Source organism: Pinus tabuliformis, chromosome 1_1 (genome assembly GCF_031772625.1).
Source record: "Pinus tabuliformis cultivar Carrire ecotype Pingquan chromosome 1_1, CPIR1, whole genome shotgun sequence".
Lineage (NCBI taxonomy): Eukaryota > Viridiplantae > Streptophyta > Pinopsida > Pinales > Pinaceae > Pinus > Pinus tabuliformis.
This window is the reverse complement of record NC_142297.1, coordinates 585,290,946-585,363,034: the sequence shown is the minus strand read 5'-3', so window position 1 is coordinate 585,363,034 and position 72,089 is coordinate 585,290,946. Positions and strand designations below refer to the sequence as shown.

At 38.7% G+C, this 72,089-nt stretch overlaps 1 pseudogene across 1 annotated transcript; it reads left to right on the top strand.

Moving 5' to 3' along the window:
- The first annotated feature begins 30,123 nt into the window (after nt 1-30,123).
- Nucleotides 30,124-34,544, top strand: LOC149214603 (beta-phenylalanine coenzyme A ligase-like; annotated as a pseudogene). The gene is made up of 6 exons (XR_016250403.1): nt 30,124-31,451; nt 32,572-32,761; nt 33,148-33,293; nt 33,415-33,482; nt 34,036-34,129; nt 34,315-34,544. The product of XR_016250403.1 is annotated as a beta-phenylalanine coenzyme A ligase-like (transcript).
- The last annotated feature ends 37,545 nt before the right edge of the window (nt 34,545-72,089 follow it).

Genomic DNA, 72,089 nt, shown 5'->3' with positions numbered 1-72,089 from the left:
GGGTATTTGGTTTTTATCTGAGATTGGGAAATTTAGCTGATACTTATTTGAATGAATCCCCTAAACTTGATGGAGGAAATTATGTGAATTGAAAATTCAAGTTGTTGACAATTGTTGAGGGTTATAATTTGTGGTCAATTGTGAGTGGGGATGAACCCAAACCCACTATTGCGGCTTTTGTTCTAGATTGGAGAAACAAGAGATGAAATCAAAGGTGTTATTGCAAATGTTTGTAAAGGACAACATTATTCCTCACATCAAAGATTGCAAGACATCCAAAGAAACATGGGATATGCTCAAAAATTTTGTATGAAACAACAAATACAAACTAAATCTTATTTTTTAAGACTAAGCTTTTGTCTATAAAATTGGAAGAAATTGAAAATATAAGCAATTTCATGTCATGTATCAAAGATTAAGTGATAAGTTAAGAGATATTGGTAAAAAGGTGTCAAGTACTTACTTGGTTACCATCACATTAAATGGCTTAGTGAAGCATTATCAAACTTGTGTTTCAGCTCTTTTAGCTAGAGAGAAGCCCCCTACATTTGATGAATTGACACAAATTTTTCTACAAGAGGAAGAGAGGATGAATACCTTTAATTTGGGATCTAGTATTTCATATTTGGCATTGGTAGACTAGGGCAAAAAACCATATAATTAAATCCATCGAAAAAGAACAAAGGAGGCAAGTTTCAAGCAAAACATAAAGGTATGGCACAATCTAAATTTCCAACTCATGATAAGAGAAATAATGATTGTTATTATTGTGGTAAAATTGGTCATCATTCTAAAGATTGCTATAAAATAAAATATAATGAGTTTAAACAAAGAAACATAAGGCATAATGGAAATTTTGTGGACAAAGACACCTCAATTAGTGATGGATTTAAAAATCTTAGATTGTTTGTTTCTAATGCAACATTGTCTCCAGAAATTGATGATGTGAAGTTTGGTTCATTGATTCTAATGCATTACCCCATATGGCTTGTAGATTTGTTTGATGAATATTATGAGAACATTGATGTAACATATGTTTATCTAGGAGATAACAAATCACTTAAAGTTCAAGGTTATGGAGTAATAAGTGTGAATTTTCCTAATGGACAAGAGAGACACATCCATAATGTGATGTATGTTCTTGGTATCAAAAAGATTTATTATTATTATTGTTGTTGTTGTTGTTGACCAAGATTTGAAGGTGAAATTTGTTAAATCGCAATGTGTTGTTAAAGACATTCAATATCACTACAATTTTATTGCTACAGGTACCAGACTTGGATGTTTGTATAAGCTAGATGTGACTAGGACAGGTCATCAAGGGTTGGCATCTACAACAATGTCAACAGTAGACTTATGGCATCAAAGGTATGGGCATTTAAATCACAATGATTTAACGTTACTTCAAAAGAAAAGAATGGTTGAAGGTATTCCTATTACGAAGAATGATCATGTTGAATGTGAAGCATGTGCACTTGGAAAGCAACTTAGAGAGGAATTTCATGTACATAAAGCAAAATGATAGAGGAAAAATACTTGAATTAATTCATATTGATGTATGTGGACCTATGCAAACTATATCTCTTGGTGGGGCATGGTATTTTCTTATTTTTGTTGATGATAGATCTAGATATACATGGGTATATTTCATAAGAAATAAGAGTGGTGTTTTTTAGTACTTTAAAGAGTTCAAAAATATGGTGGAAAAACAAACTCACAAGTGCATCAAAAATCTCATATCTAATCAAGGTGGAGAATATAAATCAAGAGAATTTAATCAATGTTGTAAAAACAATGGGATTCTACAATAATTTACAGTGCCACCTACACCTCAGCAAAATGGAGTTGCTAAGAGGAAAAACATAACACTAGTAGAATGTGCACATAGTATGCTTCAAGGTAAAAATGTTTCTAATGGTTTTTGGGCTAAAGCCATTAATACTGCAGTTTATTTGAAAAATCGGAGTCCAACCCTAAATTTTAGGTCTTAAAACACCTTTTGAAGCATTTTATGGGTATAAACCAAAAGTAAGTCATTTAAGAGTTTTTGGATGCAAGGGATTTCCTCATATTCCAAAAGATGAAAGAAGAAAACTTGATGCAAAGTCAATCAAGTGCACATTTATTGGTTATTGTGGTGATAAAAAAACATACAAGTTGTTTGATCCTAGTTCTCATATAGTGCTTGCAAGTAGGGATGTGGTGTTTCATGAGAATGTAGATGAAGGTGAAAAAATGAATGATACTAGTGTATGGCAGGATATTGATTATTATGTCAAAATAGATACAAGTGTTGAAAAAGAAAAAGAAAAAGAACATGAACAGGTACGGGTTCAAGAGCAAGGAGAATCAAGCAGTCATGACACTCCAACAAGAGGAGAGGAGACTCCACAAAGAAGAAAGAAAGATGAAAGCAGTAAAACTCCAAGTAGGTCATCACGTCAAATTCAGACACATATAAGATATGAATATTGTGCATTAATGTCTCTTGTAATGAATGTTGTAGATCCTTCAAGTTATGAAGAATCTAAAGAATATAAAGAATGGAGAGATGTAATCAATGAAGAATATAACTCTAATGAATAATGATACATTGGAATTAACAAAATTGCGTAAAAATAAAGTTCACATTGGACGCACATAGTTGTATAAATCCAACTTTAATATTGATGGAAGTATTGATAAATATAAAGCTAGATTGGTTGCAAAAAGTTATTCACAAATAGAGGGAATTCATTATGAATATACATTTGCACTTGTAGCTAAGTTGAACACAATTAGAATCATGATTGCATTAGCTACAAAACATGATTGGAAAATGCATCAATTAGATGTCAAACCTGTTTTTTTGAATGGTGAGTTAAAAGAAGAAGTTTATTTGGTTTAGCCTAAAGGGTTTGTAAAACAGGGACATGAGCATCTTGTTTGCAGGTTAAAGAAAGATTTATATGGTTTGAAACAAGCACCAAGACATTGGTATCTGAAAATTGATTCTTTCTTCTACGAGAAAGGTTTTATGAAAAGCAAAAATGATCCTAATCTATACATCAAGAAAGATGAACATGGGAATATTGCTTTGATATTTGTATATGTTGACGATCTTATCATTACAAGCAATGCGTCCAAGTTGATTGAAGAAATTAAAAGTTAGTTGTCACAGGTATTTGAGATGAAAGACCTTGGTGAATTGCATTATTGTTTAGGTCTTCAAGTTTAGAGGGAACCTGGTAAGACACTAATCACACAAAGTAAATATATAAGAGAAGCCTGTAAAAGGTTCAATATGATTGAATGCAAGCCAGTATCTACTCCTTTAGAAAAGAATGATGAATTGTATAGTGGAGATGGAACCAAAGAGGTGAATGGAACTTTGTATTGTAAATTGGTGGGAAGTCTGAACTACCTCACCACTCCCAAGCCAGCTATAGCATATTCTATCAACATAGTCAGCGCATGGCTAAGCCTTGTGAAAGCCACTGGAAAGCAACAAAGAAAGTCCAATATGTGAAAGGAGCACTTAATTTTGGTATTTTGTATATTGATGAATTTGATGTTGAGTTGGCAGATTATTCTAATTTTGACTGGACTGGAAATCTAGATGACATGAAATCTATTACTGGATACGTGTTCAATATAGGTTCAAGAGCGATATAATGGAGCAGTAAGACACAACCAATTTTTTTCTTGCCATCCAATGAAGCTGAGTATAAAGCATTAAACAATCGTACCTGTGAAGCAATATGGATTAGAAGGATACTTGAAGATGTTGGAGAAATACAACAAGAACCTACAACAATCAGATGTGACAATCAAAGCACTATCAAATTAGCAAGAAACCGTGTATATCTGCAGTGTCAAAACATATAGAAACACATCATTTTGTATGAGAAAAAGTGGAATCAAAAGAATTTGACTTAACATATTTTAATACAGATGAAAATGTGGCTAACATATTCACCAAGCCTCTTGGAAAGGCTAAATTTTAAATTTGTAGAAGTAACCTTTGTGTGTTGTAGAAAATCCAAATTATGTTGTAAGCGTAGCTAATACTTAGACTAGCAAACGAGTTAACATAGAGGTCGTGATTAAGGGGAGGTGTCAAAATAATCATGGTTGTTCACATGTCGGTGAAGTATAGGCGATTGATCACGATGATTGTTCCCTAGTCGGAAAAATACAAGGGGTAGAAAGTTTGCAATTATTAATTCGCAGGGGTCCTTGATAGCTGATGGATTCATTGTTGAATCTCCAATGGATTTTGTCTATAAATTGTAGTATTTGGAATGCAATCTTCAAGTTATTGTTTTGAGTATTAATCTTTGGTATTTTAAATTTAAATTTAAATGTATAACCTTCTATAATATGCAAAAATATATACTTAATATAATCAAATTGAAATGACATCATATTGAAAATTATAATATCATCAATCCCAAACATCTCAAAGTACATTAAAAAACTAATTATCTAGATAAACATAGACTTGATAACAAAACATTAAATTTTAGTCTCATAAAATCTCTTCAATTTTCTCTCATTAAACATTTATAATTTTCTTCTCTCTTGTAATTCTTGTACTCACCCATTTTTCTTTCCTCACTTACTCTTTCCCATCAATATCAATTTCTTATTTAACTATCTTTCAATTCCATAAATAATACAATATCAATAAAATTTTTGTCTACCATATTCTCTTTCTTTTTTTCTATATTTACACTCTTTATTTTCCTTTCCCACCTACACTCCTTTAACTCCCATCCCTCTCCTTTATATCCAATATCAATTCTTTGTATGACTACCTTTAAATTCCATTATATAGAAGAACTTTCAACAAGACTTTCTAAATAGGTGACTAACCAAATTTCAATCCTCTTTATAACTTATTAAAAAAAAAGGGGCTAAAAACAGTATATCATTAAAAAACTAATATATCATAAAAACATAGAAGCACATATATTATTAAAATCTTATTAAAAAAAAATTGAACCACTATGAAAGGCTTTGAAAAATTTAAATAAATAAATCATTAATAAACATCTATTTAATGTGCAATGCGAGATCTACTCACTCAACTTGTCATAACGATGAACCACACTGGTTGGTTCGAAACGTGTCGACAATAGTATTTCTATGTGATTTTCGCCGAAGAATCTTCTCAAAAATTGATATGGATCACAGAAACCTAAATTCAAACATCTAAAAAAGCTAGGAAGAAGTCAATCCATCATTAGTCCCTAGAAGTCGATATTCACATGCTTAAAGGATGAGCAAATGATTCACTCCCTGAATTCAAGAGGCTTTAAGAAACCTCCTCTTAACGAAATCCTATACAAACGTTCTATGGCTAAGATTGTGAGAGAAGGAAAATTAGAGGAGATTATGAAAGTTGGTTATTTTATAAACATTTTAGGGTAGAAAATGAGACTTTAAAATTTAATTTAGAATGTATTTTTATAGTTATAGTTATGAAATTTGTTTAAAATTAAATTTTTATTTTTATTTGATATGTTTTGGAAAAAAAATAAATTTATATATAATTTTTTTTAAATATTAAAATTCTTCAGTTGGGTTTATGAGACACTCAAAAAAATTCTAGTTTATTTAATTTTAGTTGCAGAATCAGAATGCTTGCTTGGGCCATATTGAGCGATATATCCCATGTCTGTCGCAATCTAAATTGTTAGGATCAAGTGCTAAAGATCCTGCGTTGGTGGAATCATCATATGATTAGTTGGTCGAAGTTATGTCTGTTAATTTTGGTTATATATGTCGGGTAGCATTTATGTTTTCAGTGTTATGCTTACTAGTTGGTTTCCACACCATCAACCTTATAAGGCTTGGTTAAATAGACCCAAACTATTTATGTTTTGGATGACTTATAATGTGATTCAGTGGCCAACAAACCTGCTTTCCCACTAGGTAGGTTAAGACCACCAAACGACTTATATAATTGTAACCTGCTTGTTTATAGATGAATGAATGAAAAGTATTGCTAAGCTTAACCCCCTCCCCAAACACACACACACATATTAATTGGAATTGAAAATTGCATATAAATCTTAGAAAAAAATTATTATTGAGTTTTAAATATTAAGTTTGATAATCAAGAGATGTGATGTAGTGCAATTGAGTATGGAAATGTTAAAGAACAAATATCCTATTCATTATGATTAAAGTTATTTTTGTCTACATTTTGGTGAGGAGATAAGTACCACATCAAAATGGGGAATGCACTATGAGTTGGTGTATAACTATTTTCATCGGTACCAACTAGGGTTTTTAAGATGTTTTGTATAAATATCTTGTCTATTCCATATGTGTTAATGGATGATTTTTAATTTATTCTAACTTTTTGGTAAACAATAAGCACTAATGACAAACCTTAGGCTATAAACAAAAAAGCTATCATTAACTTGCACATATTGCTTGAAAATATGATGATTAAAGGTGAAAACATGGGTGCATGTATCATGCTATTAGTTATTGGGGTGAGGTATTTCCATGCAAAAAAAATCATGTTCAAACATGAATATAGAACCATTATAAGGTGTTTGACCTTCTTTTTATCAATAATGGAGTTTAATACATATTTGATAGACCAAGTTAGTCTAGATACTAATAAGATATTTTAAGAATCATATATTCTTGTAATAATCTTTGTTATGGTTATCAAAATTTAAATCTAATAATACCTCAATAATTTTTAAAAATTTAAATATTTAGAATTAAAAAAAAATTAAACACATTTAAAATTAAATAAAATATTAAAAACAATAATACATAAGCCATTTTTAAAAATTTAAATACATTTAGAATTCAATAAAATATTTAAAAAAATTAAACACATTTAAAATTATATAAAATATTAGAAACAATATTTACTGTACATATGATTTTGACTTATAATGAAATTCTATTTTTATTATATATATATAATTTATTTTAAATAATTTAGCCGTTTTATAATAAATCTAATATTTTTATAATTTTATTTTAATTAATATAACACATTTAATTAATACATTTTTTTTCTTTTCTTTTTTAATAGGAATGGAATGAGTACATTTTATTAAGTAGAATTAGTAATTTTGTATATATCGTTGTCACTATTTCACCAGATAAAACAACTACCACTATTTTAGTATATAGACTTAAATTCCCCATGCAATGAAAGACTCCTTTAACTTTAACTTAAACTTAGATATATATATATATATATATATATATATATATATATAATTTTTATTTTATAAAATTTAATGATTATCAAAGTTTAAGCTAAAAAGCTAGTGATAAATGTTAAACATAAAAACCATATGTAAAAATTATACTTATAATAATATTTCACTATGAATAAATTTAATTTACACCAATTATATATAGATAAATAGTTATGTTGATAGACATGTTTATTTTGGAATAAGACATGTTTGTTTTGGAATTTTAATTTAATTGTTAATTGGTGTAACCATATAAATTAAATGACCACAATAAATCTCACATCAAGTTAAAAAAAATCATAAAATTAACTAAAACTTTATTTTAAATTATTATTATTATTAATTATAAAAAGAATTAATATATGAGTTAAATAATATTCTTAATTATGAAATTCACCCTCATTTTACCATGGAAATTATTAATTTGTGAATAGATTTTATTATAATATCATGGGCCAATATTATGACTTGTCAATGCCATTTACTCAATATGAGAGTTCTTGATACAACATTTTTTAAATTAATTCATTTGAGATAAATTAATTAAAAGAGCATAACTAATTTGGAGATAAATATGAACCTTTGATTTATGAATACTACTATGAAAATTTCAGTATATTTCATAGAGGTCCAATCTCTACCTATTGAGAAGTGCAACAAGAAAGTCTCAATTTGATTTTGCCTTGGTCAAATTGAGAAAATCTAAATTTCCACATTAGCAGACAACTTGGATGTAGTTAACTTGTGTGACATGACTTGTGTCACTTAGTTTACTCAATAAATTTGAGTTAGAGGGCTTGGAATTCAATTAAGCATGTGTGATTTCTAATTTGTAGCAATCAAGGTCAGTTATTTCAAGTTTTGTTCAGTTAAACTAGTTCCAATAGTTGGAGGAACTAGTGGAAGGTCAATTGTGCAGTGGGACAAAATTCTAACTTAGTGATCATCTAGTTAACTAATTATTCGGTGCAAAATAGATAGTGCGTGGAGAGAATTCGAGTTCCCTAGTTGTGGTGGAAATTCCAAGGCAATGTAACATCAATTGTAGACTAGTTCTAAGTGTACAAGTGTTGCATGCAACCAGATGATCAACCTTGGGAATTGCGCAATCAAATTGGAGAATAATTCTTAAAAAATAGGGCCTAATTCTCTAAAAATTGCACAAGGAAATAGGGGCTCAAGTTGAGGTAAAATTTTACAAAATCTCGATCAAAGTTTCTCATTGAGTAGAGAGATAGGTTATTCACTTTTAGGTTGTGCTCAGAGCGAGCAAGCAATTGTAATAAATCTCTATTCATCTGATTAATGCAAGATGGCTAAAGGGTTTTTTAGCAGTTGCTTTCCCTTGGAAAAATAGTGTGCATGTGTGTTATTTCGTATTGCATGTATGATATTATTGTTCTAAATTGTGAATTAAATTCCACAAATCAGTATAGTAGGATTGTGTCTCTTGATTTTAAATAAAAATGATTGAGCAGTTGCAATTATACATCGTATTTCTACATGGTATCAAAGCATGATTCACATTCAAATTGGAATTTCGAAGTTGTTCCTCAGGAGGTTCAAATTTACAGCTTCAGTGTAGCAGTATTTCTTTAATATTGGGAAGATGATATTCAATGGGCTAAGATTATAGTATGCCTTGGAAGGAAACTCGAATTTCATTGCATGGAAGGATCTCATGGAGGTAGTGCTTGATGACATTGGATTGCTAGAATATGTCAAGATAAATATTGCAAAACCACAGGCGTTTGATGCAAAAAACCTATCCCATTGGAAGAGGGATTAGCCAAGTCCAGGAGAACAATCTTGGAGGGATTGTGAGACCACATTGTCCCAAATATTCATGGAAAAGAAACTCCTTTCACATGTGGAAGGAACTGACAAAGTTGTTTGAGAATAATAGTGATCATATAAAACTGGCCCTCAAAGACAAACTTCGAAACATTAAGATGTAGAAGAATGACACTGTTACACTAAAAAATGTCACCATGACTATTTACAGTTAGTATGGCTCTATCAACAGTCATGCTATCCTCTTGGGAAAGTCTTATGCCTCTGCTCTCCATGTCAAACTCCAAAAAGAGAGAAAAGTCTTTATAAATGTATTTATCTCTGGGGACGCATGTTCTCTCAACCTTACCTGCGGGGACGCACCCAATGTTCACAAAAGCTGCGTCTTTGGACGCTCTGTATGTAAAGGGGCAGGTGCATCCCCCTGTAAAGGTTAAAATGCGCAAGTTTCATCTTTAAAAAGTCACTTGTGGTCATTTCTAGAGCATTCTAGAAGGTTGTTCGACGTGTATTGAGCGCCTCCAGATGGTTCATGCACTCCTACCAAAGAGGAACTTATCCCATCAATAAGGGAGCTATCCCATCCAAAGAGGGGATTATCCCATTGATGGTGGACCTGATTAACTTCCTCTTGAGCACTATAAATACAGGCATTGGGCCAGAAGGAGAGAAGGTTGGAAGCTATACATTTCTAAGGGTAAATGTTGCAGGAATTAGGACTCCCATTTAGAAGCTTGTGAGGAGAGATTGCCATCTTTGCTTGTTCTATTTGGAAGTGGGTGAGCTTTGTCAAAGTAAAGGAGAACTCTTGATGGACCCTGGGAGGGACTTGCACAACACCAAGGCTTAGGTTGTATTTGTTCCTTTTGTTACCTATTAATGCAAATGAGTCCATTCTTCTCAATAACTTGTTATTTATGAGTTGTTTCATGTACTCCTCGGTCTATGTGTTAAATATGTTTTATTCTATGAGATTATCAAGTGCTATTTAATCGTTTGATTGTTAGTGTATGCAGGTTTCAAAGTGAAGGAGGAGCTCATCCGGATCAGCAGAGCTGGACTGCTACAACAGCGTTGGATTACAGGTAGGATCTAAACACTTGATTTCCCATATAGTAAATGCATGTTTAAAGAAGGATTGCTCTTGTTTGTCTTATTTGTCACTAGAGAGTCTTAGGCTCCTAGGGAGGTTGGTTGTGTCCGCACAATCGACTCTTTCCGCCTGACAAATTGGCGACTCCACTGGGGACTCCATTGATGTGAAAGTATTTTCCTTTGTATGAACTTTGCTCTGAGAAAATTGGTTTATTTTTCTGGTTTTTGGCTCTGTGACTTTGTCTTTGGGTGGGTTAGCTTAGGGTTAGATTTATTTTGGTTTTTCTTGAATTTTCCAGTAAGACGCACCCTCTGAGCATTGCACAGTGCGTCCCTAAACGCACTGTCGCTGTGTGCACAGAGCGGGCCCGCACCTGTTCTAACGGGTCGCCTGCGTCCCCTGCTAAAATTTGAGAAAATTCCATTTTTTGCATTTTTTCTCTTAGATTTTGCTTTTTCTTAGTTTTTACTGCCCAGATTCATTAGTCCCTTGTCAAAGATCTTCACCTGAACTTGTTTCGATAGCATTGAGTGTTTTAGTGGATTTCATGGAAGTTTAAGCCCTAGGGTTTGATTTTTGAGTAGGTCTTGTAGTGACTTTGGCGGTAGAAGTTGTCAAGCCTTAGATCTCTCTGGTTTTGTCAGCATTCTTAGAAGTCAGACCTGTCATAAAGTCTACTTGTGAGAGCAACTTACCATTGAGTTGTCTCTTTGGGCAAATTTCGAAGTGATTGTTGATTGAGTCTTGAATTTCATTTTACAAAAAGAACAAAAAGATTTGAGTTTTGTTTTGACTAGTCTTTTGATTTTGCATTAGCTGGTCCTTGATTTGATTTTGGTCAAGTAAAACAACCTAGAATCATCTTTGTGAGCTTTTGCCTTGTTAGGTTTGCTTAGAGTAATTTCCCTTTTGATTTGCTTGTGATTCAAGTTTTCATAGATTTTATAGCTTTTGAGATTGATTTTCGTTAAGATAGATTTATATGCTTTATTAAAAAGAGAAAATACAAAAACATCTCCTTTGAAAAGTTTTTTTTCAAGTAGCTTTGAAAAGTTTTGAAAGAAAAAGAGTTTTTCGTGCACGTAAGAAGTGGTCATGTTTGTATGCTTGAAAAGATAAAGAGAATTGTTTCTTTGATTGTCTTTACTAAGAAAGTTGTTTTCTATAAAATTTGCATCTCTCAACTCTCTTAGTTAAGAATTTCATTGAAAAAAGGAAAGTAGCGTAAATCATCTTAGGTGCATCTTTGTAGTGGTTTTAGTCGAGTCTACACACCATTGGTTTCACTTCCGCTACCTTTTGTCTTTAAGAAAAACCATAAAATTAACGCTTAAAGTAAAATCGACGTAGTAACTTTTATTTACTAGGGCTCTGAAACACCAATTTAGATCAGGCTAGTGTCTTGGAGTAGGTGAGTAATTAACTCTCCAAGACAACAAAACCAAACAAGTAGCTTATCTTGTGATAGAATAAATCCAATTGTCTCATTTGTACTCTGGGAAAGCTCCTCTTAAAGGAGAAGCACGAGCTCGTGTCCGAACCAGTGAGGGGATCAATCCTCCCCCATTGGGAACGACGCCAGACATGCACGTATTACAAACGGTAAACCTCGGATTAACCATTGTCGAGGAGCCAGGGGTCACTTGTCGGTAAACCTTGGATTATTGTCAAGGAGCCGGCAAGGGGATTGAGCTTGATACTCTGCCCTTGCGTGCTGTCGGAGTTTAGACTGTTCCCCCAGGTGCATTTGTTGCGGTTGGTAACCTTAGTGACCATTATCTTTAGGATTCTACCGAGGTGACGGTGGAGGGAAGATCCCACTGTACCTGGAGCAGACGTCGGCTAGACTCACTTGGATTTTCTGGGGGGTTCACTTCACTCGAGACGGTTAAAGTGGAGGAACTTGGTCCAGTCTATTCATTAAGCAGGTTGTCGGGGTAACTGTTCCACCCGCCACTTCTGTACTGAATCCGCGATGTTGGGTTTCATCACCAACTAGCGCTTTCGGTCTGGAAGGCTACTGTTTGTGCTTGGTTTGACGCCCTAGATTCTTTAGGCGTGTGATTCAAATTTGTTTGGTTCTTTAGAGACTTTAGGTGGTTTGATTTGAAATTTTACTTTGTTTTCGTGTGTAGTAGTTAAAAGTTTTTAGCTGTGGCGGAATTACCGAGACAGTCCCGTAGACTTCGGGGCAAGTCTCCTGAGATTGTTACCGGAACAGATTTGTTAAGAAAACTCCGTAGATCGCGGGGTGGATCTCCTGAAGACGTTCCGGGTCAGTACGAAGGATTGAAGGTCCTTGTAACTCCTCCTAGTGGCAGTAGAGTAGGTTCACCTGAAGAAGGAGAATCTTCCTTGGTAGTCCATCCAGATTACCAAAGTTTAGAGACAGGTTATAATCCCGAAGCTGTTACAGTTTCTGAGCTTGTTGGTAGTTTTTCGTCTACTAGTGATACAGGCGAAGAACCTGAAATATCTGAACCTGTTACTCCGACTTCTAGTGTTCCAAATTCACCGAGAATAGAAAGAATTATCACCGAAAATCTTCCTACTGGTTTGATTGCTATAGAAGAACTTGCTCCAGAGGAAGAAATAGGCGTCTCTAACCTTGAAGGTCAACTTACTATTGATCTAAGGGAGCGTGAATCTATCTTTTACAGTCCTCCTAGAAGTACTACTTGGTACCTTTCGTTAACCAATTATTTAGACAACTCAGGGGTAGGTTTTTCTACACCTCGTACTCCTTTTCCACCTGGAGGTATTTATACTCCTGTAAATATGTCTGGTCAGTCGTCCGTGTTTACTCAAAGTCCTGAATCTTTCTTACACGGCGGTCCTTCTGTTCCCACCGGGTATCAATCACTTTCTGGTACCTTTGCGGGGGCATCTCCTCAACCCGTTGATCATGGGTTATTAGCTGGAAACAGTGGTAATATACCATTGGGTGTAGGAGACATTTACATGATGTCAGGTTCAGTTCCCGTTTCCCAACCTCAAGGTGGCCAATTACCGCCTGGGGGGCAACCTCAAGGTACACAAATCGTGTCTGGGGGGCAACCTCAAGGTCAGTATGCGCCTATGGTGCAATACATGCCTCAAGGTCAACCCCAGCCTCAATATGTACCCCAGGGTCAACCTCAGTATCAATATCAACCTCAAGGATGGCAACCTCAAGGATGGCAACCCCAAGGGTATCAACCCCAAGGGTATCAACCCCAAGGGTATCAACCTCAAGGGTACCAACCTCAAGGTCAAGGTCAACCCCAGTATCAGTATTTACCTCAAGGTTATCAACCTCAAGGTCAATACTCGAGTCAAGGTTATCAACCGCCTCAAGGTCAGTCATATGTTCCAAGTATGGGAACTGCACCTTACAATTATCAATCCTATCCTCAATCCGGTTATGGATCTCAGTATCCTCAACCTGTTACGGGTCAATACCCTGGAATGTTAGTGTGGGATCCATCACAGGGTCAACAGGTGTTGCAGCCAAGTATACAGTTGGTTCCTCAAGCTGGACAACCCGTAGTTTCTGGTCCACCCCAGCAACCGCAACCTGTCCAGTCAAATGTTCAAACTTCTGTAACTTCGGTAGTTACTCAGCCGCCAATTGCACCTAGTACTCCATCTCAAACGGCTGCTGCAACTACCGCCACATCTACCATACTTACTTCTGGAGTATCGACGGCTCCGGTTTCTACTGTCTCTGTAACCACTCCTCAGACATCTTTACCGTTGTCTGGATCTACGATTCAAACCACGGTCCAGATGCCTGCAGGTCAGCCTGGTATAAGTACGGTTGTCACTACTCAACCTCAATTTGTTCAACCACCGTACCAGGGACAGTACCAACCTGGGCAAGCTGTCCAACAACCGGTTTACCAGTATCAACCGTATCCTGGGTACACTTATCAACAACCTCAACAACCCCAGTACGGTCCGGTTAATCCTGGTTTTCCAGGAGGATATAATATCCCTAATGCGACTCCTGTTCCTAGTTATCCTGGATATCCTCCTCCTGGGACTGGTCTTGTGACCCAGAGTTTTAGAGATCCTAACCGGCAGTTACCGTTTATCGCAACTTTGGATTTACCAGACTTGACGCGCCTAACGAACGATCCAATTCAATATCTTCAGTTCTGGCCGCCAATGCCAAATAAGTTGCCCAGTGATATACCCAAGTTCGAAGGTAAGTCTGGAGAGGATCCGTCCAATCATGTGATGACTTACCACCTCTGGTGTGCTTCAAATTCTATCTCGGATGATTCGATCCGCTTACGTCTTTTCCAGCGTACACTCATTGGTCTCGCGGCCAAGTGGTACATTGAGTTACCACGGGCCTCTTTTTACAATTTTAGCCAGTTAGCTACCTCGTTCTTAACTCACTTTCAGTTGCCGGTCAGATACGATAACGGCACGGAGTTATTAACTTCACTAAAACAATCGACGTCCACGTATATTTCTGATCACATTCATGAGTGGAGACGTCGAAGAAGGCTAGTGAAAGTTTTTATCCCGGACCAAATCTTAGCTGAATGGTTTGTTAAATCATTATTACCGAAGATTACTGAAGATGTAGCTAAGGCCGGAGTAGTTACTGAGGAGCAAGTCATTGCTCAGGCACAATACCTTGACTTAGTTTACACTCAGTCGGGTACGTTACACGAGAAGATTCCGGATCTTCCAAAATCGAATCAAATCGCTGCTGCTCCTTCGGGATCTCATGCCGCTGATGGTATGATTGGTATCGTGAATACAAAGAGCAAGAAGAAGTCTTCCAAGGCTTCAACTACTCCTATAATCACTTTGCCCGATTCCCCGACAGGAGAGTCTTCTCCTGAACTTACCGCCGATATTCACGCTGTAGAGTCATCTACGGCCAAATCAAAAAACGGTGGAAAGAAGAAAGGAAAGAAGAAGGCTAAAGCAGACAAGGCTCCGAAGGAGAAAACGGAAAAGTCGGAAACCAATGACGAAAAGCGCAAACCTCGATATCCTTGTCTTATTTGTGAAGAGGATCATTTTACGAGAGATTGCCCTCATCGGGCCGAGGTTGTGAAAATAGTCAAAGGTTCTCCCACTCCTGCTGTGTTAAAAAATCCATTTCCGGAGCAGGAGAATAAGATGATAGGTTCTTCCTCGAATGCCAGTGAAGAACCCATTTTGATGATGTCTCATGTGAGGATTGCGACTCGATCGCAAGATTATGGTAGTAAGAATCCTGTTGATGGTAAGGAAGCAGAATCTTCTCACTCTAACCCATCAACCTCAGCTCCTGGTTCCGATCCACTACAGATCGAGAAACCTAACCCGGACTTAGTAATCAAACCGCCCGCCAAGGGTGTACTTCGAAGGTCTGCTTTCAATCCACATGCGAGAGCGCCCAGAATTACAACATTGTTGAGGACTTAGCTGTTTCACCCTCAGCAATGTCGGCGTTAGAAGTGCTGCAATCATGCCCAGCACAACGAAAATTACTTTTGTCGGCTATCGGAGCTGTTGATGTTCAGGACCCGAACCTGATAATCTTCGATCTAGAAAATAGTACACCGCGTCTCCCCCATCAAATGGCTTTCCAAATTCCAGTGATAGTAAAAAACAGGCCTATTCATCGGACTGTGATTGATGAGGGAGCTTCTACGTGTATTATGTCGATTCAATGTTGGAGATCGCTTGGTTCTCCTTCGTTGAACCAATCCCCCACCATCCTTAAGGCCTTTGATGGCCGTGGGTTCCGTCCGTTTGGTATTCTACAGGAATTGCCTATAGGGGTAGAAGGTAAAACCGTTAGTCTGGATGTGGAAGTGGTTGATGCCCCTCTAGACTACAACCTTCTTTTGGGTCGAAGTTGGTCATATGCTATGACAGCGGTCGTTTCATCGGTCTTCAGAGTAATTAAGTTTCCATATAACGGTAAGATCGTGACTATTGATCAGCTGACATACTTTTCATCCGACCCAGCCTCTTCAGAGAGTATCCAGCATGTCGGTAAGACGACAATCCCTTATAGGGACGTTGGCGTAGGTTTAGTTAAAGATTCCGGTTTACTGGGAACTTTTCCTCTCCCTCCACTCAACGTAGATCCTTCATTTGCAACAATTCATATGATTACATCAGAAAACATTATTTATGATGATCCTTGGATTGTCCCATCTGAATCTGAGATAGACTCATTCGGTGATGCTATGCCTTTGAGTCCATATGAAATTGCTTATGAAGCTGTCATGTCTTTTACCGACTCGCGTTCAACCGAAATCGACCAAATGAATGTGGTCAGTGAAGAATCACTTTTCACCTCAACCTTAGAACGGATAGCGTTTCCCGAAGTCGTGTCATCTGACGAACAACTTCGCGAAATCCTAAGTGTAGACGATCTACCATGGGAAGATCTCCATCACAGATCTTCGTTTTTACCTAAGGATGATGCTTTTGAAAATGATTTTTCATCTATCTTTACCGCTGAATATGTCAAAGACGCTCAGGATCCAACGAAACATTCTGATTCAGAGTTGAATTTAGGGAATATTTCTCGTACTATTCCCATTGATATTTCAGTGAAGCCCGGAATTGAGGAGAACATTCATATAGGTGCCGCATGTACAGAAGATGAAATCCAAACTTACAAGGCCCTATTCCAAGAATTCCGCGATGTGTTTGCCTGGTCTTACGAGGAAATGCCGGGAATCGATCCTGCCATTGTTGTTCATGAAATAAAGACCTACCCGGATGCTAAACCCGTCCGGCAACGGTTGCGTCAGATTCACCCTCGAAAAGCGGCTGCGATTAAAGCAGAAGTCGAAAAGCTGTTGAAAGCAGGTTTCATTTATCCGATCCCGTTAACGGATTGGGTATCGAATATTGTTCCGGTCAACAAGAAACAAGGAACAATAAGAATCTGTATCGACTATAGGGATATAAATCGAGCTTGTCCAAAAGACAACTATCCTACGCCTTATATCGATCAAATTATTGATGATTGTGCCGGAAGTGAAATGTTTTCCTTCATGGATGGTTTTTCGGGCTATAATCAAATCAATATTCTACCTGCCGACCAACCAAAAACGGCATTCATTTGTCCATGGGGGACATTTGCTTATTGCAAATTACCTTTTGGGCTTAAGAATGCCGGGGCCACTTTTCAACGGGCGATGTCTTACGCATTTCATGACATCAAGCACATTGTGCAACCGTACCTCGATGATTTGCCTGCTCATTCTTTACATCGAGCTGATCACCTTGTCCACCTACGAGCAATCTTTATGAGGTGTAGGCATTATCGAATTCGGTTGAATCCCCACAAGTGTGTTTTCTGTATAGAAACAGGTCGATTGCTGGGATTTGTTGTTTCAAAAGCCGGCATTCGCGTCGATCCCTCGAAGGTCGAAGCTATCATCAAATTGCCTCCTCCTTCGAGTTTGCGCCAACTCCAAAGTTTGCAAGGGAAAGCGAACTTTTTACGCCGATTCATCCCAAACTACGCCGAGGTCACTAAAGGTTTTACACGGTTGTTGAAACAGAACGCTCAATTCTTTTGGGACGAGATTGCCCAACAATCTTTTGATGCACTTAAACACGCGTTGACCCATGCACCGTTGTTGCATCCTCCCAACTACAACCAGGACTACTTCTTATACCTCGCAGCTTCGCATTCCACCATTGGAATGGTGTTAGTTCAAGAAGATGAATTCGGAGCGGAACATGTGATATATTATCTTAGTAGGACCTTAAATCCCACTGAGCTAAAATATTCGCATGTGGAGAAATTGGCCCTGGCAGCCGTTCAAGCTGTCCAGCGTTTTCGTCACTACATTCTTCTCCGTAAAACTACAGTTATTTCGGATTGCAACCCTATGATTTACATTTTGACAAAACAACTGCTAGGGGGCAAGTACTCTAAATGGATCGTTATCCTGCAAGAGTTCGACTTGGAGTTCGAGAAGTCCAAGTCTAAGAAATCCTTAGTTTTTGCGGAATTGATGTGTGATTTCCCGCGTGCTGACACAGAGACTGTGGCAGAGGAGTCCATTGCGGACGAATCTTTGTTTCTTATCAGTACTTTAGATCCGTGGTACGGGGATATAATCATCTATCTCCAAACCCAAACCTTTCGGCCTGAAGCTTCAAAGGCGGAACGTCGAAAAATTCGGTTTCAATCCCAGCAATACAAAATTATTGGAGATACACTTTATCGCCGGGGGGCAGACTTAGTTTTTCGACGTTGTTTAACTCACGAAGAGGCTGAGAGGGTTTTGAATGATTGTCACTCTGGAGCATGTGGCGGTCATATGTCTGGGTATGCCACAGCTCAGAAGGTGTTGCGCGCTGGCTATTTCTGGCCGTCTATGTTTAAAGATTGTATCATTGCAGTCCGAAAGTGCCACAACTGTCAAGTGTTTGATCGCAAGATGCGCGCACCACCTGCTCCTCTCCACCCTATAATTGCCGTTGGTCCATTCGCCAAATGGGGTATCGACTTTATTACTTGTAACCCTCACTCGGCCGGGGGGCATGCGTATATCATCCTCGCGGTTGATTATTTTACTAAATGGGCCGAGGCGATGCCTACATTCGACGCAAGCGGCAAAACAGCTGCAGTTTTCGTATTCAATCATATTATAACTAGGTTTGGTGTCCCACAAGCAATCATTACTGACCATGGGAGCCATTTTCGAAACATCATGATGACTGAGCTTACAAGCCAGCTTGGTTTGCGCCACGATAGCTCTACTCCTTATTATCCGCAAGCCAACGGTTTGGTTGAGTCTATCAACAAAGTTCTGGTTATCATGATCCGACGAACCATTGGTATTCATCGGTCGAATTGGCACAACATGTTATTTTCAGCGCTATGGGCATACCGAACCTCAGTGAAAACTTCAACAGGGTTCACTCCTTTCCAGCTAGTTTATGGCTTGGAAGCTGTGTTACCCATTGAATGCGAAATCCCATCACTTCAAATGGCTGTCGAATTACTTCCAGCTACTTCCGAAGAGGAGAAACGTTTATTGTACTTAGCTAAATTAGATGAGACTCGACGTGACGCTACATTGGCAATCGAGACTCACGCGAAGCGAATGAAAGCTCAGTATGATAGAAATGTGACCCCTCGAAGTTTTTCGAAGGGAGACCTAGTGCTATTATATGATCAAGCTAACGATAAGCTAGGTGCTGGAAAATTCGTTCCTATGTGGCATGGACCCTACATTGTAAAGCGAAAGCTAGCAAAAGGGGCTTATGAGCTGGTAGATTTTGATGGGGACTCTTTGGGTAAACCCAGAAATGGACTTTACCTAAAGAGGTATTATGCTTAAATGGTGGGTATGGAGAATTTTTTAGTTAGGTTAGTTTTTCTTTCTAGCTAGTATGTTTGTTAGTTAGTCAGTGTGCTTAGCTTAGAGATTGTGTTTTTCGTTTCTGGCTTATCTTGGTTTTACTCTTGATATTGCAGATGTCGACGCCTCTCCAAACATACATTGGATTTGCTGATGGTGCTTGTCGTAGTACACGAAATATCTCTTCCGCAGCTTGGGTTATCTATTCACCCTCTGACGAGTTAGTTTCTATGCATGGGGTAAGCCTCGGTCAAACAACGAACAACATTGCAGAATACAGTGCAGTGGTTGAATTATTATCCGAATCTATTTCATTTGGAATTCGACGTTTGATAGTGAGGTTAGATTCTGAACTTGTTGTATTACAGCTTAATAGAGTTTATGCCATTAGAAATCCTGTGTTATTAAGGTTGTTTTTGAGAGTGCGTCTCTTGGAACGTGAATTTGATTACATTGAATATCAGCATATTCCAAGGTCTTTAAATACATTAGCAGATGCAATTGCTTCTCGAGTGTTGGACAGACATTTACGATAATCATGCAAGTAAATTTAAAAACATTTCATCACATATGTTAAACAAGATAAGCCGGTAATAGTGATATATATATAGATAGGAGTGTGTCAAAAAATATACATCGTCTTCGATCATAGGTTGAAAAACACCTTATGATCGGCAAAAATGATAAGTACAAAAAGCCAAAAATGTCATATGTGTCTACAAAAGTGACTAGTCAATCACTGGTGGTGCTCCCTATACGACACCACTGCACGGGCTACCTTACACAAAAATCTCCTAAACGGTCCAGGGACTGCGACTACATAGCGCTGAAGTCTGATAGGAATATCATCTATGGTAGTCTCAGGCATATCCGCCGTCAGACGCTCTAGATCCTGCTCCAACTCAGCTAGTGACTCTGCAGCCGCGTCCTGTGGGGCCGGTACCGGTGCAACTGGATGTCTCCTCTCAAAAGGCCGGAGGTTGGCTGGGCGCTGTGGACCAACATCTGCATTTTGAAAATTTTTACTGTCAGTTTTGAGACGATATATATAAAAAACAAAAAAAATACATAATTTGAAAACTTGTGAAAAATAAAGTACCTCTGTCATCCCATTGTTCTCCCTGTGGAAGAACCATGTCCGGATCACCTCGAAAATCTACTCCGGCATACGGAAAGTCCTGGATCGAAAAAACCTGGTCCTCTAACCAGTGAAAATAACTATCAGAGAATCGAACAATCGCCGCACCCTCGTCAGGATGCCGGGCCATCACCGCAACCCATCGTACCAGCTTTGGCTCCCGAGGACCCAAGATATCAACAGTGAGTTGCTGAGGGATCAGCATCGGAACTCTCTCTAAGGCAAAGCTCACGACTAGAGGCCCATATCCAAAGGTCTTCAGTCGTCCGTTCTTTGCCCTAGTCAGTTGGCTCTTCATGTTAGCCGACACAGCATCACACCAGTTGAAAATGGTGCCTTGGTAACAGTCAATCGCCATTCGCATTTGGGACCCAGAGGCAATATGTAAAGTGGCTGCGCCGCAAATTCTGGTAACCGTGAAAGCTATAACTTTGAGTTCACGAAGAGAGATGTGTTTGATTTCCACGCCTTTCGCATGGTGTGCATTGGGTGTGCACCAATCTGCCCGGAGACTAGCAAGGGATTGGCCACCCGGCCTAGTCCCTGCTAGATTGAGTTGCTCGCCTCTATTTGGCAAGCCAGTGAGAAAGTATATGTCAGAGGGCTCTATCTCGAGCTGGTGCCCTCCGATGTAAAAGCATTGCTCTTGAACGTTCCATCTCTCAACCAGCCATTCCAAGAATCTCACCTGAGCCCTCATGCCAGGTATGGCCCAGTATTTATATAACCCGCATGCTTTTAGGGCATCAATGGAAGGTTGATGTTCAATTGCGGCTAAATCAACGTCCTCGTGCTCTCTTTCTCTCCAATCCAACATGGTGAGTACCCTACACACCAAGAAACAGAGATTAGAATTGATTTGGGAAATTTTTAATGGTTATTTGTGGAGTTTGGGGTTTCAAATTCCGCCTTTCACGGGGGACGCACCCCGCGTTTAGAACACAGGGCGTCGGGACGCAGCTGGCCTGAAGGTGGGCTGCGTTCCCTGACCTTTTTCCTGTACAGGAAAAAGTCGGGGGACGCAGGTCACCCGAAGGGCACCTGCGTCCCCCGCAGAGTGCACTTTGAAACCCAAAACCCCCCCAAAAATCAAAACTAAAACCTAAAACACAATTTTAATTGGATGAAATTGAAGAGTAGGAAGTTGTAAAATACCTGGAAGAGACGGCGTTCGATTCTGACGGTCGGATTTTCCGCAGCGACCACGGGAAGTTTCTTGCCAAAAGCCCTTTTTTCAACCTCAACAGTAAAATGGTAAAAATGACATGGTAAAAAGTCTTTTTATAGGTTTTTTGGATGAATTTATTCATTTTTCACCATGGAAGGATGTTTTTCGATGTATTTTTGCCTATCTTAAACAGGTATGAGTAATGTGTCGTTTTTGTGCAGGACAAAGGGATTTAGAGGGAAAATTGTCATTTTTCACAAACCAAAATATCAGAGTCATCTTTTAAGCCCTTTTCTGACTCCTAAAAAATGAAAAGATTGCCGAGCGTTTCTTTTACACTCGTTAAAACGAAATTAAAAGACGGTCCCCTTATAGCTCTTTTCTGACCGTAAAATCAGGAAAAGATTGTCGGGTTTTTGTCGTTTCAAACTCGATATGGAAATAAAACGACGTGTCCTTGATCGCTTTTTACTTTTCAGGTCAGTGGCACTAATTATGAAAGTACTCCTTGGTCGCAAGATCAAGCGGTTCCCCCAGGTATTATTTTATACTTTTTCGGGCTTGAGGGACACAAATCTACGAAAAAGTTCAACTTGGAGTCTTCTTAAGTTTTTCAGACTCTCTAAAATTGAAAAACGCCGAGTTTCTCCTATACTGGGCTCATTAAACATTTTACAGTAAAGGACCTGTTCAATTACAAACAGGAACGAACCACTCCTTCCTAGGGTTCGAATCAAAACTAGGTTGGACTCATCCGAAGGATGAGCTTATAATCAAGCATATGTTATCCTCCTCAAGCTTGTTAAAAATAAAGAGGTACTTGCCAGAAATGGTGGGGGAAAAGAGAGAAGAATGAGCCTATTTGTTACCTTTTGTCTCAGAAGAAACTTTATTACCACTCTTGAACACGACACTTTTCATTCACCTGGGTTGGGAAATCCTTTACCTCACAGTTGATCAAACCACTTTGAAAGTCTTCAGCCGGGTTCCGGGGATTAACTTTGAGTCGTTTATCACCAAGCCATATGTTGTGTCGTTATGTGTTCAAGAGGTCTGCAAGCAAAACTTTCATCTGCAAAATACTTGTCATCCATTTGACCATCCCTGAGTCAGTCCTTACAACAACATTTCTTCAACTTAAACAATGATTTCGTGTTGCGGGCTTGCTTGCAACGGGTCGCTTTCTATCGACATCAGCACATTATCTAGAGAGATGACTTAGAAATCGTCAGTACCTTGAAGTCTGCATGCATCAATGGCAGGTTTCTCGCCTTTGACGTCAGTTTACATCATTGACTTTCGATCGAAGGATTCCGTGGAATGTTCGACATCAACTCACTTATTCACATCTCATGGATTGTACTGGGTACTTTGAGAACCATTGACATTACTGGTGGACTCTCTCACGCTTGTTAACAGTTTACATCATTGAATGGTAATCAAGTGGTTTCTACCATGTTCGACATCAACTCATTTATTCGCATGGCTAGAATCGTACCGATTCGGGAAGTAGAAATGAAGACCCTGGATCTAGTTTCCACCATCCAGGCTGCGAGGAGTTTTGTATTCATTATCTAAGTAGACTAATCATAAACAGATGGCTGCGCCCATACTGTGTCTACAAAAGTCTATGATTATGATGTACTGCAAGATCATTCATGTATCAGAGTAGTTAGTCTGTTAGTTAAAGTTTTAATCTGAGTATGGGAATGCCTACCTCAGTGATGATATAATCTTATACATGTATTTTGTGTTGAAAATTGCAGGTTCTGACCAGGCTCTCCATGAGATAATCCTTGAAATGATAAAGCGCTTCACCCTTCCTAGATAATACAAAACCCTAATCTATTTTAGGCTTCGCACTTTAGGGGGCAATCTGTTACACTAAAAAATGTCACCATGACTATTTACAGTTAGTATGGCTCTATCAACAGTCATGCTATCCTCTTGGGCAAGTCTTATGCCTCTGCTCTCCATGTCAAACTCTAAAAAGAGAGAAAAGTCTTTATAAATGTATTTATCTCTGGGGACGCAGGTTCTCTCAACCTTACCTGCGAGGACGCACCCAATGTTCACAAAAGCTGCGTCTTTGGACGCTCTGTATGTAAAGGGGCAGGTGCGTCCCCCTGTAAAGGTTAAAATGCACAAGTTTCATCTTTAAAAAGTCACTTGTGGTCATTTCTAGAGCATTCTAGAAGGTTGTTCGACGTGTATTGAGCGCCTCCAGATGGTTCATGCACTCCTACCAAAGAGGAACTTATCCCATCAATAAGGGAGCTATCCCATCCAAAGAGGGGATTATCCCATTGATGGTGGACCTGATTAACTTCCTCTTGAGCACTATAAATACAGGCATTGGGCCAGAAGGAGAGAAGGTTGGAAGCTATACATTTCTAAGGGTAAATGCTGCAGGAATTAGGACTCCCATTTAGAAGCTTGTGAGGAGAGATTGCCATCTTTTCTTGTTCTATTTGGAAGTGGGTGAGCTTTGTCAAAGTAAAGGAGAACTCTTGATGGACCCTGGGAGGGACTTGCACAACACCAAGGCTCAGGTTGTATTTGTTCCTTTTGTTACCTATTAATGCAAATGAGTCCATTCTTCTCAATAACTTGTTATTTATGAGTTGTTTCATGTACTCCTTGGTCTATGTGTTAAATATGTTTTATTTTATGAGATTATCAAGTGCTATTTAATCGTTTGATTGTTAGTGTATGCAGGTTTCAAAGTGAAGGAGGAGCTCATCCGGATCAGCGGAGCTGGACTGCTACAACAGCGTTGGATTACAGGTAGGATCTAAACACTTGATTTCCCATATAGTAAATGCATGTTTAGAGAAGGATTGCTCTTGTTTGTCTTGTTTGTCACTAGAGAGTCTTAGGCTCCTAGGGAGGTTGGTTGTGTCCGCACAATCGACTCTTTCCACCTGACAGACACTATTTTGCAGTATCTCACCAAATTTACACAAGTTCGAGATGAAATTGGAGGGGTTGGTGTGGCTGTTGCAGAAGAGGACTTGGTAAGCCTAACTCTTCTAGGACTTCCAAAATCCGGGCACAACTACCAGAATTCAGTGAATGGAAGGGAAAATTTACCAAAGTGGGAAAGGTAGTAGTTTGACATGGTACAAGAAGAGTTCAAGAGAAATAACTTGGATGGAACTCCATCCAAAGTAGAGGATGAAGAAAATTTTGCATTGGTAGGAAAGGGAAAGAAGGGCAACGGGAAGAAATCTCAAACCAAACCTGAATCTAGCCAAGGGGGAAAGAAAAAAGACTTGTCCAAAATAAATTTCTTCAATTGTCATGAATTTGGGCACCATGTTACGAAGTGTCCACACAAAGTCTAGCAAGAATAACTCAGGAGGAGAAACAGGTGAGGCATCGTCTTCATAGTTTGAGCTAGACTTCACCCTTATCGCATGCATAGCCAACTCTGTGATGGGGAGTGTGTGGTACTTGGATTTCGGTGTCTCATTCCACATGACAGGGTGTAGATATTTTTTCAGTGACCTAGAGGAGAAATATTTCTAGATGCATATTCAGCTGGGGGAGGACAGAAGGTACAATGCTACCAGGATTGGTATAGTCACCTTTCAGAGGGAATCAAGATCCCCTCTTTGCCTCAAAGATGTCATGTTTTCTCCATGCCTAAAGAAGAATCTCATCTTTGTTGCAGTTTTGGAAGATTGTGGTTATGATGTGATCTTCAACTAAGGAAAATAATTCCTGAGACACATAGCCACTAGACAAGTGAAGCAGATCAGGGATCGGGTGAAGAAATTGTACAATTTGGATGTGGAAGATTGTATTGCAATAAGCAGTAAGGCAGAGAAAGTGCAAAGCCGCGAGGTCGGTGAACTTTAGCACAAGATATTGGGCCATTTGCATCATGGAACCTTGAAAATTATGCAGCGAATAACCAATGACCTCTCAAAAGAAGCACTTGAGCAGAAAGATGTATGAAAAGGTTGCACCTTGGGAAAGTATGTGTAATCCACATTCCATGATTGAGACAACAAAGCACATGTAGTTTTGGAAAGACTCCACTTTGATGTTTGTGGACCTTTCTCAACAACCTTCACTCCTAGACATAAGTATTTTGTTATTTTTATTGATGATTTCTCAAGGAAGTGTTGTATCTTCTTCATGTGGAAGAAGGATGAGACATTCTCAAATTTTGTAGAATTCAAGGCACTAGTTGAGAAAGATACTGAAAAGAAGGTGAAGGTTCATAGGAGCGACAATGGAGGTGATTATATTTCTAATGAATTCAAGGATTTATGTGTGAAAGAAGGCATTCGAAGAGAGATGACAACAACCCAAAACTCGCAGCAAAATGGGGGTAGCTAAGAGAAATAACCATAGCGTTGTTGGAGCTACAAGAGCTATGTTACATGACCAAGGCATACCACTGCATTTATGGGCCGGGGCATGTAACGCAACAATCTACTTGCAAAATCGGAGTCCTCGTCGGATTCTTGGTATGATTACACTAGAGGAAGCTTTCTCAGGGAGAAAGTCAGATGTGTCTCACTTCAGAATTTTTGGAGCCTCTGTTTACTACCATGTCTCCAAACATTCGAGGAAGAAGGTTGAGCCAACAATAGAGTTGGGAGTTTTTGTGGGTTACATTGAAACTCCACATAATTACCATGTATACTTACCTCCCCTAGGAATGTTAATTGTGTGAAGAGAGGTAAAGTTTGATGAGGAGAAAGTGATGTGGTGCTCTCTTGAGAGGGAGCTTCATATCCTACTAGAAGAGGATATTTTAGTTCCAAAGAAGGAGCCTTAGGAAGTTGTGGAGCAACCACAAATGGAGGAACAAAGAGGAAGCAGAGTGGAGACATCCACTCAAGTAGAACCATCCAGAGAAGGGAGAAAAAAAGCCAAGGGAGCTGATAGATTGGTGCATGATGCAAGGAAGAATGTAGGAGTTCCTTCAAACTTATGTAGGCAAAGGTGGCCACTTGAGAGGTACATTAGTTACATGGCTCTAATGACTAAGCTTGTAGAACTAAGCCATCCTCTTTTGAGGAAGCAATTGAGAAATCTGTTTGGGTTGATGCAATGGTGGAATAATATGAATCCATCATGAAGAATAGTGTTTTGAAAGTGCTCCCAACATTGGTAGATATTTTAGTTGTGGGTCCGAGATGGATCTTCAAAGTTAAGCATGGAACAAACATAAACATAGAGAAGTATAAGGCCAGATTTGTGGCCAATGGATTCTCTCAAGTTAAGGGAATTGACTATGAGGAAATCTTTTCTCCTGTAGCAAGGTATTCATCCATCAGATCAATTATTGCACTGGAAGCACATATGGGGTGGAAGATCACCATATGGATGTAAAAATAACATTTCTTAATGGTGTTATTGAGGAGGAGGTGTATATCGAGCAATTAGAAGGTTTTGAGACATTTGATCGGGAGACTCATGTGTGCAGACTCAAGCGAGCATTGTACGGTGTCAAACACGCACCCCGTGCTTGGAACACCAAGATTGACCATTATCTCACTGGTTTGGGATTCACCAAAATTGAAGCAAATGCGAACCTTTATCATATTTTGGTAGAAGGTAAATTGCTTATCATTGTTTTATATGTTGATGATTTAATATTGACAGGTGATGAGCAGCTGATTAATGCTTGCAAGGAGGATCTTGCAAGGAAATTTGAAATGAAGGAAATGGGTCTCATGCACTACTTCCTAGGGCCAGAAGTATGACAAGGTGATGGAGAATTGTTTATGTCTCAAGACAAGTATGAAAATGAGATACTGCAGAGATTCCACATGGAGAGTTGTAAGCCCATGGAGACACCTTTAGAGATCAACTAGAGGAAGGACAATGCCACTTTAGGTGAAGAGGTGGATGCTACCATTTACCAATAATTAGTGGGTTCACTAATGTATCTTGTGAACACACGACCAGATATGTGTTATGCAGTGAGCCAACTAAAAAAAGCTATGGTTAAGCCAACCAAATTGTATTGGAAGACAGTGAAACATGTTTTATGGTACCTCAGAGGCACTACCCAATATGGATTATGGTATAGATGGATAGAGGGAGTGAAACTGTGTGGCTTCATAGATGCAGATTAGGTAGGGAGTCCATCTGACTGAAAGAGTAGATTGGTGGAATTTTCAGTATTGGCTCCATAATAGTTTCTTGGTATAGCGGGAAGCAAAGATTTGTGGTGCTCAGCTCTATAGAAACATAATACATGGTTGCAAGTAAAGCAACATGTGAGGGGATCTGGACAAGAAAGACACTTGTGGGACTATTTCGTTAGATGATGGATCCAACAATGATCTATTGTGATAATTATAGTTTCATTAAGCTCTTTGAGAATCTAGTATTTCACGATCAATCCAAGCATATAGATATTTGATATCGTCATTTACGAGATTGCGTGCAGAGGTGGATAATGTTGCTACAATACATTCTAATAGAGGAACAAGACGCTGACATCTTGACAAAGGCATTGTCAAGAGGGAAGTTCGAGTTCCACAGGTGCAGGATAGGGGTGGTTGATAATCCCTTTCTTGCTGAGAGGGAGTGTTGAGAAGTGCAACAAGAAAGTCTCAATTTGATTTTGCCTTGGTGAAATTGAGAAAATTTGAATTTCCACATCATCCGATAAATCGTATGTAGTTAACTTGTGTGACATGCCTTTTGTCACTCAGTTTACTCTGTAAATTCGAGTTAGAGGGCTTGGAGTTCAGTTAAGCATGCGTGCTTGTTAATTTGTAGCAATCAAGGTCAGTTATTTCAAGTTGTATTCATTTAAACTAGTTCTAATAGTTGGAGGAACTAGTGGAAGGCCAGTTGTGTAGTGGAATAGTAATCTAACTTAGTGATCATCTAGTTAATTGGTCAATCAACCCAAAATAACTAGTGCATGTAGAGAATTTGTGTTCTCCAGTTGTGGTGGAGATTCCAAGGAAGTGTAACATCAAATGTAGACTAGTTCAGAGTGTACAAGTGTTGCATGCAACCATATGATCAACCTTGAGAATCACACAATCAATTTGGAGAACAAATCCTAAAAAATAAGGCCTAATTCTCTAGGAATTGTGTAAGGAAATAGGGGCTCAAGCTGAGGCGGAATTTGACTATGATCAGAGCTTCTCATTGAGCACAAATATGTTATTCACTTGCAAGTTGTGCTCAGAGCGAGCAAGCAATTGTGATACATCCCTATTCATCTGATTAATGCAAGTAGACTTAAGGAGTTTTTAGCAGTTGCTTTCCCTTGGAAAAATATTGTGCATGTGTCTTATTTCTTATTGCATATTTGAGATTATTGTTCTAAATTGTAAATTAAATTCCACAAATCAGTAGAGTAGGATTATGTCTCTTGATTTTAGATAAAACTTCAGTTGCAATTCTACATCATATTTCTACAAACCATCCACCTAATAATTATATTAAAAATTTGGAAGGCCTATATTTAAATAGGCATGTCTATCAACATAATAATTATTAGGTGAATTATAGAGATTTAACTTCCATAGAATATTCTAGAATATTTTTAATAATAATCAATGTTAAAATTTATCTCTAAAATAATTATGCCTTTTTCTCCATTTAATATAATTGATTAATTAAAAACATGTTGTATGAAATGAGTTGTAGTCATGGTATTGGCTCATATATTGTAACAAAATCTATTTACAAGAATCTCCATGATAAAATAAGGGTGAATCTCCATGGTTAAGAATCTTATTACTTGTTTTTTTAAATCTATATATGTTTAACTTGTATGTTAATTACTTTTATAATCAATAATAATAATGAAGAAAAAATTATAATATAGACAGTTTTTATTATTTTTTAAATTTCAATTGAATAAAGTAAATATTTTGATGTATATTATAAATTAATGAAGTAAATATTTTAATGTTTATTATAAATTAATATATTATAATATTAAATACAATGATTCCAACTTTCCCGCTAAAAAGATACCTAAAAGTCCCTATTATATATTTATATAATCTGATATTTAATGTAAAGATACTATCTTTAATTATTCTAACTTTTGTGCTAGATAACTAAAATGAGTTGTCTTTAGTGAGATTTTTTAGAAACTTTGTGAGTTTTTTTATTTAATTTCTAATTTAACGATAATTTATCACAAACTTGATAAGTAACCTCTACAATCCAAATGCCCAATATATACAATAAAAAAACTAATTTAAATAACACAAATCTGAATTTCTTTCTAATAACTTAGAAAAAACCTATTTTTTTTTCCAATGAGAAGACAAGATACCTTGTGATAATTGTGGTGCATCCATAACCATTAAAAAAAACCCACATCCATAAAGGTTCCATATTATGTAACTCCGATCATAATAAAATCCCAACAGCCCTCCATAACTATCTCGCGCGCAGTCGCCACCTACCAAATTTTAAAAGTCAAGCACGAAGCTGCACAGGCCCTCGGCCTGTTACCATATATTAACAGAACGAGCATCACAGGCCATCGTCCTTGTACTATATTTTGTCGTATTAACAGAGCCAGCATCTATATATACCATGAAAACCCAGTCCCAATCCTTTCCATTCCGTCCATCTGCTAATTCCCTTCCCTGCACACAAATTTATTTTCTTTTTTCCTCGTGTATTGAATCCAGAATTCCACAGAGCAATGGGTCTCCAGATCGATCCCCGCAGCAGCTCCAACCAGACGCACTACAGCAATCGAAAATCCATACTACAGCAATCGAAAACCAGTGGATTTTCCCCAAGACGAATTCCTGGATCTCCCCACCTACGTCTCCTCGCTTCGCCACAATGACCGCATAGCCTTCATCGACTCTGTCACTGGGAAACCACCACATTTCTTCAACTATGGCAGAGCGTAAAGTCACTTGCCGCTGGTTTAGCCGGCCTTGGCATCAGAAAATCCGATGTTGTACTCATCCTCTCGGCGAATTCAATGTATTTCCCCATAATCTGCATGGCTGTCTTGTCCATTGGAGCCATCGTTACGACCACCAATCCGCTAAATACTGCGGCTGAGATAGCGAAGCAGGCCAGAGACTCGGCAGCCGTGTTGGCCTTCGCCACGCCATCTTTGGCTGTCAAATTGGCAGCCACCAAATTGGCCATTGTGCTCATTTCTTCTTCTTCATCTGAATTAACCTCCCAGAATGACCAAAATTACATCTCTACTCTAGACAAGCTCCTGACTTCGAATCCTGCCCATGCCCCTGTTGTTAAAATCCGGCAAGACGATACTGCCACACTGCTCTATTCCTCCGGGACTACTGGAATGAGCAAAGGGGTCATTTCCACCCACAGAAATCTGATTGCTATGGTTTGCATTGTGCTGAAGCGCTTGGGATTCACTCCTGAGAATAGTACCCGGAATCAGACTGATTCGTTCCTGGGTATGGTGCCCATGTTTCACATATATGGGCTTGCGGCTTTTGCTTGTGCGTTGCTTGGTTCCGGATCCACCATTGTTGTGCTGTCTAAGTTTGATCTCGTGGAGATGCTTCGGTTAATTCAGAAGTACAGAATCACCTATTTGCCTCTTGTGCCTCCCATCCTGTTGGCTATGAACAAAGTCGATATTGCAAAGAAATATGATTTGAGTTCTTTGCACACTGTTATATGTGGTGGAGCTCCCCTGACCAAAGAGTCTACAGAGGAGTTTATTTCTTGGTTCCCTGGAGTCGCAATAAGACAAGTAAAGTTGTTTTCTTCTTTTCTGCCATGCTGGTCTACTTACTATATAAATACAAATACTAGAACACTAACTTTGCTTTCTTTTACATAATTTAAAGATATGGACACTGACTAGATAATCACTCTCTTCAACCACTCGGGTATAAAAAGTTACTATCCGTCTTTATTAGGTAGGTTAAGTGTGCCTCATTCATTTTTAGCCTAGTGCAGTGGTCTTCCTGTAAGGGAAAATGAGGGCTAACAGGGGCCTTCTATCTTTACCTTTAAACACAGGATTGACCTTTCAGTACCTATACAACAAAGCTTTTACTAGCCAGATTTGGAATCTATTGTTGAAATGCATCTGGCCCTAGCTATGGATCAGAGAAAAGTACTTTGGAATTGAACTAATAAGCAATAACTTTTCCTTCTAGTTAGCTATAACAAAGTCAAGATTAAAATCCACGGACTTTTTTCAAGTTTTTAGAAACAAGAATCTGCATTCAAGAATCACTTACCTCAAGGAAAAGTAGAGTTCATTAGACTATATTCCGGCTTCGATGTTAAGCAGATTTCCTTCCTCTTAACAAACCAGGTTGTGTAGTCTGGCTAAATCTGTGCACAGTAGTGGTGTTTGTCTTTGGGACCAAATTGCTGTAGCTTGGGTGAACTAGGCATCTGGGATTAAAAAATAGCTAGTCACAAACTTGAAGACTACTGAGCAGATGATTTTATGGGTAGGATCAGCCTTTTCTTGGTCTGCACAGAGGTTTGACTGATAGCTTTTTCCCATCCATATGATACTCTAGAGCCCAGGGGCACGTGTACCAAACATAAAAAGCATTTAGAGGTAATTTGAAGTATATCCTGGATGGTGGATCGCAGATATTAGCAACATCACACCTATGGGGTCTTCTTAGCCAGCGTGTATATGCCTAGCCATGCTTACAAACAAGTATCTAACAAGTACAGGGGCTTGCATTGAGCATTGAATATCTCTGACTAATCATCAACAACTAAGACAGTTTCCGCCATTTTTTTGCTTGCTACCAAGGTATTAGAGCCATGACCTTACAACTATCTCGGTAAGCTTACACCTAGGCTATGCTTTTTCTCAAGTAAGGTTGCATGATATTTTGCAGCGCTATGGGCTAACGGAAACAATGGGAATGGGGGCATCCACAGACAGTCAAGAAGAAAGTAGACACTATGGAACGGCTGGCTTCTTGTCTCCAAATACTGAAGCAAAGATAGTTGATCCTGTTTCAGGAGCTCCTCTGCCCCCAAACCAGAAAGGAGAACTGTGACTTCGTGGTCCATATGTCATGAAAGGTATGTTCTCTTTCTGAAACTTTCTTTTGTTCATAATAAAGATATTGAACAAGAGACAACCTTAAATACAATGCATAGTTCGAAACCTGCTCTAGAGGAGAAGTATTTCATCGAAGTTTTATACCAACAAACAAAATTTTAAGATGGTGGAATAGAGTTATGCAAGTGGAAAGAATTCCAATCCAATTCTCTGGAGGTTCTCAATTAGCTGTGGTGAAGCAAGCCCTTGAACTTGACTTCTTCGCTTAACCCTGAGAAAATTACATCTTTTGGAAAAGGAAACTTCTGGCAGATGAGGATCGTGGATATGTATCATTGCCTTAAATAAACAGATCTTTTAAAGGTCAGATTTAAAGATTTAAAAAATCAGTTTTACTCTATTGCAGGTTATTTCAGCAATCCGGAAGCGACTAATTCAACTCTGGATTCGGATGGTTGGCTACGAACAGGTGACCTCTGTTACATTGATCATGAAGGCTACATCTTTGTAGTGGACAGATTGAAAGAGTTGATCAAATATAACGGTTACCAGGTATAATCTGCTTCTCTTTGAGAAGTCCCTTAAATTGTTGATGTCCAAATTTTGCAAATGATTCAATACTTAACCTCAACCATAACATAATTTTTAATTTTTCCTGGACATGGCATTGTAGGTTGCTCTTGCTGAATTAGAATCACTTCTACATTCTCACCCTGAGATTACAGATGTTGCGGTAATACCGTAAGTACAATGTTTCTTCATACTCAATTTTTAGCATGTAGTTCTGAGTAATTCTTGCCTTTTTTAAATTTTCATTTGCCATGACCATTGTTCAGAAACTGACGTGAAAACTACTTCAGAGTGGTTTCCTATTCTGTTAGTTAACTATAAGGTTTCATCTCAAATTCTCTTGACCTAATGGTGCAAAATGCCTATAGGTGTTGTATTTATAACCAGCTGATATGAACTTCCCAAGCCACAGTAAAGACATGGATTCCTAATAATCATGAATGCCTAATCATCACAGAGTTATACTTGGGCCTTGTGCTTCACCCAAACCAAATCAACATCATGTTGTATTCTGTTAGGTTATTATGGTAGATACAAGGTAGGCTACTAAAAGACCAACGCTCATGATGTGACCGATCCCCTAAGAGTCAAAGGTACAAAGTTTACAATTATAATCCTGAGTTGTGTCAATCACAAGGAATCCTCTATGCAAAATATATTATACCTGGTCATTGATTTCTATGGTGTTGAAGAGTCATATTTAAAATATTATGCATGGTTTCAGGTTTCCAGACAAAGAAGCTGGCCTGGTTCCAATGACATATATTGTAACGAAACGGGGAAGCACACTATCTCAAAACAGTGTAATCAACTTTGTAGTCTACAGGTAATTTGCGTTGTAAATACGGTATATTTAGACTGTCAATAGAGGTTTTGAAAATTGCTAACTAGCAGGGGGATAGTTTTGAATTTTTTAATTATTTCATCAAGCTTCCCAAATTATGTCACTACCATCATTATTAAACATGTCATACTTCTTCCTGGTTTGGATTTGTCTTCATAGGTGGCACCATATAAGAAGGTTCGTCATGTGGCTTTTGTAAATGAGATTCCAAAAAATGCGGTATGAAAGATATTAAGAAAGGATTTATTAAATTGGCCATCTCCAGATTATGATGTATTTGCGGTTGGACTGGCCTTCTACAATTTAGTATAAAAGTGATAAAGAGCTTTGAAGAGATGTTGTACTCTGGAGAGATATTGTAGTACCCGTAAATGAGTATAACTAGTATTTGCACCAGATGTTGCAAAGAAAATGCCTTAAGGCATAAAGTGCGGAAATCCATTATCCATGTAGTGTGCGCATTATTCAACAAGGTGGATCTCTCTAAATTCATTGCAAACATTTATGTTGTTGCATTGCTAATTTATTTAGAGTCTACTACTACCTCCTCTTCTTGGAATATTAAATTTCTTATCACCCCATGATGACAATCCCTCTAATTATTGGCATCACAATTTTTTCCACTTTAGTGGGTTTACCTTCAACCTAAAGAAACATGAATTTGAGTCACTCAATTAAAAAGAAATTGCTAAATTGCTATTTATCAGGTTTTGAGTAAAAACAATTAATAACTCATATTTACAACCCTTCAAATATTTACAACCTTTTAAGTCTTGTATTTATAACTCTTTAAAATGAAACTAACTATCTATATTTTTATTAATAATAAAAAGAATCTTCTTTATAAAACTGACATGCTACTCCTATATATTTATCTTATATTTAATATTCAGTGTCCATCAATTGAATGAAAAGATAAAAGCTCAACTTAATTGCACCTTTAAACGTGACTTAAAAGTTTAATTGGTAATTATTTATTCAGTAATTTGTACATTGTTAATTGCAATTTCTCTTGAAAACCAATGTTTATATCAAAATTTTAAAAATTAACACACTTCTCCGGTAGTCTGGTGTTTCTTTATTTGATCGTGGTACTCAAGATTGCCTTTCTCCAAAGTATCCAATGTGAAGATGATATCTTATGTGTTTCTTCTTTCTCAGGAGGTTCATGTGATTTTTATTATTTTTAGTGTCAATGTCTATGTTTTTTTTATGCCCATCCATTATTTATTATCTAAACATTGATGTTTGAAAATCCGTAAGTGGCTAGTGTGGAAATTGCAAGGTATGTTGAGAATTTGGTTATCTAGTAAGCTTAGAATCATTCTTGAATCATTATCTTTTGTGCAGATTCCTACCTCGACTCCACCAACAGTATTCAATCTACCAATCTCACCACCACTGGCCATTATGCGTTGTCTCCTACAGTGTCATATATCAATACAAATCAAGAGCTTGAAAAAATAAACTGGCTAAACAAAGACTGGTTTCCACAATCAATCGACCAAAGGAATACAGACACTCGTATAGCACAAAGGGTCATGGTTTGTTCTGCATCATGGCAAGAATCTTACTCTTCAAGATTGGCCTCAAGCCTGTGATCAACAGTTAAAAGAGAAACCAACCCTCTGGGCGATTCAAGAATGCAGCGAGAATCACCTACAAATGCTACCGTGACTGTCCAGGGAACGCAATGGAGTTTTGCAATGGGTAGATTTTATAGTCTAACACTAACAACCAAAATTTTCTACATTGCTTTTATCAATATGAGAGCCTGAGAAGATAGGTGCAGGTGAAGCAATGGAGTTTTGAAATGGGTAGATTTTATAGTCTAAAACTAACTCACGAAAAATTTTGTACATTGTTTTTATGAATATGAGAGCCTGAGACTATAGGTGCGGGTGAAGTAATGGAGTTTTGAAATGGAAATTACAATAATAAAATTCTAAAATGAAATAAAAAATGGATTTGGTACAAATTTGTTTTTGTTTGTTCCATTATTGTTGTATCTATGAATGGGTTTTTCTGCTTCTTGGCTTCGATCATGACCATTTGGGGTGGCCTTCTGCACTGATTTCCATCTGCTTTCATCATCATGAGCTAGAGAGTCTATGATGTGTTTTGTCTTATAAGTCAGTTCTATACAATGTTCAGATTTCAAAAGATTTCATTCATGGCGTTTCTTCTCCTGTAATTTCAATCAAGGTGGTCTATGAATATTGCGTTTCCTTGTGTAGTAAATTCACTCTACATCATGGGGGAGGCTTACACACACCTGGAGCTTAACATCATCTCAGCTCAAGATCTGAAGGAGATGCATCTTTTTGACATGATGCAGACCTACTGTGTTGTATGGATCAATTTCGAGAAAAAATTGACGACGCAAATTGACAGAACAGGGGGCGCAAACCCTACTTGGAACGACAAGGCCATATTCAGAGTGAAAAGAGTTTTCTCTGCTGTGAAACCTCTTCTGTGATGATGGAGATATACTGCGTGAGTTGCCTCAGGGATACCCTGCTAGGCACTGTGAGGGTCTTACTTTCCACTCTCCTCAAGGGCTACGGGAGCATAGATTTCAGTGGGATGAGTTTCTTGGCACTGCAGGTCCATCATCCTTCTGGTCACCCACAGGGCATTCTCAACCTTGGCACCTTGATTCTTGATGGAGTAGATCTTCACAGAATGAACAGATTCATCCCTGCAACTGGGGGGGTTGTGGGATTCAGAGATTTGATGGGGAATCCTATCGAACCCATGCCTTCATTTGTGGGAAACTTACTGTCCATTAAACCTAATAATGTTGTTGATGCCCAAGAACAGCAATCCCGCTGTCAAGACTTCAACAGTAGCGCATGCAAGGAACAGGGCAAAGATCAAGAAAAGCAGAAAGATGGTGGTGAGATGGTTGAGAAGGAGAAGAAGAAAGCTGTTAGCTGCTATCAGATTCTCATGGCCCCAAAATTGAAAAGGAATAAAGTTGGATTGAGGAATGGGGCTGCAAATATTCATCTCAGTCCATCTGACAGTAACATCTGTGCCAAGGAAGATCAAGATCCTACTCTGGCTTACAACAAAGCAAGAGCAATTTATGCATAGTGTTATCATCAATAATAATATTGTGCAAGAATACGTTGGTTTTCTATTATTATATTCTTTGTGCAAGTGCCTTCAATTCCTAGTTGATTCATGAAGTGCTTATTATGGCATACATAAATATTTTGAAAATCACGAGCCACTGTGGATGAAACACTGGTTTATGTAAAAGTTTGAATAGATATATGAATCTGAAAAGGGCAAGTTCAGTGCCTTCAGTCTGCTACTTCGATATATATTCTTAGCCTATGTGGATGAAACATTGGTTTGTGTAAAAGTTTGAATAGATATGAGTTGAATTTTGCAATGGGCATGTTCAGTGCCTTCAGTCTGCTACTTTGATAGATACTCTTAGCCACTGTGGATCACACATTGGTTTGTTTAATTTGAATAGATATATAAGTCTCAAATGGGCAAGTTCAGTGCCTTCAGTCTGCTACTTTATATACTCTTAGCCAATGTGGATGAAATATTGGTTTGTGTAGAAATTTGAGTAGATATATGAGTGAATTGTGCAAGTTCAGTGCCTTCAGTCTTTGATATATACTACTCTTAGCCACTGTGCATGAAATATTGGTTTATGTAAACATTTGAATAGATATATCATATATGAGTCTGAAATGGGCAAATTCAGTGCCTTCAGTCTGTTGCTTTGATATATATAGAGTATATATATTTGTTTAAAGGAAGATCACTGCATTTTTAGCGTATGTACTTCATTAATAAAATCGATCTTTCAAAGACACAGTAGGCTTTCCTAATCTTGCAGAAAATGGTCCGTCCGTATTAAGCCATAAGGATGAAAACCAAGCGAGATAATAATCAACTGATGCAAGTGACTATTGTTGAAAAATATTTCTAACTCTCGTTTTACTTTGACATTATTTTATAATCAAGAAAATGTGGGAAAGAAGGCTATATTACAAGCCCATTAGATGAAGTTGGGGTAGATTTTATGGTTTGAAACTAACTCAACCAAAATTTTCTACATTGTTTTTATCAATATGAAAGCCTGAGAAGATAGGTGCAGGTGAAGCAATGGAGTTTTGAAATGGGTAGATTTTATAGTCTAACACTAACAACCAAAATTTTCTACATTGCTTTTATCAATATGAGAGCCTGAGAAGATAGGTGTAGGTGAAGCAATGGAGTTTTGAAATGGGTAGATTTTATAATCTAAAACTAACTCGAGCAAAATTTTGTACATTGTTTTTATGAATATGAGAGCCTGAGACTATAGGTGCAGGTGAAGTAATGGAGTTTTGAAATGGAAATTACAACAATAAAATTCTAAAATGAAACAACAAATGGATTTGGTACAAATTTTTTTTTGTTTGTTCCATTATTGTTGTATCTATGAATGGGTTTTTCTGCTTCTTGGCTTCGATCATGACCATTTGGGGTGGCCTTCTGCACTGATTTCCATCTGCTTTCATCATCATGAGCTAGAGAGTCTATGATGTGTTTTGTCTTATAAGTTAGTTCTATACAATGTTCAGATTTCAAAAGATTTCATTCATGGCGTTTCTTCTCCTGTAATTTCAATCAGGGTGGTCTCTGAATATTGTGTTTCCTTGTGCAGTAAATTCACTCTACATCATGGGGGAAGCTTACACACAGCTGGAGCTTAACATCATCTCAGCTCAAGATCTGAAGGAGATGCATCTTTTTGGCATGATGCAGACCTACTGTGTTGTATGGATCAATTTCGAGAAAAAACTGACGACGCAAATTGACAGAACAGGGGGCGCAAACCCTACTTGGAACGACAAGGCCATATTCAGAGTGGAAGAGAGTTTTCTCTGCTGTGAAACCTCTGCTGTGATGATGGAGATATACTGCGTGGGTTTCCTCAGGGATACCCTGCTAGGTACTGTGAGGGTCTTGCTTTCCACTCTCCTCAAGGGCTATGGGAGCATAGATTTCAGTGGCATGAGTTTCTTGGCACTGCAGGTCCGTCGTCCTTCTGGTCACCCACAGGGCATTCTCAACCTTGGCACCTTGATTCTTGATGGAGTAGATCTTCACAGAATGAACAGATTCATCCCTGCAACCGAGGGGGCTGTGGGTTTCAGAGATTTGATGGGGAATCCTGTCGAACCCAGGCCTTCATTTGTGGGAAAATTACTGTCCATTAAACCTAATAATGTTGTTGATGCCCAAGAACAGCATTCCCGCTGTCAAGACTTCAACAGTAGCGCATGCAAGGAACAGGGAAAAGATCAAGAAAAGCAGAAAGATGGTGGTGAGACGGTTGAGAAGGAGAAGAAGAAAGCTGTTGGCTGCTATCAGATTCTCATGGCCCCAAAATTGAAAAGGAATAAAGTTGGATTGAGGAATGGGGCTGCAAAAATTCATCTCAGTCCATCTGACAGTAACATCTGTGCCAAGGAAGATCAAGATCCTGCTCTGGCTTACAACAAAGCAATAGCAATTTATGCATAGTGTTATCATCAATAATATTATTGTGCAAGAATACGTTGGTTTTCTGTTATTATATTCTTTGTGCAAGTGCCTTCAACTTCTAGTTGATTCGTGAAGTGCTTATTATGGCATACATAAATATTTTGAAAATCACGAGCCACTGTGGATGAAACACTAGTTTATGTAAAAGTTTGAATAGATATATGAATCTGAAAAGGGCAAGTTCAGTGCCTTCAGTCTGCTACTTCGATATATATTCTTAGCCTATCTGGATGAAACATTGGTTTGTGTAAAAGTTTGAATAGATATGAGTCTGAATTTTGCAATGGGCATGTTCAGTGCCTTCAGTCTGCTACTTTGATAGATACTCTTAGCCACTGTGGATCACACATTGGTTTGTTTAAAAATTTGAATAGATATGTAAGTCTCAAATGGGCAAGTTCAGTGCCTTCAGTCTGCTACTTTGATATATACTCTTAGCCACTGTGGATGAAATATTGGTTTGTGTAGAAATTTGAGTAGATATATGAGTGAATTGGGCAAGTTCAGTGCCTTCAGTCTTTGATATATACTACTCTTAGCCACTGTGGATGAAATATTGGTTTATGTAAACATTTGAATAGATATATCATATATGAGTCTGAAATGGGCAAATTCAGTGCCTTCAGTCTGCTGCTTTGATATATATAGAGTATATATATTTATTTACAGGATGATCACTGCATTTTTAACTTATGTCCTTCATTAATCAAATCGATCTTTCAAAGACACAGTAGGCTTTCCTAATCTTGCAGAAAATGGTCCGTCCATATTAAGCCATAAGGATGAAAACCAAGCGAGATAATAATTAGCTGATGCAAGTGACTATTGTTGAAAAATATTTCTAACTCTCGTTTTACTTTGACATTATTTTATAATCAAGAAAATGTGGGAAAGAAGGCTATATTACAAGCCCATTAGATGAAGTTGGGGTAGATTTTATGGTTTGAAACTAACTCAACCGAAATTTTCTACATTGTTTTTATCAATATGAAAGCTTGAGAAGATAGGTGCAGGTGAAGCAATGGAGTTTTGAAATGGGTAGATTTTATAGTCTAACACTAACAACCAAAATTTTCTACATTGCTTTTATCAATATGAGAGCCTGAGAAGATAGGTGCAGGTGAAGCAATGGAGTTTTGAAATGGGTAGATTTTATAATCTAAAACTAACTCAAGCAAAATTTTGTACATTGTTTTTATGAATATGAGAGCCTGAGACTATAGGTGCAGGTGAAGTAATGGAGTTTTGAAATGGAAATTACAACAATAAAATTCTAAAATGAAACAACAAATGGATTTGGTACAAATTTGATTTTGTTTGTTCCATTATTGTTGTATCTATGAATGGGTTTTTCTGCTTCTTGGCTTCGATCATGACCATTTGGGGTGGCCTTCTGCACTGATTTCCATCTGCTTTCATCATCATGAGCTAGAGAGTCTATGATGTGTTTTGTCTTATAAGTCAGTTCTATACAATGTTCAGATTTCAAAAGATTTCATTCATGGCGTTTCTTCTCCTGTAATTTCAATCAGGGTGGTCTCTGAATATTGCGTTTCCTTGTGCAGTAAATTCACTCTACATCATGGGGGAAGCTTACACACAGCTGGAGCTTAACATCATCTCAGCTCAAGATCTGAAGGAGATGCATCTTTTTGGCATGATGCAGACCTACTGTGTTGTATGGATCAATTTCGAGAAAAAACTGACGACGCAAATTGACAGAACAGGGGGCGCAAACCCTACTTGGAACGACAAGGCCATATTCAGAGTGGAAGAGAGTTTTCTCCGCTGTGAAACCTCTGCTGTGATGATGGAGATATACTGCGTGGGTTGCCTCAGGGATACCCTGCTAGGCACTGTGAGGGTCTTGCTTTCCACTCTCCTCAAGGGCTACGGGAGCACAGATTTCAGTGGGATGAGTTTCTTGGCACTGCAGGTCCGTCATCCTTCTGGTCACCCACAGGGCATTCTCAACCTTGGCACCATGATTCTTGATGGAGTAGATCTTCACAGAATGAACAGATTCATCCCTACAACTGGGGGGGCTGTGGGTTTCAGAGATTTGATGGGGAATCCTGTCGAACCCAGGCCTTCATTTGTGGGAAAATTACTGTCCATTAAACCTAATAATGTTGTTGATGCCCAAGAACAACAATCCCGCTGTCAAGACTTCAACAGTAGTGCATGCAAGGAACATGGCAAAGATCAAGAAAAGCAGAAAGATGGTGGTGAGATGGTTGAGAAGGAGAAGAAGAAAGCTGTTAGCTGCTATCAGATTCTCATGGCCCCAAAATTGAAAAGGAATAAAGTTGGATTGAGGAATGGGGCTGCAAAAATTCATCTCAGTCCATCTGACAGTAACATCTGTGCCAAGGAAGATCAAGATCCTGCTCTGGCTTACAACAAAGCAATAGCAATTTATGCATAGTGTTATCATCAATAATATTATTGTGCAAGAATACGTTGGTTTTCTGTTATTATATTCTTTGTGCAAGTGCCTTCAATTCCTAGTTGATTCGTGAAGTGCTTATTATGGCATACATAAATATTTTGAAAATCATGAGCCACTGTGGATGAAACACTGGTTTATGTAAAAGTTTGAATAGATATATGAATCTGAAAAGGGCAAGTTCAGTGCCTTTAGTCTGCTACTTCGATATATATTCTTAGCCTATGTGGATGAAACATTGGTTTGTGTAAAAGTTTGAATAGATATGAGTCTGAATTTTGCAATGGGCATGTTCAGTGCCTTCAGTCTGCTACTTTGATAGATACTCTTAGCCACTGTGGATCACACATTGGTTTGTTTAAAAATTTGAATAGATATATAAGTCTCAAATGGGCAAGTTCAGTGCCTTCAGTTTGCTACTTTGATATATACTCTTAGCCACTGTGGATGAAATATTGGTTTGTGTAGAAATTTGAGTAGATATATGAGTGAATTGGGCAAGTTCAGTGCCTTCAGTCTTTGATATATATTACTCTTAGCCACTGTGGATGAAATATTGGTTTATGTAAACATTTGAATAGATATATCATATATGAGTCTGAAATGGGAAAATTCAGTGCCTTCAGTCTGCTGCTTTGATATATATAGAGTATATATATATGTTTACAGGATGATCACTGCATTTTTAACTTATGTCCTTCATTAATCAAATCGATCTTTCAAAGACACAGTAGGCTTTCCTAATCTTGCAGAAAATGGTCCGTCCATATTAAGCCATAAGGATGAAAACCAAGCGAGATAATAATTAGCTGATGCAAGTGACTATTGTTGAAAAATATTTCTCTCTCGTTTTACTTTGACATTATTTTATAATCAAGAAAATGTGGGAAAGAAGGCTATATTACAAGCCCATTAGATGAAGTTGGGGTAGATTTTATGGTTTGAAACTAACTCAACCGAAATTTTCTACATTGTTTTTATCAATATGAAAGTCTGAGAAGATAGGTGCAAGTGAAGCAATGGAGTTTTGAAATCAATGAAGGAGATATTGCATTTTCTAGGAAAAATGCCATCATCCACAACCGATTAACCAATTCTTTCTTCCTATGTAGCATCCTTGTTTTGACATAAGTTGGACAGAGATGACGACTTACACTGACATTCCATATTCAACAACTCTACTTAGACATTGACATAACTCATATAGACATCTCTATGATTGGGACTCAGCAACAGACAAACTCTGTTGTCAACTCAGCTGCTTATGAAATGGCCATGAATCTGAAAAGGGCAAGTTCAGTGCCTTCAGTCTGCTACTTCGATATATATTCTTAGCCTATGTGGATGAAACATTGGTTTGTGTAAAAGTTTGAATAGATATGAGTCTGAATTTTGCAATGGGCATGTTCAGTGCCTTCAGTCTGCTACTTTGATAGATACTCTTAGCCACTGTGGATCACACATTGGTTTGTTTAAAAATTTGAATAGATATATAAGTCTCAAATGGGAAATTTCAGTGCCTTCAGTCTGCTACTTTGATATATACTCTTAGCCAATGTGGATGAAATATTGGTTTGTGTAGAAATTTGAGTAGATATATTAGTGAATTGGGCAAGTTCAGTGCTTTCAGTCTTTGATATATACTACTCTTAGCCACTGTGGATGAAATATTGGTTTATGTAAACATTTGAATAGATATATCATATATGAGTCTGAAATGGGCAAATTCAGTGGCTTTAGTCTGCTGCTTTGATATATATAGAGTATATATATTTGTTTACAGGATGATCACTGCATTTTTAACTTATGTCTTTCATTAATCAAATCGATCTTTCAAAGACACAGTAGGCTTTCCTAATCTTGCAGAAAATGGTCCGTCCATATTAAGCCATAAGGATGAAAACCAAGCGAGATAATAATCAGCTGATGCAAGTGACTATTGTTGAAAAATATTTCTAACTCTCGTTTTACTTTGACATTATTTTATAATCAAGAAAATGTGGGAAAGAAGGCTATATTACAAGCCCATTAGATGAAGTTGGGGTAGATTTTATGGTTTGAAACTAACTCAACCGAAATTTTCTACATTGTTTTTATCAATATGAAAGCCTGAGAAGATAGGTGCAAGTGAAGCAATGGAGTTATGAAATCAATGAAGGAGATATTGCATTTTCTAGAGAAAATGCCATCATCCACAACCGATTAACCAATACTTTCTTCCTATGTAGCATCCTTGCTTTGACATAAGTTGGACAGAGATGAGGACTTACACCGACATTCCATATTCAACAGCTCTACTTAGCCATTGACATAACTCATATAGACATCTCTATGATTGGGACCCAGCAACAGACAAACTCTGCTGTCAACTCAGCTGCTTATGAAATGGCCAGAGTCTTCTTAAAAATTTCAATATTTCTACAGTTGAGGATTGTAGCAAAGCTCAGGGATCAAACTTAACTCCATGCTTATGAGGCATCCACGTTCTCACAGTTTACTTGCAGCTCATTCTCAGTTTTAATGGGAAGGTGATATATGGTGTATTATTGTTGCAGTGGCAGGGGATGGATTTTAATTGCTGGTTGGACCAAAAGAAATTGATGCAAATCAATATTAACTAGTTACTGATAATTTTGCCCACTGAGTTCCCTGAGGTCGAGTATAATGCTTTCCTTGCTTATCAAAGAATATTGCTTATCAAAGAGTATTGATTCCTTTTCAATAGGAGTAGCATGTGAGTGTCAGTTTTATAAAGAAGATTCTTTTTATTATTAATAAAAATATAGATAGTTTCATTTTAAAGGGTTATAAATATGAGTTATAAATACAAGACTTAAAAGGTTGTAAATATTTGAAGGGTTGTAAATATGAGTTATTAATTGTTTTTACTCAAAACCTGATAAATAACAATTTAGCAATTTCTTTTTAATTGAGTGATTCAAATTCATGTTTCTTTAGGTTGAAGGTAAACCCCCTAAAGTGGAAAAAATTGTGATTCCAATAATTAGAGGGATTGTCATCATGAGGTGATAAGAAATTTAATATTCCAAGAAGAGGAGGTAGTAGTAGATTCTAAATAAATTAGCAATACAACAACATAAATGTTTGCAACAAATTTAGAGAAATCCACCTTGTTGAATAATGCACACACTACATGGATAATGGATTTCCAAAAAAAACCTATGAACCAGAGCTTTATAATAACAGACCGACTGCAATCAGAAGACCCCCAACTAGTTCCAACAAAGCAAGCACCAAAAGCTTTGACGCCAAAGAACCCAACAGGAGAACTGAACCAACATAAATGTGAGCGAAGATCAGGAGAGCAAGGATGTAACCCTCCTAACTAGCCAGCCGAACTAAATTGAAGGAGAGCCAAACCCTATAAACCTGGGAGACGTAGTCGACTGGAAGGAGCTCTTCTGTTCAAGAATTCCTACTCCACTCAGAACAGTGAACTCACAAGCCCGCAACAATCTAATTTCCTTACCACCTCTCAAAATCTTGATGCCGAAACCATCATTTAACCATAACATTACACCTCTTGTAATTGCCTCCACCACATTCATCAATTGACTTAGAGCAACCACCACATTCCCGCATACCACCATCAATGTGAATGTACTAGCCCAATACCAATTGGATGAAGACATGAAGTCTAGCTCGAAGCCATAAATCAAGCTTCTTCCCTCCACGTGGTGGGAGCATTCAAACCACCATCTGTTACCTAATCCGAAACGTCAAATTTGCATTTAATTATCTCTATCTTTGCAAAACTCTAGAAAAGTTAACAAAAGAGTGCTATATATATATATATATGTTTGTTCTGGTAAAACCAACAGATATCAGAATGAGAAGGATAGGAAGCACCACTAGTAAAGATATACAAGACATGCAGCTAACAAAATATTAATGGCAAGGCACATCCACAGGCATATATCTATATACCTTTGATCGGAAATTCTTTGTCGGTTTTGACAAAGCCTGCGACCATGGCTCTTGGCAACGCTGATAACCAGTTTTCTCTACTCAAACCTGTTGGCATGGCACTCATAATATCTTTCAGTATATTTTCCTTTGAATATAGAGTTGCCGCTGATCCATTATGCCCATCGAAGATCTGAAATGACATAACAACATTTATCACTCCACTTGCTCATTTCATTTCATGATTCATGCACAATACAATGCAATTTTCAAACATGGGAAAAAAAATATGCGCCTAAATGCATTTAAGGGCTCGTTTTCTTTCTTCGTCCTAATAAATCAACAACCGACAAAATTCCGAAAAACAGAGACCTGAAAATTAGACATCGCAAACCAAATTCACAACTTCTTTTACGACCCCCCTCAACCCTTTGTTTTCTCACGGTGAAATACTATTTAGTTATGCACGAGGTACGAGTTCAAATCTCTTTGCTCGCACAAAGAACCCCTAAGATTTAATTGGTAAACAATCAATAAAGACAGACAGCCGAGGGACCTAAACCATAAGCTAAACAAAACAAAATAAACAGAAAATTTCTGAATAAATTGCCACAAGAGGATAAGCAGAGCATATCGCAAAAACAACAAAGGTAGAGGACCCGTCTCGTGGAATTTTCTGGCATTCCAATTTCATAAGAGTGAAGTCCTCTCCTTTCTTGCTTTGGCCTGCCTGGCCATGTCGAATAGTCGGCTTCTCGATCTTCTCATTTTTGAGCTCGCACTTCAGAAGTTCCGCCAAGGGCACCATCGGGCCTCTCCTCCCGTACACGACCCCATTTCCATTCCCGTTCGCCTGCTTCCTCTTCACCGGCATCATCTTCTCTCCCTCCTTGCTAAACATCAAGCATCATAGGGCCGCCACGCCTACTGACTCAGAAAATACTGTTATGATGTAACACAATATCCCAAGATCTCATTTCTACAATTCAAGAAAGTCATGGATGAAATTTGCCCCAGAGATTCGATGGAGCCTGTTTCAGAGGTCTGTCAGGGTAGCATGGGAAGCAAGAGTGGAGAAGACGAAAAGGGTACCCCAGGCAAAACTTTCAGGCTCCGATCTAGCAACATTCAGTGGAGGGTTTGCAACTGTTTCAAATATTGTGAACAGTTGCAACCACTCAACTACCTTCCATTGATCGAACGATTAACAATTTTCTAATCGTCTAACACATAATCTAACGGCACACAAAGATATGACAAGTGGATTTTAGGGAAGTTCATTTCAAAGGGAAACGCCTTACGGCATAAATATTTTAATGTTAGTTTGTTCTGAGAAACTTATGGGACACTCAAATTTTACAAATTAAACAACTTAAACTCAAGTTTTTAAAAATCTTTGCTGAATTTTGATTAAAATTAACCAGAAAAAATGATCTGAAAAAAATAAAAATCATTTGTCTATAAGTTAGACTATGCTCACATTAAAATATATAACGTATAAATACTAGTTATATTTTAAGATCTATTTTAACACATATATTAAAACAAGTGTTGCAATCGTATAGTCTTGCCTTGGAAGAAGTTAATAAATTGAGCTGTGAAGTGGATAAATTAATTGATCATGGAGGCCCAAGAACTTGCATAAATTTTGTTAAATAAATAAGTTGTACATTTATAGTTTTACTCCTACAAAAGTGGCAAGGAAAGCATAAATAATGGTGGGAAGTGACTCCTAATAAGTATATTTATTTACATCTTATTTCTACCCATTTTTATGCAAGGACTTGATTAAATTATGATGGGGAGTAACTTATGGTAAATATGTTATTTACGTGTGTATGAGTTATTTTGAATTTTTATTTTTATTTTTGGATACAAATATCTAAAAATCATGCATGAATATTGGAATCATATCTATAAATTATGGCTTAAAATATGTGATGTAGTTATCTAGATGAGATTAGGTTAGGCAAAAACTACAATAAGACCTTCAAGTTATGGTTCCATCAAATATTTGAAAATATTTTTTTAATGATATTGAAAACCAAATATTGTTTTTCAAAGTTAAACATTATAAGTTGAATAGGTGAATGATAAATTAATAATGGTCAATCGGAAAATCTATTTTTAGAGTTAAACCATATTTAAATTTAATTAATAAGCACATAAAAACTTAATACTTGTGATAAACTTACAACATAACAAAATTTATATTCACCCCCACTTTACCATGGACCATGGGCCAATACTATGACTTATCAATTTCACACGTTGAAAAATCATAACTCATATCACAATCAAAATATTCTATTTTAACTTATTTTATAACAATTTTTAAAAATTAAATCTAGAAGAAAAAAAGTTATACTTTTGATATATATCTAAACTTTATACCCTCACTAAAAATATTTAGTGGATATTCCATAGATATTAAATCAAGGTTTTAATAAAACAAAATATGAGAATACTTTTATATATAGAGATGTGAAATTTATAAAATACTAGCCTAGATCCATTTTAATTCCAGATCTACCAAGTGTCATGAGAGATCAAATCTTTTGAGGTGCAAATCACTTTTGGAGTGGAGATTTGATCCCTCTTGATGCTTGGTACCTCCAAAGTTAAAATGTATCTAGGTTGGTAGTATGGATTTTAGTTGCTTCTTAGATAACAAACATGCATCACAACTTGTGGTTGAGAAGTCACATAGAATATCCACAACATTAGAGTTATTGAAGCCCTTCCAAATGCATCAGAATTTTTGTAAGTGAAGGCAGGGTTTTTGGTTTAAGTAATATGTTATGGTTTTATGTACAACAATTGCAATTTTTTGGTGAGTTAGTAATTAAACACCATCATATTTCTTTGAGATTAGCTACTACTTTTATTTTGTAAGGTGTTGGTGGATTTTATTGTCTTCACAATGCAACCTCGCTAACATAAATTGTCAAACAAGGTAGGTCTATTTATTTCAAGGTTATTGGGCATAGTATAGGTAGGCAACATTCATTAACTGGAACTAACTATTTCCTAAGACACATGATGCTCCTCAAGAAGAACTCAACTCTCAATCAAAGCCCAATTTTACTCTAGCTAGTCACACTTGCATGAACGAAAATCAACTTCATTGTTGTGAATAAAGATCTCGGTGTCGAACTTCACACTTGCATAAAAGAAAACTCTTTGCACATAGTTCTAGGAATGGAAATCACATTTGCAGAAATAAAAGAGCACTCAACTACTCTAAACCACTCTTGCAGAAAGGAAATAACACTCACATAAATCAAGTCCTCACTTGCATGAAATAGCTCAACCACAATCACACAATCACTAGTTCTTATGCTACCAACCTAGAGATGGAATCAGTGTAACAACACAACCACTCTTTTAACATAAATGCTACTCTTGAGATGGCATCAATGACATAGGGTTGAAAACAATAAAGGGAAATTGTAACAAAAGTAAATCAACACTCTGTAACAAAGGTAAATCATAGTAATTTGTAATAGCTGTAAATCAACAACAATAACATATGAATGACGAAGATTAATTCTATGATTGCTATGGTTGAATGTTAATATTCTATTGTTCAACCCTTATGCAAGCTATTGTAACATATCAGTAACAACGAGGCCTTAATACAATAAGGATTTTGTAATAGTGATAAAACAAAATTAAAGGAATTGAAACCACAATCTACAAGCAAATAAACGAAGTAACTATGCTACCTTTATGTACGCACAATGATCCTTATTAAAGAGGAGGGTTATTCCTCCTTAGAAGGGAGTTGGAAAAGCTTATAGCTCACAAGCAAGAACAACAAATCATAAGGTGAATCGCGACATCGCTAAGGATTGCATTAATTCTAAAAAAAAGATGTACAATTGCAGAGTTCAAAGCAATAATGTCAACCCCCATTTCAGGGCAAAGAGATCCAAGTTCTTATAAATTTGCTTGTGTAGTCCAATCCTGGTACAAATTTTGATGAACAACCATGTGAATCTTTCAATTCTTAGAATGTTAAAATAATAGTAATTGGAGGTATTTTTTAAAAGAATTACAACAAATTAATTGCAAATAAGATTGATGCCACAACGATTGCCTCATTTTAGCGAGTAGTTAGAATGCTGAGAATCCTAATTGTCTCGGCCAAATTATCCCTAAAACATAAAAAATAATGAGCTCTTCCCACCATATTTTTGCATCTCTAGGCTTCAACTAATAATAATGTTTATACCTAGGCACTAGGAGCCAAATCAGATTAAATTGAGACTTCAATCCAAGCCATCTAGGCCCACAACACTTGATACAATGGACGCATATTGGTACTCTCAAAATGGAATGTAACAAATGTGGCCAGAAGTATGGATCTTTATCCTTTAGTCTCTTACCATATGCTTCCTAAATTAATCTACTACCTTCTAATGCACCTTGTTTTATCTATTCAATATTTCTAGAAAAAAAAGTCATGGATTCCTCTTCGGAAATCATGCCTAATAGTCATCCACTTTGGAGACCCAAGGAAGTTTCCATAAGTTCTAACCACTACTGCAACAGGGCCATGATCCCCACAGATTCCACAGTAACTTGTTTTCTTGGTTTTTTGTTATAGCCTCATAAGCCAATTTCCAGTTTATTTGGTTTTGAACAAATGACGTATATGCTCTTAATCGGATGTCCCCCACATAGGGTGAGAGATTAAAACTCTTCTCTCCATACCAGATAAGTTCTTACAAGTATAACTCACACAACAAATTTTTCTCTACAAAGTTACTATGATTGAAGGTCTCTAGAAAAGTCATGGTGGTAGTCATTTCATACAGCTTGTTTTCTTCAATTTTTGCTAATAAAAAAAGAATGAGTTGCTCATGAAGAAATAAAGGGTAGGAAGGGGAATACTTTTTGAAGCTCAATAATTCATGTAAAATATCATACATCTACTCCTTTGTTGGTTGTTGGCATTGTTAGGTTGGTTGGTGGCATAGAGTGTGTTGGCATTGATGTCAATTGGGCTAGCATTGATGTGCATGGTGTTTCAAGCTCAGGGGATTGTTATGGTTGTTTATTCTTTGGTAGAGAATCATTAGAGTATCAAGACAATTGAATAAGTTATAATACTATAACTATGATGGTTGGGATTCCCTGGATTTGAAGGAATTTTTGCCTCGTAATATCAACTCAGATGCTCTTGGAAGTGGCATAGTTAGATAATGTTTAGAAATAGATTTCCAATGATATATTGAAGTATGAATATGACCTCTTGGATAAGAAGTTATTACCAGTCAAAGGTAAGTGCACCACAACGTTAAATATTGTAGAGTTAAATTGGAAAAGGGGTAAATTGGTGACCAAGTTTGGTGTTTTCACCAAATGTGGCAAATTATTTAAGTGGAGTAGATGGTGATTGGTTGATGGTGGAGCCTATTACACATAATCCCGACAAGAGGTTCTCTAGAGGTCACAAAATTAATGCACAAAGGGATTTCCTAGGATGACGTAAGCCCGAGGAGTTAGCAGGTAGCAATAACAATGATTGGCGGGGTTCTAGTGCGATGAGGTCCCATAGCCACATCACCCTAGGAGGGCTTCCCCATAAGAACCAAAGGAGCGCATAAGGGTGAACCCTTGGGATGATAGTGATCCAGGAGGATATTGGTGGCCACCCACCTATCCCACCTAGACCTCCAGTTAGTTTCATTTGTTTCCTTGCTTATTTTAGCATTTACTATTTTTAGTGTTTTTTCGTGTCGTGAACTTCCGAAGAATTTTTGACCCCCTAAATGGCTTTTTTTGAGGTCCGATACAAGGGCATCTGGAAAATTTTGTAGTTCTCAGAGAGGCCTTTCCAAAAATGTATCATACGCGCCAAACGGAGATAATATGACCAAGTTATGACCTCGAGAAGTTGGTTGCCCAACTAACCCCAACGGGGCCCACAAACTCTTGGTGTTATATCTCCTGGGGTTAGGGTTTTGGTTGCTTAGAATTTTCTCATGTTTTTCAATAATAAATAGGCCCTTGATCCTCATTGTAACACAGTTCAAAGGCATGTAGCCGCCACATCTCTTCTCAGAGACAAGTTACCATCGCTCGAGCTAGTCTTATTACCATTTTGTTTGTAAGCATATTTCAGTATTTGATATAAATGAAATGAAGTGTTGTTTTTGTTGCATATTTGTATTCATGGTTATATCTATTATTTGTTGTGTTCCTGTTTAAATCGAATCAGTGGTATTTGTGTGGTTTTCTCTTTCTTTGTTTTTCTTTGCATGTCCCCAACGAGGTCGGGATATAAGGAGTTAGGGCTTGAACTGGTCAAATCTTTGCAAGACCATCCTCGCAAATCCCTACGACCTCCCATGGGGGAAGAAAAGAAAGACGAGGGGGCAGGAGATCCTTTCAAAAGCTTGCTTGAAGAAGCCCTTGAGCAATAGAGGAACGTGATGATGGAAAACTTTTCCCAGATCCTTCAATGGTTACCCAAGGGCGACACATCTACTTCCAGCAGCTACTCTGGAAGCTCCACCCCTTTAAGGTACAAGTTAACTTTGACATTCCCATATTTCAAGGTCAAATAGATGCGGATGACGTAGATAAATGGTTAAATCTTCTAGAAGGATATTTTTTTTGTTCTTGATTTTTACAATTGGGAAAAGATTACTTTTTCTCTTTTCAAAGCCACCCCCCACATTAAGGACTAGTGGGAAACCTACTGTGAGTAGAAGGATGAAAGTACACGCTCACTATTTTCAGCCGCACCCACTTGGAATTTGTTCTGGGATGTCATCAAGGAGCAGTACTACCCTGTCAGGAGCTATGAGGATAAATACATAAATTGGACCACACTGCGATAGGGAAGGGACCAAGACGTGCTAGAGTTTACCAATGTTTTTCATACCCTTGCAACAAAGTTGGGTTTCAAGGATTATGAGAAACATTTGGTACTCAAGTATCACGGTTGTCTACATAGGTACATCTAGGATGAGATGGAGTTCTTGGACATCTCCTCGCTTGGCAATGGCATACTGATACACTATCAAGATTGAGCAGAAGCTTAAACATAAAAAGTGAGACTTTGGATTTACGAATCTGAAGCAAGGGAAAGATGCCCCCAAACCGCTGATCAAAGGGAAAATCCAAGTCCTTGATGACCTAGTATAACCCATCGAAGCCACAAGAAAAGAACAACGCCACGAAGACAAAGAAGGACATGGGAAAGTGGTGTGAGTTCCATAAGAGCTCCACTAACAACACAAGTGAGTGTCATGCCAAGCAAGTCACTTGTGCTCGAGCTGAAGGCTTCTAAGTTCGATGCATGTTTCAAATCTGACTCAGAACCCGACAAGGTGAATGGCAAAGGGAAGTAGATAATTGACGTGGAGCCCAGTGCTATTGTGGCCACAAACAAGATCTAGAATATTGAGCCTGAAGATCCAGAAGAGGGGGAGCGCCTATTCCACTCACAGATGTGGGTGAAGGGTTCTCCACTATAGTTCATTATTGATAGCGGGAGCCAAAAGAACCTCATTTCAATAGAGGTTGTGAAGCGGCTGGGCCTACCGACTACAACACATCTGCAGTTGTACACCATCAGGTGGCTTCACCAAGAAAGAGATCTTTGCGTCAGCCTGCAGTGTCACCTTCCCTACAACATCAATCCCTTCACAAATGAGGTATTGTGTGATGTTGCTCCTCTTGAAGTTTTGTATTATTAAGATAACCATATGGAAGCAGCATGTTGTATATCAATATAGACCTCACTCTCTTATTATTTATTTGGGTACTAAGTTATATAGGATACCATAGGTAGCCCCACCTATCGCCATCTCTTTGATCTCTGCTAAGCAATGCAGTAAGGTCATCTCCCAGGCTGGGATTTTTTTTCTTCTTTCTGATTCACTCTCAAAGTAAGGGGAAGGTCGTAGCCACATCCATGGCCCTCGGGAAGGGTTCCTCCAAGCAGCAGAAGCAAGTGGATATGGTCATGGGGGGCATCTTCTCCTCACGCACAGGGGTACATTTGCATTGTCAGGTCAAACATTCAATCAATATGACTCCTGGAGAAACTCTACCCAACAAGCCGATATATCGTTGCTCCATTTTGGAAAATCAAGAGATCAAGCAGAAAATCCAGGAGTTACTGCAAAAAGGGCACATCCGACCAAGTTCCTCACCTTGTGGGAGCCCGATTGTACTTATATAAAAGAAGGATGGAACCTGGAGGCTCTGCATTGATTATGGGCACTAAACAAAATCATTGTCAGGAACAATATCCAATCCCACAGATTGATGACTAGCTGGACCAACTCAAGGGGGCCAAGTATTTCAGCAAGATCCATTTGAAGTTTGGTTATCACTAGGTTCCAATAGAGCCCACATATGTATGGAAGATTGCATTTAAATCTAAGGAAGGCCTCTTTGAATGGTTAGTTATTCACTTCAGATTGGAAAATGTCCCTGCTACTTTTATGAGGCTAATGGATGACATATTACGGTCCTTCACCAACTTGTTCATGATGGTTTATCTGGACGACATCCTCATGTTCAGCAAGAGTTGGGAAGAACACTTGCAACACATTCGACAGGTCCTTGAAACCCTTCGGCAGCACAAACTGTGTGCCAACTTGGAGAAATGCACCTTTGGCATGATCCAAGTCCAATACTTGGGTTACATCATAGATGATCATGGCATGCATGTGGACCTGACCAAGATCCAAGTCATTCAGGATTGGCCAGCCTTGACCATTCTAACGGAGCTTCGCAGCTCTTTTGGCCTTGCAAATTTATATCAAAGGTTCGTGTTGGGATTCTCCCATATCACTTTTCCTTTGAGTAAGATTACTAAGGACGGGGCGAAATAATTTTTTTCTTGGTCCGACTCCCAACATAAGGCGTTTGTTGAGTTGAAGCACTGCCTTTGCTCTGCACCATTACTGACATTGCCAAACTTGCAGCAGCAATTTGAAATCGAGACAGGGGCCTCAGAATATGTTATTAGTGTAGTCCTCACCTAGCACGGACATCTAGTGTGTAGGTTTTAATCCCGTATAGAAATTACCTGCATACGAATTCTAAAACACAGAAAATAAACAATGCGAGAGCATAACACATAAAACACATATACACAGAGATTTTCCCCTAGATCCCAAAACCGGGACCACCAGCTTGATTTTTCATTATTGTCCTTTCAATGTTACAATACATATTTATACATGCCGAAGGATCCAATACCATGGACTGAAAACCATCACGTCTAAAACCATAGACCGAAAACCATCATGTCCAAAACCATGGACCGGAAACCATCACATCCAAAAACATGTGCGAAAATCATGCACAAAACCATAGGTGGGTCCACCCAACCTAACATAGGTTCCAAAACCAAAATTTTCCAGGGCGCTGCCCCGGATCCCATAGAGTGGGGTTACCTGCACCCCTCAAACCCCTTGTGACCCTCCCCGGCTACGCAATCAGCACAACGAAAGGGGGGGCTCCACCCCCTGCCCCCCCCCCCGGCACCCCTCTAACCTCTCGGTTAACTATGTGGGCTAGTCGTGGAAAGAATATAACACAACCCAACATTCTTCCACTTGTTGTTTTCTTTCCATAGAGGGCCATAGGAGAGCTTAGTCATTTATCCAGCCCTGCAATGCCCATTGTTTCTCTACACCAAGAGAACTTCTCATAGCTCACAGATTTTGTCAATGCATCTGCAGTATTCTTCAAAGTGTCCACCTTTACCAGCAACACCTTTTTGTATTCTATCATATCCCTCACAAAATGATACTGAACATCAATGTGCTTTGTCTTTGAATGATATGCAGGGTTCTTTGCCAAGAAAAATGCACTTTGACTATCATAGTCTATCCTTATAGCTCCCTATACTAATCCCATACTTGAACACAATCTCTGCAACCAAACTGCTTCCTTGCTTGCATGAGTGGTTGCCATGTATTCTGCCTTTGTAGTTGATAATGCCACTACAGATTGTTTCTTACTCATCCAACTAACTACACCTCCAAATAGGTTAAACACATGCCCAGTTGTAGATCTTCTCTGATCCAGATCTCCAGCCCAGTTTGCATCAACAAAGCCACGAATATCCAACACTCTGTCCAATCCTGGTCTTCCTTGGTAGCACAAACCATAATCACTAGTGCCACGCAAATACCTGAAAACCCGCTTCACTACTGTCAAGTGCTCCTTCCCTGGTTTTGACATAAACTTGCTCAATACTCCCACTGCATGTGCAATGTCTGTTCTAGTACAGGCCATTGCATACATTAGGCTACTAACTGCAATTGCATATGGAACACGGGACATGACCTATTCCTCTTCTTGTGTCTTGGGACACTGTTCAACAGATAACTTTACACCTACAGGAATAGGAACCTTCATTGGTTTACTATCATGCATATTAAACCTCTACAATATTGTCTCGACATACTTCCTCTTGTTTAACCAAAGCTTCCTCTTTGTCCGATCTCTTTTAATTTCCATGCCTAAAATATAGTTTGTAGCACCAAGATCTTTCATGTCGAATTTGGAGGACAAATGCGTCTTCAAATCCTAGATAATTTCTTTGTCATTTCCAACCAGCAACATATCATCCACACACAAGACCAGATAAATAACAAGGTCACCAATTAATTTAAAATACATACAATGATATGCTTTGCTTCTGGTGAAGCCAAGTCCTCGTATAAATGTATCAAATTTCTGATACCACATCCTTGGTGTCTGTTTTAACCTATACAGAGACTTCTTTAACTTGCATACCAGTTCTTTCTTACCCTTTACCGCAAAGCCTTCAGGTTGCTTCATGTAGATCTCCTCTTCTAGATCCTCGTGAAGAAATTTTGTCTTCACATCCATCTGTTCTACCTCAAAATAAAAAGCAGCAGGAATAGATAAAAGTAATCTAATAAAAGTTACCTTGGCAACAGGAGAAAAAATATCACCAAAATCAATTCCCGACACCTGGGAATAACCTTTTGCTACTAATCGAGCTTTGTATTTCTCCACCTTTCCTTCTACATTTGTCTTCTTCTTGAACACTCATTTGCTGCCAATGGGTTTCCTTCCAGCCGAAAACTCCACCAAATCCCAAGCCTCATTTTTGTGCAAAGATGTTATTTCATCAACCATGGCCTCTTTCCAGAGTTTTCCATCCTCTGAATCTACTGCTTCCTTCACAGTTTTGGGATCATCATCAGTAATAGATAAAGCAAAATTTGAACAGAAAGCAGATGGACTATACCTTTCTAGCTGCCTTCTTTCTCAAACTGATCTTCTCACACCCGCAGTTTATGGCTCTTCATCTTCTGATTCCTACTTTGTTGTAGAGTCTGATTCTTCCTCCTTTAGCTCAAACTCTATCTTCTCAGATTCCTTTGGTTAGACTTCATGTTTAATAACATCTTTCACTTCTCTGAGCACCACATCTCGGTTACAGACAATCTTCCTTTTACTGGGTTCCAAAGCTTATAACCCTTTAAACTACCCTTATACCCAATAAAGATGCACTTTTCAGATTTACTATCCAACTTGGTTCGTTTCTCCTTTGGAACATGTACATATGCATCACATCCAAATACCCTCAGATGTGAAAGAGAGGGTTTCTTACTAGTCCATACTTTTTGTGGAGTCTTATCCTCCAACACTGATGAAGGTGATCTGTTGACTAGGTAACATACTGTCTCCACCACCTCTGCCCAGAATTCCTATCCTAACCCGGTACCACTGAGCATGCTTCTTGCCCTTTCCATCAACATCTTGTTCATTCTTTCTGCAACTTTGTTTTGCTGAGGTGTATATGGAGTAGTCTTCTTCCGTGCTATACCACACTTCTTACAAAATTATTCAAATTCCTTACTGCAAAACTCTCCTCCGTTATCGAGTCCTCAACACCTTTATCTTCTTCTCTGTCTGTTTTTCCACTAGAGCCTTAAATTCTTTAAACCTATCAAAGACTTTAGATTTCTTCTTAAGGAAATATATCCATGTATTCCTTGAGAAGTCATCTATAAATTATACATAGTCAACAAACTTACCTAGTGATGGAACCTTCACAGGTCCAAACACATCACTGTGCACAAGCTCTAATATCTGTTTCGCCCTCTTACCACAAGAGGGGAAACTCACCCCGATTTTGCTTCCCATATACACAATTTTCACAGAAATCAAAATCCAAATATTTATTACTCATACCTTCTACCAAACCTTTACCATGAAGTATTTGAAGGCCCTTCTCTCCAATATGTCCAAGCCTTTGATGCCATAGCATGGTCTTCTTGTTGAAAAGTGTGCAACAAGAAATGCTTGTTGAGAATGCAACAAGATAATGGAGCTTAGTGGAAAGGAGTCGCCTTCACTAAGTGGGCCCGCAGGCTATTTTTGGCACAAGTCTATTTTTAGACATATGGATCATGTCTATGGATTGCATGTTGTTGTTTATGGATGATTGGTCAAAGTTGGGAAAAATAGATGGACTTCTATTTTTGGTCACAGTGTGAGTGATCAAAGTCTATTTTTAGACTGGCTGACAAAAATAGAAAAGTCAAATATTATTGTCTCATAATAATATTTGGACTATAAACTTGATCTTATTCTCTTGGAGCACTTCAGGATGAGCTACGGATGTGGTACATGCAGATCCTAGAAGGAAATACGTGGTTACCTCTGGGATGATTAATATTTGCATGCAGGACTTCAGTTAGAACTCAAGTGAGTTGAGTTTAGTGGACTGGAGGTGCAGTTGATGGAGTTGTGTTCAGTTTAGCTTTGTTAAACTGGTTGTATTTAGTCTAACTGATCAATAGACTAGAGATGAGTTGGGTGAATTAGTATTAATTAATTCACAAGTTATTAACTCATAATGCAACTATAGAATACATCAGTTAACTCAGTTGCATGTCAGTGCATGTTCAGTTCAGCAGGGACAGGTGTTAGAGGATCAGATTGCTATCAGTTGTGACTATAGTTGTGCATGATGATTTGCACAATCAGAGGGATTGAGTATGCCAATGAATTGGCCAATATCAAGAATTGTAGCTTGTGCTCACGTCCAACATTGTGTGAGTGACTATTTGCAGGTGAAAAACGAGTTTGGTAAGCCATTCTCATTAGTTCTTGAGTAGGTATTGAGCTGTGGAGGCAGGCAAGCAGCGGAGGAGATTTGGAGATCAGATCTGAGCTGTATTGTGTGTAGCATGTGGAGATAGTACTGAGTACTTGTGAGGAGTATTTTACTATGTATTGTTACATGATTCAATCACTATAATATATAGATAGTTGGGGTTTTTAGCGAGATGCTTTCCCCGGGAAAATACTGTGTTGATATGTGTGATTGATGCTTCTATGTACGCCTGTGAATGTTTCTGCTTCTGTAAATTGATGATCAACGTAGAGGAGGTTATGTATTATGCATGTTCCGCTTATAAGTGTATAATTAGGATAATCTCTATGAATATGTGTCATATTATTCAAAATTTCTACACTTCTCTCCAGAGACCACTAGATTTTCTGCTCCACTCTCAGGAACCACAGAACTGTTGCACCCATCAACAATAGTGCTACCTTGCAGCTTGTACAGAGTTCCAATCCGAACTCCCCGCATCAATACCAGTGCTCCCCAAACCATCTTGCAGGTATCCTTCTCGAACACTATTTTTACACCAGCATCATCCATCTTGCTTATAGAAATCAGATTTCTAGCCAATGCAGGAATACGTAAAACACTCGAAAGTGTTCTAACCCTTCCACCTTGCAACTTCAACTTTACTTTTCCGCGACCAACGACTCTAGCCTTCCTATCATCACCTAAGAAGACATCACCACCATTGTATTTCTCATACTCGCAGAACCACTCTCTATGGTGAGTGAAGTGAAAGGATGCACCTGAGTCAATCAACCATGCCTCATGATCTACATGTGTACTTGAAGAAGCCAAGTACACATCTCCACCTTCATTTGAGGTGGTTTTCACCTTTGCAGAAGGAGCATCATCAGATCCCTTTCCTTTGTTAGGAGCTTTAGATTTACAGTCCCTTTGTAGTGCCCTTCTTTTCCATATTTCCAGCACACCACATTTACAGGTTTTCCTAGAGATTTATATCTCCCTCTAGATTTAGATATCCCACTCGATGATTTATTTTTGTTTCTGTTCTAGGACTGTCCTCGTACAGAGAAGGCATCACCATTCTGGCTCTCCATATTTTTCCGTCTCTTCTCTTCTGTTAGCAAGGATGAAACTATTTCATCAAACTGCAAGGCAGTAGCATTGCTACCTATTACAATAACCAAACTATCCCACGAATTTGGTAGAGAACACAACAAACTACTGCACTTATCTTCATCTAAAATTTTGATATCAATACAGGATAACTGACTTACCACAGTATTAAATGCATTCAGATGCTCTGTCACGAAGTCTCCATCTTTCATCCTCAAGTTATATAGCTTTTTCTGTAGGAACAGTTTATTCACCAGAGACTTAGATTGGTACAAAGTCCCTAACTTGTCCCACAAAGCCTTCGCCATAGCTTCCCCTGATACATTCAGCAATACTAAATCTGAGACACACAATTGTATTGTACTTTTTTCCTTCCGATCCAACTTCTTCCATTCCTCATCAGACACTCCTGTTGGTTTACTACCCGGATCTACTGCGATCCTTTGATATTTATCCACCAACAGATCGTCCATCTTGAGTTTCCACAACCCAAAACTCTGACCATTAAATTTCTCAATCTCTATCTTTCCACTGCTTGCCATCTTCTTTCACTACCAGAATCGATCCCGCAGATCTCCTACTAAACAGGGTCTACCACAGGCTCGAGCGAAACCCCTCAGCAACAAAGGCGTCCCCTTGAAGCCAAAACAACGCCGATACCAAATGTAGGTTTTAACCCACACATAAATTACCTGCATACAGATTCTTAAACACAGAAAATAAACAATGTGAGAGAATAACACATAAAATACATATACACATAGATTTTCCCTGGATCCCAAAACCGGGACTACCAACTTGATTTTTCATTATTTTCCTTTCAATGTTACAATATATATTTATACATGCCGAAGCATCCAATACCATGGACCAAAAACTATCGCATCCAAAACCATGGACCGAAAACCATCGCATCCAAAAACATGTGCAAAAATCATGAACAAAACCATAGGTGGGTCCGCCCAACCTAACATAGGTTCCAAAACCAAAATTTTCCAGGGTGTTGCCTCGGACCCCATAGAGTGGGGTTACCTACACCCCTCAAACCCCCTGTGACCCCCCCACTATGCAATCGACACAATGAAGGGGGCGCTCCGCCCCCCCTCTAACCCCCCTGTTAACTACGTGGGCTAGTCATGGAAAGAATATAACACAACCCAACACAATGGCCTATCATTGTGAGACACTTTTGATACAATTTGGAAGTACCCCACCTATGATAAAGAAATGTATTCCATCGTGCAAGCTTTTCGAAAATGGAAGCACTACATTTTGGGGAAGGAGATGGTCATCCACACCGATCGACGACCTCTTTAGTTTATACAAACACAGGGGAAGTTGTAGAATGATCGCCACCAGAAGTGGTCTACATATTTGCAACAATTCCACTTGAACATTAAACACAAAAAAGGAAACACCAATGTTGCAGACTGCCTCACTCAGCCCTAGTTGCAACACTGACTACTATTCTCAACTCTTGTGTTCATGAGACCTCTAGATGGTTGCAACTATACAAAAATGATCCAGATTTCACCTCGACATACCAGATGCTAGTAGCTAGCAAGAAAGTTCTTGATTTCCACCTCCAAGATGCATTATTATGCTACTTGGGCCACCTTTGTGTTCCTTCAAGCGAGTGTGCGAAGCTGATTTGGGAGGCGCACTACAGTTGGTCCATGGGACACTTTGGTGTGGAGAAAACTATGGTTGTACTACAAAAGTACTTTTATTGGCCCAAACTATGACTGAATGTTGGGAGATATATTAGATCTTGCATTGCATGCGCCATCACCAAGCCAACCATCAAGAAGCAAGGCTTGTACACTCCTTTGCCTACTCTAAACCAACCATGGGAATCCATCTCCATGGACTATATGTTTCGCCTCCCTTCTACCAAGCATGGTAATTGTTAAAGTCACATGGAATGTAAATAGGAAAGGTGGATGATAAACATTGAATGCATTATTATTGACATGATATACATTTCTGGTAAATTTGTGTGACCGTTGGGTTCCACATCCCAAGGTCTCTTGGACTCTCATGGTTGTTCACATTCTACACCAACCCATAGAGGATCAGGTGTCCAACATTCCCCCCCTAATCCGAACAGGTATGTATGAGTCCAAGAAAAGAACTGTAATACAAAATGCGAAAAAATGCATGGCAGCACTAGGTTGAATGTGCTCTCTAAAATGTTGGTATAAGGAGGGTGGTTTAAGGATGACCACCACCACTGGAATGCTTAAGTGCAGTTCACGGAACTCTTCCAAATATGGCATGTCGCCGAGGTCTTCTACTAGAGGAAGTGCTCATGTTTTGAAGAGGGAAACCTTCAACCTTGAAAGGGAGGTCTCACCCTGCATAAAAAGGGAGAACATGTTATCGGGAAAACTAGTGTCTATACAGAACTGCTAGTCCCACTAAGGGTGATAGCTACCTTAGAAACAAACACACTAGGTCTACTTTCATTTTTCTTTATGAGAGATAGATGAGAGAAGAATAAAGGAGACCAACCTCTATCTTGTGCTCGTTTCCTTACTCGGTTCTTCTCCTTTCTGATAGTCTTTTGCTACTTGCTTCCTTGTATACCCAGCTTCAAAGAGTACCTGTAGAATCACAACAGCATAACACTATACGAGAACATAGATCTATTATCATAAGAAATATAGGATCAGATGTATATTAACCACACAAATGCATAAAACATCAATCACACAAGCATGTGGAGGAAAACTTGAATAGCTTTATTAATAATCAAGAAAAAGCAAAGAGGATTACAACCAGTTGTTCTGACCCAGCATCATCCTCTCAGAAAGAAGCCCTTCTTCACCTCATGAAAAGCTTAGACCCCCCAACACTATGATATTGCACCAGGAAACCAACAACACTTCCTTACAAGATACAAAATTCCAGCCTCTGGATCTCTGGGATGAGGGATCCATATATAGATGTTTGCAAGGGGGGTGAGTCAGCTTTTGTTTGATTAGTGTCTTCTCTCTGATAGTTCTTGATTCCACTTGGAGATTGATGATCTCTTACTCATCCCTGGTCGAATTCAGAGAGGCAAGTGCCATAGGAGAGGTTTCTGGAAGATTCCATGCTCCTCCACCTTGTGGATTGACTCTGCCATTTGTCTCTTCTCGCCCAACGCACCCCATAGAAGGGTTTTCTGACATGCATCGCACCTACTTAGTGTATTCAGGTGGGATGCAGCGCACTTTGCCTATGGAGCAGGTGAAATGGTCCAGTTTTGACCAGTTCTGAGTAGATTTTCATGGAGAACTTCTGGGAGAAGATGTAATCAGTTGACCTTGTTCTTTTAGGGGTCGGAACAACACTTTTAGGGACTTAAGAGCCCTTGGTTTATGGACATTTATGATTGGGGTTGCAGTGCCCAAAAATGTCTATAACAGTTGCCCCCTAAAGCATGAGGTCGTTAATTTGTTGATGTCGGGTGAAATGCTTTATCATGAGGATCTGAAGTTCTTTCAAGCTGGAAGGAGACCTGTAATAAGATACAATACAATACATTATCTTCATAATATTTTCATGATCTAGCTGAGGCGGCAATTTCCCATGCTCAGCTTTATAAATTCATTTTCATGTACATGAGACAGACAATCATCTGAGTGTAGACTGATGATTCTGGTAGAGCCATCATCCCTTAGATTGGATGATTATCTGTGCAGCAATGATGTACATTTGATGTCTTTATTTTCCTGAATATATATCGCAGCCCGGATGGATGAAACTAGATCCGGGGTCTTCAATCTTGTTCGATCTTCACTCAAAGTACAAGTTGATCCATGTGAGAGATGTTCTGGAGTCGAACATGGAAAGACATCGCCTGATTACCAGCCAATGATGTAAGCTGTTAACAGGCGCGAGAGGAATCACCGATAATGATGATGACCCTCAAGGTACTACAGTACAATTCACGTGGTGTGAATAAAGGACTTGGTGTCGAACACCACACAAAATCTTTCGGTCAAAGGCCATTGATGTAAACCTGTCGCCGAAATTGAGAAACTTGCCATTCAGGCATGCAAGCTTCAAAGTACTGAAAGGGTTGTTCCTAGATCGACCTCTTGGATAATGAGCTGATGTCGACAAGAAACGACCCGTCATAGGAGGGCCTTAGGGAATCCCACATCAATGACATGGAACGGAGCAAATGATTTTAATGGAGGTGAAAACGATCTGGTGATATAAGGTTCAGGGTGGCAATCATGAAAGAATGGAGCGTAAATGTATTGCAGTGGGTGAGACACAGGTGAATTCTCTGAGCGACTTCTCTTGAACATATCGGGGACACTGACATGATGGATTGGTAGCATTACCCCAAATGTGGATGGTGTGACGGAACCATGGTGATGTAACCAGTGAATGGAACAACCCAACCTGACTCGGATGCGGAGCGAAAGTGTCATGTTCAAGAGCGACTTGCTACCAACAAAGTTTTTTCAAGTTTTCTTCCCAATTTTTCCCCAGTCATTGCTGACCAATACCTCTTTATTTTTGTCAAGCTTGAGGAGGATAACATATGCTTGTTCTATAATTTTCCCTTCGGGCAAACCCATCGCTATGTTTTAACGAGCCTAGCGATAGTGAAACTCGTTCGTGTCTGTTATGGACAAGTTCGTCGCTATTAGGTTTTAACGAGTTTAACGACAAAGATAACTCGGTCCTTTTCAATTTTAGAGAGTCTGAAAAGGGCATAAAGGAAACTCCAAAAATCCTTTTTCGTCATCTAATCCCTTAAGTCCGAAAAAGTATAAAATAATACAGAAGGGATGAATTTTTGGTACTTTTAACGAGCCGAACAAAACAAGCGCTCAATCTTTTTGTGTAATGATCCCTCAGGTCCAAAAAGATTAAAATATAAAGGAGGGATAGCACTTCCAGTCACTTTAACGAGCTGGAGAGGCCAATGGCTCAACAATCTTTTCATTTTTTACGAGTCAGTTGAAAAGAGCTTAAAGAAGACTCGTCTTTGAGGAACGAGTCATAAATTCGGGTAGCAGTTGATTCTAGGTAAGGTTTGGAATTTTCCAATCACGGCAGCGTTGCAAGGATGGCTAACAGGATCACTCTTCGCAGCTGTTCCTCAAAAGAGGTAAACAATCAAATGGAGGTGAATGATCGGCCAATACAGAGTGGAGGTGATGATGAGAACACGACCAAGGCTTTAAAGGCTGAAGTACTACATTCACGATGGTTATTTACCTGTTCATTTTTTAATGAGCTTAAATGCGGGGAGAAACATTTGCTCATGACTTATGTTTATTTTTTAACGAGCTTGAACTATGCGCTAAAACTGCTCGGTTAAGTGGTCATTGATTTCTTGATTTTACCATTAATAACTTTTGTTCCTTCAAAGATTGTACTGCATGCTCAATTGCTTCATCAAACTAGTTAGAAATGAACAATATATGTTTGAAAAATGAGTTAAGACACTAATATTTTACTTGAATTACGTAAAAAGTAATTAAAAAGTGCTTTTACCTCTCATTTTACCATTTCATTTGAACTTTGGTTTGTTGGAGCTTTGGAGGTGCTTTCCCTCCTTTGATTTTCACCAGCTGATTCCGGGAGATTCTGTGGACGATTCTTGGCGCCGTCTGGACCAGGTAGGAGCTAAACCTGAGCTCTTTCATTTCATCCTTTCCATTTTACATTCTGAGCCTGATTTCTGGTTTTTCTAAGCCCCAGGGGTTTGAAAAACTCGCCCTGGCCCCATCGCACCCTTTCTATATCGAAAGGTGTGTTGCATGTTGACCTGTCTACTGGTCAGTTAGCATGCAACACACCCAGAACACTATTGGGGGTGTGATGGGCGCAGGGAGGAAAATTTGTGCACAGTTTTAAATGGAAATTTTTGCCTGTTTTTCTCCAAATCAGGATCTAACTCTTCTCTTGTTTGTTTTCAGAGATTCATTGGAGAAAAATTCCTGTTACATGGCGAGAACGTGAGCATGAAGAAGAGGACATGCTTGCTTTACATGATCCGGCTACGGTAAATGCACTGCGGAACTGTGGCCTGCTTAAGTTTTTTTGCATTTCTAGCATGAGGCAACAAATCAACTTGTTGCAATATTTTCTCGATGCATGGGATCCTACCAGCCAGGTGTTCTAGATTAGGGGCAAATCCATCCCCTTGACTGTCGTGGACATCTATTTTTTGACCGGCTTATCGAGGTGAGGTGCCCCTATCTCCTTATCAGGTTCGGCCCATGGGGGTGAATCTGTGAGAGATTATATTCACAGGTATTGTAGAGAGGGATCTCAGCCGAGCAAAGACGGCAAGATCAACATCCGAGATGTCACTGACAGGTCCTTGAGGACCATTCTGTACACTTTTGGTAGGATGGCTGGTAGTGCGGCTCTTCATGTGGCCAACCGGTCTTATATGCAGTACGCCTTAGAATGCCTTGAGCCGAAGGTGTTCAACTGGTGTGATGCAGTACTCCTTGTGATGAAAGAACAATTGACCAAGGTGAAAAACGGAAAATTGAAGAACTTTGGGTATGGTTCCATTTTGACCGCTTTTGCCTTGGAAAAGATCCCGCTGATGCAGCCGCAGTATATTTCACTTGGTTTACCTCCACCGACTGAGCCACAGATGCAAAGATGGGTTGACCATATGTCCAAACATGCTGGTCAATCTCATATTTCCTTTTCTGATACCTTCTTCGGGTGGTTCGATCGTCAGGAGATGGTTTATTCCGAGTATCCATATGTTGGTATGGATTTCCGGGGTGACCCGGATTTGGTACTGCCGGCTGGCGAGCAGTGGGGCGCCATTGGTAAGTTCTTTGACCATATTCATGTTTATCGTTTTTCTTTACAATGTCCTTGTGCTTTCTTCTATCAAGACTAATCAAAACTCATGTGCTCATGCAGATGTTGGACCAGTTTGACCAGTAGTACGCCTGAGAGTGCCAGCTGTCGTTCCAGCAGGAGAGGCAGTGGGAAGGGCTATCCTTCGCGACCTTGATGTGGCCGAGACTCTTTCAGCATTACAGGATCAGATCGAGGGCCTCACTCTTGGTATTCCAGATGTGAGGACTGACGAGCTGCCTCTGAGATTGCAGCGACATACTACTGGTGTGCCAAGTCGATGGACTAGGCTTTTACGCATGATTGCACATGCGGTGACTTGTTATCACCAGCATCATTAGACTAGGGTGCCCCCTAGCGTTTTGAGTTTTGGGTCATTTGACCAATTTTTGTCTTGGTTACAGAACATTATATGTAAACCATAAACAATCATATATATATTTTTGATTTTCGGAGTTTTATTTTGGTTAAGTTACACGATCCTGATGCAAGTATTGATGAAATGCTTCTTTTTATAAATGTTGCAAATGTCTATCTAACACATAATTTGCCAATGAGTCAGTTAATTTGTTTAAGCTTCTGGAAATATGCTGATATTGAATAAGATCAAATTGCCTTTCCAAAATCTTGACCCTTAGGAACATGCGATAGATAGCTGGATTTCGGACGGAGTAGATACCAGTGAGGTATAGTATGACGAGCTGTGAGTCTAGCCTGACGACCAGTCGGCGTATGCCATGTGCGATGACATCAAAGAGAAGTTCTATCGACGCGCTATATTCAGCGATGTTATTCGTTGATCAACCAATACATACCCCTCTGAAACTTACTAACTTGCCGCTTGGATCAAAAATGGCCCAGGCCGCAGAAGATAGGTTCCACGAACTACGACTTGCTTTGTCGGCATATCCAACAAAAGATTCCAATGGGTTTGACATCTGTGACAAATGTAAAAAGCGGATTACTTGACCAAAACGATTACCCTTAGCGAAAACAAAAATGTAACAAAAGCATATGGGTTACCACACTGAATCATGCGTAGTAACGCTTAAGGTACAACCCGTTACGAGGTTGCGCCAGTGGAATCCCGTCATAATCCATTAACTCGTAGGCTCCTTTTGCTAACACTCTCTTAACAATATAGGGGCCCATCCATAAAGACTTGAATTTACCTGCTCCCAATTTATCGGATTCTTGGTTGTAAAGTAAGACCAAATCACCTTCTGAGAAGACACGGGGTTTGACGTTTTTGTCGAACTGTGCCTTGACCCGTTTCTTATGGGATTCGTTAGCCAAAGCGGCATCACGATGGGTTTCATCCAATTGGATTATTTCCAAGAAACAAGCGAAGACACGAGGTTTGACATTTTTGTCGAACTGTGCCTTGACCTGTTTCTTATGGGCTTCGCTAGCCAAAGCGGCATCACGATGGGTTTCATCCAATTGGATTATTTCCAAGAAACAAGCCTCCTCTTCTAAAGTTCCGGGGAGAAGGTCGATTGCGAGTTTGAGGGACGAGATTTCACACTGAACTGGTAAGATTGCTTCTAGGCCATACACCAGTTGGAAGGGTGTAAACCCGATTGCGTTCCTTACCGATGTCCGGTATGCCCACAAAGCCGAGTACAGGATCAGGTGCCAACTCCTTTTGTGGACTCCAATCATCCTTTGCAGCATGCGCTTCAGGACTTTGTTGATTGCTTCAACTTGTCCGTTGGCCTGCGGGTAATATGGAGTAGAGCTGTCGTGAGACAACCCTAATTTGGCAGCTAATTCAGCCATCATGTGATTGCGAAAATGCGATCCATGATCCGTGACTATAGCCTGTGGAACGCCGAATCTGGCGACTACATGATTGAAAAAGAAAAGGGCAGTTGTTTCACCAGTGTTATCTAATGTAGGCATCACCTCGGCCCATTTAGTAAAATAGTCCACTGCAACTATGATATACCCATGCCCCCTGGTCGAGGTGGGGTTACATGTCATGAAATCAATGCCCCATTTGGCGAACGGCCCAACTGCAACTATTGGCTGCAGAGGTGCGGTTGGTCTTCTGGTTTTGTTATCGAAAATTTGACAGGCATGGAAACTTCTGACTGCAGTTATGCAGTCCTTGAACATTTTTGGGCAGAATTATCCTGCTCGTAAAATTTTTTGCGCCGTAGCATAACCAGATTGATGCCCCCCACACGCGCCTGAATGGTAATCATTCAGGACTTTTTCGGCTTCCTCATGTGTGAGGCACCTCCTTAGAACTGTATCGATAGCGCGGCGGTAAAGCGTATCACCGAAGATCATGTAGTCTTTTGATTGGTATCGAATACGTTTTTGTTCGGAGAGGGAGGTATTAGGCCTGTATTTTTGGGTTTGGAGATAGATGATTATATCTCCATACCACGAATTGCTTGAAGATATCAGAAACAAAGTTTCGTCCACGATTGTTTCTTCGGATGTTTCATCGTTGGACGACGATGGGAGATCACATAATAATTCTGTGAAAACCAGGGCTTTCTTTGACTTGGATTTTACAAATTCCAGATCAAACTCTTGTAGAATTGCTATCCATTTTGAATATTTTCCCCCCAGCAACTGTCGCGACAATATATAAGTCATGGGGTTGCAATCTGACAGAATGGTAGTTTTTCGAAAGAGGACATAGTGTCGAAATCTTTGTATCACTTGAACAGATGCGAGCGCTAGCTTTTCAACATAAGAATATTTTCTTTCTGTATCATTTAAGTTTTTACTTAAATAATATATAGGATGTTCTATTCCGTTGTCTTCTTGAACTAAAACCATTGCGATGGTTGTATCTGCTGCAGCGAGATATAGGTTAAAGTCTTTTTGATAATCAGGAGCATACATTAATGATGCTTTGATTAGGGATTCTTTTAAAGCATCAAAGGAAGCTTGCGCAACCTTATCCCAAACGAAGGGCACTTCCTTTTGCAAAAGACGTGTATAACCTTTAGCAAGTTTGGCATAATTTGGAATGAACCTCCTCAGAAAGTTTGCTTTCCCTTGGAGTTTCTGAATCTGAAGCATATTTGAAGGTGGAGGCAAGTCTATGATTTCCTGAACCTTACATGGGTCAAGATGAATCCCGTCCTTTGAGACTACAAAGCCAAGTAAACGACCAGAATTGACACAAAACACACATTTGTGCAGATTGAGTTGTATCTTGTAGTGTCGGCAACGTAGAAATATTGCTCTTAAATGTTGCGGATGATCAGTCCGCTTTCGCGAATGAGCAGGAAGGTTGTCAAGATACGGTTGAACGATGTTTTTGATGTCATGGAAGGCATAATTCATCGCCCTCTGAAACATTGCCCCTGCGTTCTTTAAACCAAAGGGTAATTTATGATATGCGAATGTGCCCCACGGACAAATAAATGCAGTCTTTCACTGGTCCTGTGGGTGGATATTTATTTGATTATACCCGGAGAATCCATCCATGAATGAGAAGATTTCGCATCCGGTGCATTCATCAATTATTTGGTCAATAAAGGGTGTAGGGTAGTTGTCTTTTGGACAAGCTTGATTTACATCCCTATAATCGACACACACTCTAATCGTTCCTTGCTTTTTCATCATAGGAACAATGTTCGATACCCAATCGGTTAGAGGAACCGGGTAAATGAAACCGGCATGGAGGAGCTTTTCAACTTCTGCTTTGATGGCGGTGTCTTTCTTGGGGTGCACCTGCCGTAGCCGTTGTCGTACTGGTTTGACATCTGTATACATCTTAATTTCGTGTTCAACTATACTCGAGTCAATGCTTGGCATTTCATCATATGACCAAGCAAAGATATCTCTGAATTCGTGAAAGAGAGCGTTATATATTTCCAGTTCTGAAGGGGAACAACATTTGCCAACATAAATATTTTCTACAACACCTGTTTTGGTCGAGATATTTATGGCGATAGTCTCTTCAATGTTGGACAAGTTTTGCTCTGAATCCACCGTGTTTACAGTATTTGATAGGAAATACAAAACTGACGGATGATGAAGCTCATCAGGAGTATCTTCATTACAAATCGGAAGATGGGAACGATGGTGTTAATCTTCCCATGGCGCCCCTTATATTACCATTGATTGAACAATTCCTTCGTCGGTGTAATGCACTTTCGACCAAGGATCTGAAGGGGTACCATATTCCTTAGACCTATCTATCCAAACGCTTGATGAGCATTGATTTGGGTTTGCCTCCCATGCTAAAAACATTGATTGCTACAATATTTCTATTGGGCTTGGAGGCAACACCAGTGTATGATCCATGTTTATATCGTTTTCTGAGATCTTTTGCATCGAAGATATCATATTGCAGGTTCCTACCGATGCTACTTCCGTCAGATTGATTGGAGGCGGAAGGGCAAAAGTACCCATTAACACAGGGTCTTTTAGTAGGCCTACTCCGATATTTTGAAGCGAATGGGGGCTTCCATGGATCATCGGAATGCTTCCCGTAACTTGGGAACCATTGGGGAGGAAAGTTTGTTGATCGACGATTGTAATCCCTCCTTGATAAGGGAATGCAATCTTTCTAAAATAGGTCGACACAACTGCAGCCATAGCATATATCCATGGTCTTCCCAGTAGGATGTTGTAATCGAGGTTTCCGTCGATTACTTCGACATCTATTTCTACTGTTTCCCCCCCTAGTTCAATTTTCAAGTTACTTAGAATACCATACGGGGTATACGTTCGTCCGTCAAATTCTTTTAATGTTGTCGAAGATCGCGACAAGGTTGGAGATCCTAAAGTTTTCCAGCAACTCATCGACATAATACATGTAGATGCTCCCTCATCAATAATTGTTCGATGAATAGTTTTGTTGAGGGCTTTCACTTGAATGAGGAAAGCTAGTTGAGCTGGTAACTGAGGATCGTATCCTTTATGATTAAAAGATACAAGATTAGAATC